This window comes from Dermacentor albipictus, unplaced genomic scaffold (assembly GCF_038994185.2).
Source record: "Dermacentor albipictus isolate Rhodes 1998 colony unplaced genomic scaffold, USDA_Dalb.pri_finalv2 scaffold_15, whole genome shotgun sequence".
NCBI lineage: Eukaryota > Metazoa > Arthropoda > Arachnida > Ixodida > Ixodidae > Dermacentor > Dermacentor albipictus.
In genome coordinates this window covers 9,382,061-9,454,149 of record NW_027225569.1, presented here as the reverse complement: position 1 = coordinate 9,454,149, position 72,089 = coordinate 9,382,061, and the positions used below count along the sequence as shown (strand labels likewise).

The following is a 72,089-nucleotide window of genomic DNA, read 5'->3' as shown; positions in this document are numbered from 1 at the left end:
CATACAGGCACTCTCCCAGTGAAACCGTGGCTGCAAAGCAAAGGCATTTTTGTACCTTGGTCTGTGAATTGCTTTATATGCAAAAAACCGGAGACGATTGAGCATATCTTTTTGGACTGTCATGACGCAGTGTTTTTGTGGGATATTCTAAAACGTAGCCTTAAAAAGGAGTTGCCCTTAAGTGCTTTCGGAATACGCTTCCTGCCATGCGCGGAACCAGAGGGAGTGCCTGTCGATCTGTTAATGCTTTTGTGCATGCACAGTGTGTGGCGAACGCGTATGGATATTAGACATGAGCGCATTGTTCAGGCCCCTGCACATGAATATTTCATTGAAAGTGTGTTATATATACGCGAATTTTTCTGTGCACAGAGTGACCCTCCTGATTGGCTAAGTGCTTTGGACAAAGTGACTAGCCTACACCGTTCTTATCACACCACACTGATCCGGCATTGACTAGTTGTTTTTATGGCCATGTAATACTCACATTGTACCTTCTTTTGCCAAGCCGGTAATAATAAAAAAAAAGTTTGGCGTGGTGCGGTGGTAAGATGCTTGTCTCGGAATCGTGAGGTCCGCAGTTCGAATCCTGCGCGAAAGCTTTTTTTTTTCTACTTTCTTTTTTTGTATTAATAATTTTTCTTATCCTTGAAGAGGTCTCTGTCAATTTTTAATCAAATATATTGATCAGAAGCTACAGAATTTTCGACTACAAGACGTCACACTACAGAGAACAGAACGACAGTCACAATGTCCCAAAATACGACAGACTGAAAATTTCCTGTTGTGTTATTCAAGTGGGTGAGACGTCTATACGGCGTATACGCACATTGCCGTCCTTTCTATTAAAAGCAACGTTGCTGAAACACGTCGTACAAGACGCTGTACGACTCGCATAACATCGAAATACAACGCCGTCACCATCCATGAGATCACCGAAAGCACGGTCGCTTTCGGTGGCGGCCTACAGATGGCAGCACAGGTAGCGCCGGTAAAGTTACAGCAGTTACAGGTGATATTATTTTGCCGTCTTCAGCCTTAGCTACATGTGAGTGCGCGCTGCATTGACGCCGTCCGATGCAGTTGTTTAATTGTGTGTACGCTGTGCCGAGAGTAATTGTGGTGCATTTTGTATTCATTGAGAATCACAAAACCCCTGGGACCGCGTAATGTAGCCCGCAGTATCCTTTGTGTGGTGCGCCGATGTCGAAGGTATGCGCCTTCGCCACTTTCTTTGTTCCGGGCTCACGAAAAGGATCTCCTCCTCTGGCACTCTCGCATCGTATCACACTGTACGGAAGAATTTGGTGAAAATTGTGCTCTTACGTCCTGTAGTTGATCCGCAATTCAACAGTGTGTGCGCCGGAAGGACCGTTGGTGCAGTCGATGCCGCGGCACCTGTGACGCTAAAAGGAGCGTTTTCCGAGTACGCCTAGAAAGGTAAGTCCGGCGCTTGCGCGCATTCTTCCTGTCTATGGTTCGTGAAGTGTGCGTTCTTGTACGTATCGCAAGATCCGTACAACAACCGAATCCGAATGAGTAAAGCAGCAAGAATTATAAATGTGCTTTTCAAATGGTTGTTCTTCATGTCGCAGTGCACATTTAGCAAAAAGTTCCATGGAAATTGCCCTAAAACGTATTCATGTTACCAACAGCTCTATCTGTAGTTTATTTACTTTCACCTATGAAGCACGCTAGCGCGGGTGGTTCTTTGATCTAAATGGGCACAAAAATTCAAGCAAAGAAAGTTACTGTTTGTGTACATAATTTTTCATTGAGAAATGGTATAGGCATTTCCAGAAGTAGTACGTCGATGTGTCGTCTTCACAGCTAACAGCTGCGCGAGATAGCACCCGATTTCTTCGTCGACGCATGGCCAGATTTTCAGCTTGTATGGAAATTCTTCTGTTTATAGAGTGTCGTCAGATGACGTGTATTAGTGTCCTGTGTGTTTTCGTGTACTTGTAAAGGGTTCCGATCTTGCAGAGAAGCCGAAATTACAAAAGCAATGTTTCTTTTTAATCGAAAAATCTTTCTCTTTTCTGTATTGTCTCTCCAGAAACAGAGGTGGTCTGTTGTAATTTTGAGCGCATCGTCCTTTGGGAGCAGTGCTTTGTTGCGCCGCATAAACAAATTAGGTTTTGGAACGCTTTTCATGTCCTAAGGAATTTTTCGATAGTACAATTCACATTTCACGTTATACAGCTGTACGTTTGTGTGAACCTTTTCATAGTAGATTCATGTTTGCTACAGTTCGATTTACGTGTTATTTAACCGCCTGTGATGTTACGGTCAGATATTTGCACAACCAGTTGCAGCTTCATGTAACTGGTTGTATAAGACTTTCTTCAAAATATGACGTGATCTTTTTATATCACAAGTTTGCAGTTTCAGCAGGGATTACAATAAATTAAGCATTTATTATTGTTTAGGGATGGCAAGATTTTGTGAACCAGAGGCACCTCCAGATATGCACCTGCGGCACTTCTGCAGCCTCAACAGCACGGCAAAGTACCTGATATGCATGCTGTGACAAGGTGCGTGCAAAGCAGTCGCTGTCACTTACACGAGCTACAGATTTTGTTCTTATCATCCATGTTTGGAAACTCTCCTGAATTTTTCGTGGGTTTACAAATGTGGGCTCATTTTACAATTTTTTCAATGTCACTTTAGAAAGACAATGAAGTTGTGTTGGTTAAGATGTTTTAAAGCTGTTGAGAGATTAAGGGCATGACATTGTTAAAATGATGTAAAAAATTAATTGTAATGGTACTTGTACTGGTTTATTATTAGCAATGCAATATCTCTAACAAGAGCATCAGAGGGGCACTTGCTTTAGGGAAGTTTGGTCAGATAAATTCATGAAGCAGCGTAAAGCGGCAGCAGCAAGCACGCTGAGAAAGCTCTGTAATCTAAAAAAAAAACAAAGTTGTCAGTTACTGGTTTCAAGTTCGCTGCTGCTTTTTGTGCTGCACGACAAGTTAAATAATGGTTGATAATGTGTGCGTGATGTAATAGTTCTGCGCAAACACACGAGGTGGAGAGAAGTAATTATTCAAGGGAAAATCAGACATCCGCCCGCTCGTAGCATTTGCTACAAAGGAAACCCATATGTGTTCCTCAAAAGGAAAGCCGCACAGTTGAAGAAAAATTCGTCCTGGTCCGGGACTCGAACCCGGGACTACCACCTTTCCGAGGCAGCCACTCTACCATCTGAGATAACCAGGTGGCTAGCACATGGCAGGGCGAAGTCGAATTAGTTGACAACACGAAGCAAAGGCAAGGGTTTGACGTAATATTTTTTTCCCCTTTATTAATTACCTCTCTACACCTTGCGCGTTTCCGCAGAACTATTACGTCAGACCCTTGCCTTTGCTTCATGTTGTCGACAAATTCGCCCGGCCATCTGCTAGCCGCCTGGTTATCTTAGATTGCAAAGCGGCTGTCCCGGAAAGACGGTGGTGCCGGGTTTGAGTCCCGGACCTGGACGGTTTCTTTTTTTCAGCTGTGAGGCTTTCCTTTGGAGGAATCCGTACGGGTTTCTTTTGTAGCAATTGCTACGAGTGGGTGGATGTGCGATTTTCCCTTTATTAATAATGTGTGTGTGTATGCAACAATGGGGGTGCTGAGAGCAAGCTTTAAAATAATGTGTGCTATGTCCCCAACAAAGAATTTAGTGTGTGCAGCATTTTTACAAAATATTATGTTCACAGGTTGGCAGGTATGACATAATGTACAACGATATTGTACAACACTTTTGCTGTAGATGCCATATTCATAATGTTCATTTTCTGTCTACTTGAATCGTATATTTAGAATTTGGCCCACCTTCAGTTTGATCAAGTTACATAGGTAGCCCCCTCTGAGGTAAATATAATTAGGGGCTATTGTAGATAAGCATGATATACCTACTCACTGTATTGTGACATATTTTTAGGGACTGTGTTGTGAGGCATGCATATCCTTTTACCTGTATGTCTTGCTGCCGGTTGCCCGACAAAAGCATAAATGCTCTGCCCACCTTTATTATTATGCTTTCATGTAGACTTCTAACATCTGTGCCCACATAGACTCCATGTTCTTAATTACATTTTTCTAAGTATTCACTGTTGTGCATTACATTATTGTGTTACATTACTGTGCATTACATGCTTTTCTTTGTTTTATTTGGGAGGGGGTACTCATTTCTATAATATTACAGAGAATAGGACTTCAAAACAAAAAGCCACGAAAGGTGGCTTCAAAGTGTATGATGCTTGGAATTCTACATTCCATCCCCTAAAGCGCTACCAGTAGTAAAACATTCCTAATTGCCTTTTTTATAAGCTAGCTGCCAGATACATAGTCCCATTATGAGAGTATGTTATTTTTCTTTCTTTGGTCTGACTTGCTTTGTTGAACGTTCTCCTGGTTAGTTCAGAATTTGTTTTCTTGCCACCTCATGCAATACTCCAACTGGAGCCTATGAGCTATGTGTATAATAAATAACTAAATTCCTAAAGCATGCAACAAACCATGCAGCATAGCATTTAAATGTTGCCAGTTTATAATGCTTCTTGAGTGCAGCGCAGCATGGAGCTTGAGGCTGATCTCTTCAGATGTAAAAAAAAAATTGCAGGTTATGAAAATGTGGTCCTACAAACTGCTGGTTACGCATGTCAGTCAGCCTGTTGCAGTGGTCACAAGTGAGAATGTAACCAAAAGCTGGGCGTGCTCGGCCATTTTGCATATGGCACAGGATAAAGCTTCACCTCTGCTATTGCTTCTCTTATAATAATGGCCTTCGAGTATACATGCCGAGTTATGCTTCTGGGGACACTTATTAGTTAACCTTATCAGGTAATACCATTAGCCTTATGGGTGCTGTAATGTTGCAGTGCCTGCAGGATGGCCAGCATTACAATACACATTAAAATTATTGTACAAGTCATGCAATGGTATCGGGATTGGCCCACCAAGTGACACCCTTTAATTACACTATACCTGGGATCAGCCCAGCTCACTCAGTCAGGGAGACATCCATGCATAAGGGGAGGGGTATAGCAAATAGAGGGCGTTCAATTAATCTTTCTCACATAGATAGCTCATACATATAATCTTTCTTAAATTGCATGCTTTGTTGCTCAAAGTGAAGTTACTTATGTGCATAATGTCAGCATTTCGATCCTATTTATGCCTAACGAAAGTTGCTTTGTTCAGTGTCACTTTTTGTATTGTTTCGCTTGTGATTCTAAGCTCAGTTGTTTTATAACTGCTATAGGTATGGCTGGACCTGGAGAAGAAGTGTAAGCAGACCATGCTATGTTGCTGATCTGCGCTGATCTCCACATCCAAGTTGGTCCCGCGACAGTTGGGCGCCATTGTGCCTTGCTTCATTGACAAGGTGATATAATATGGTGAGCTTGTACTTCAATATCAGTATTGAAAATTATGTTAAGGAAAAAAGGCAAGGATTGGTCTTTATGATAGATACACTCATGTTCTTTCTTTAAGGTGTTCTTTTGACACTGTTCTGCATGGACATATTTTTAGAGAATTATAACAGTCCTTTATTGCAAAGTGCCATGGCGCTAGTTTATGCGTTAAAGTAGCACTCTTTCACCAAAAAAAGCCGTATTTAGCACACAGTTCACAAGGAAAGAAAGGAGGCAACAGGACAGAGCGCTACTAACAGTTCAGTATTATAGCTCGCACAGTAATATTGTGCAAAAGGTCAAAGGGGGAGAATAGATCTGAATACATATTGTTCGCACAGAAACGAAAAGGACGCATCACGTGGTGAGTGTGACACTTGTTTTACAATGATAAGAAGCAGTCTCACTGTCTAGTAATTCTCTGTATGGGGAGCTAGTGCTAGGTTCCTCGTTATACATATAAGAAAAGCCTCAGATATCTCTCCAGTGCTTTTGTCTTTATATTTTGTCACGATCAAGCAGCTTTCAAACATAGGTGCATGTGCACCGAGAGTAGTGCACTACCACTGCTAACTGACCCTCGCATCAAGTTTGCTTGGACACGCTGTCAGTCATTTATACATTGGCCGGTTTATCCGATGTAGCCTCTACTGCATGAAATGGTATGTGATAGACACTGCACCTGTGTACTGGTACGTGCTTTCTTACATGATTTTTTTCAGAGATAGTGATGCAGGCCTTTTCATTATTTACATGCCTACACAACAAACCACGCATTATCTGTGCTTAGAAAGAATTGTAGGAAAATCTAGCATGAGGCAACTGTTCTCAGCACGAAACAAACTTGATTCGTTGGTTTTCGTTCATTATTGCGATCACACTAAGGCAGACAAGCTTGTAGGCTGTGCTTCTGCAATTTGTACAGCACACTGACAGCACTGGTGTGGGCCTAATCTGTGGGCTGACTGATGGCACCTTCTACGGCGCAGACCACTTGTGTTGGGCGAGGCACCAATGTTGACGTTTGTTCCCTTGTGCAAAACAGCAGTCCTAGGTTTAGAGTAGTTGTAGGAAGACAAGGTAAACATGACTTCCATGGCTTGAGTGGGCTCATTTCTCTTGGGGCATCTAGCTTTTTTTCTTGCAACTGTGCAGAGGTGCTTCCCTAGAGTCAGCGTGAAAATGGCATAGAGTTGTGCATTCGGGAACTCCTGAACAATGATCTGCCGTAGTTAGGGCCTTGCGAAAATGCACTGTCTACCAAGTGGTAGGAGGTGCATTATTCAGCCACTGATTTCCTGTTGGCATGATTGCACTCGTGCTGTCAGTAATTTCTTGGCTTGCCGAATTATCTTGAGGCCCCACGCTGATGATGCTACCGATGTCTTCATGTGCAGATTTTCAGGATGAGGTTTTTTGCTTTGCAAATGTTGTTGAAAGGTAGGTGGTGCTTACAGGTAGCTATTCTAAATATTAGTGAAATGAATTGGCCCATCTTGCTTCGTCAAACATCGTTACGCCGACATCAGTTGCACAAACAAAAAACCTGGCCTACTTGCAGCGTCGTGCACGAAGAAACAAACAAATCAGTTGCTGGATTGTCTTGACATCGCATACTAAGCTGAGACCAGAACTGCTGTAGCTACAAACCAGGCAGAAACGATGATGATGAGCAGGGATTCGCAGTAGCGCCACTTCGTGGGGCACCAAGGAGGCTCCGTTCAAAACAAAAATGGCGTTCAGCAAGTAGAACCATGCAACGGTCAGAGTCGGTGCATGGTGCTCTCGATCAAGTTGGCTCAAGGAGTGTCTGAAAAATCAGACGAGAGGTTCCAAGGCGTCCGAATATTCGGAAGTTGTTATACATTATGGTCCATGGGGAGAATGGCAGTGCCGTGAAGCAGACCAAGTAATCATGTCCGGAAAATCAGTCGGCGACTGTACCTATACCTATGTGTCTATGTATACCTAGGTGCAACAGTGTTTGCTATGATCTGTGCCAGAATTGCTGTTGCCCGTAGATGCCCAACATGTAGGGTGTCAAATTGTAAAATACCTTGCAAAAGTGATCTACGGAAAAATACCGCTTCTGCTATATTTGGCTTTTGCAACAAATTTAGCGGCTGCTGGCACCTACCTTAAAAGGCTTTATACGGTCTTCGCATGGCCAGGGCCTTGTACTTTTGTAAGTTTGCTTATCTCGAAATTTACCCCAGTTTTTATAACTTCAAGTTGGCAGGATACCTAGTCTCCTTTAACGTGTACCCAATAGACCTTACATAGGGGTTTTGGCATTTCCCTGCCATCTAAATGCCGCCATTGTGGCCGGGATTCAATCCCGTGCCCTCTGCCTGAGCAGCGCAATGTCAAAGCCAGTACACTACGGTATTTTGCGGGCAGAAGGGTTTAGTTTCTGAATAATTTATTATCTCAACCTGTCGGTGTTGTTTTTAAAGGTATTTCATGTTTGTATTCTGTTGCTTCAATACTAGTAATTATTGTTAATCAAACGATGTGTCCATCTTTTTCCTATAAGACTTGCTTCAATCGCCTGCTAATTATGACAGCTTATTCTCCCACAGTAATCCATGTTCCCTTGAAACATAGGCAGTGCATGAAACCACATATTTTTCAATAAGATTTATTCATTATCTTCTATGACCGGAATGCTGAACCTTTCTTATCTGTGAAAACATAGGCGAATTTGCCTATGTGCTAACCTGTTGCATGAGTCAAGATAAATTATTGGCTTTACTTTTTCAGGTGGCCTGCTCGCTCTCACCCAAGCAACCCACTCCAGCGGTCTTCTCTCGGCAGACTGGATGCATCGAAATACCGTTAGAAGGTCCAATAAACAGTGCTTGGGACATTTATGACATGCTTTTATTTAAGCCGGAGGACTTCAGGCTTAATGAAAGCTCAAGTGGGTGTACAGAAATACCTACGTAAAGTATACTTGTCTTTTTCACTTACAAGTACATGCCAATACTTTGCCTGACATTTTTCACCCCAAAATTACGCTATACTGTGGATTTGTGAACAAACCATTACAGCAAAAAGCACTGCATTAAGACGAGTACAAGTAATCAAACATATACTAAACTTGCAAGAATTACATTTGCATACTTGTAGTAAATATGAAAATGAGGTACAGTCTTCTTCAGGGTGCATTTTCTTGTAGGTCATACATAGAGAACGTACTCGTGGGTCATACAAAACTTGTTCATGATTTATCACATCGGTGTTGGTAGTGCTAATCAATTTATGCCGAAAATTGTGTTCATCTTCGTATCAAGCAATGTACCAGGCAAACCTACATATGAAAGTGGCGTTCTTGTTGCGAACCTAATGCAGATCTACTTTTCTTCAATGCTGATCGCAAATACACAAGTGTACAAAATAGGTGTAAAGAGTAAATTATATTAAGCAACATCAATCCATTCTGAAAGGACCTGGTATGAATGTAGCAAAAAATAGGTCTGAACAGGGGCAAACAGGTCTGGGTTAGATAGGACGAGATTAAACGGGTCAGGATTAAACGGGATTAAACGGGTCAGGATTAAACAGGATTTAAACGGGTCAGGATTAAACAGGATTTAAACGGGTCAAGTTTAAACAGGATTTAAACGGGTCAGGTTTAAACAGGAACAAACGGGATTTAAACGGGTCAGGACTGAACAGGATCAAACGGGGTCCCGTTCCATAACCCTATTTGATGAAACCCGTTTGAAAACAAATAGGATTTTCTAGTAGGGATGGGTGAAGTAATACAGCGCAGCCAAAGAGTTTGACACTTTATTGCAACAGACGAAACGTAATTTCTTTTCCGAAACTCTACCTTGCATGCTTCGAAGTGACCCTAAGCGCTTCTGGCAAACTATAAATCCAAATCAGTCTAACTTGATATCTCTTTGCAATAACTCTGGCTTTCCGGTTCCCGACTCTGAAGTTCCTAATATCATGAACGACACCTTCACTAAAATTTTAATGAATTAACCCCTAAATAATCATGATGCGCCGGCCTTTGTGCACCCACCAATGAATAACATCATTTTCGAACAACATGGAATAGTAAAGGTAATTGATTCACTAGAAAATTCATCATCTACGTGAATTGACGGCATTAACGCCAAAATATTGAAAAACACTAAACATATTTGCAGCCTTTTCTTGTCACTAATTTTTCAGGAATCTTTAAGCACCGGCTGTGTAGCACGCAATTGGCGGGCAGGTAAGGTCATTCCAGTCCATAATAGTTAAAGCCAGCCATGCCCGAATAATTATCGCCCAATTTCTATCACTAGCGTTTGCTGTAAGGTAATGGAGTACATTTTATACTCGCACATTGCTACATTTCTAACATCTCTGAATTTCTTTCACCCAACCCAGCACGGCTTTCAGAAAAGTCATTCGTGCGATATGCAACTCGCTCTTTTTCTTCATGACATCTACTCTAGTCTAGGTAGCAACATCCCTACTGATGCAATTTCTATTGATTTTGAGAAAGCCTTTGATAAAGTGCCCCATGTTCGCCTACTACTAAAATTATCATCACGTAACCTTCACCCCTGTGTTCTTAACTGGATTCAAGGTTTTCTAACAGGCTGACAGCAGTTTGCCTATGCCAATTCACACCATCATCTTTAGCACCTGTACTCTCAGGCGGTGTACCGCAAGGTACGGTCCTGGGACCCCTTCTTGTTGTATATTAATTATTTGCCTTTTAATATTTCCTCTGGAATTCGTTCCTTCGCTGACGATTGTGTAATTTATCGTTCAATCACCAACAGCGCTGAAACCACTGCTCTTCAAGACAGTCTTAATCGCATCCAACAGTGGTGTAACACTTGGCTCGTTTCGCTTAAACGTCCCTAAAACAAAGCTAATATCTTTTCAGCGTCACCGTAATTACGTCTTATCCAATTATTCCACTAACAACCAGTTGATCGACACTACTGATTCATTAAAACACCTTAGTGTTTATATTTCGTCTCATTTAACTTGGTCCACTCACCTTAATAGCATTGCAAATTCCACTAACCGTGTGCTTGGATATCTCCGCCGTAATCTTGCCCTGATGTCTCCTTCAGTTAAATTACTTGCCTACATAACCTTTATCCAACGTAAGCTTGTATACTCTAGTGCTGTTTTTTGATCCTCACGAAATTAACCTGATGAATGTTCTGGAATATGTTGAAATTCGCGCAACAAGATTCATACTTTCCGAGTACTTTCGTGGTTCAAGCATCTCCGCCCTGAAAACCCAGCCTAACCTTTCCACTCGTTTCCCACCACAGAATCGCTAGACTTTGCCTGTGTCGCAAGTTTTTCCATTCTTTGCCCATTGAAAATAAGTACATCAGAAGAGCCCACCGCATTTCTCGCACCACCCATCCCAATGCAGTGTATCCTGAATATGCCCACATCACTACTTCCCAGCAATAGTTTTTTTTTGTGCGCTGCTTGAGACTGGAATGACCTGCCAGCTCGAACTGCTATTATCATCGATTCTCAGTGTTTTAAATGAACCATTGAAGCACGCCCATGTTGTTTCTCGATAACGCCATGTGCCATATGTATGCCCACCCCTCATGTAATGCCTCTCGGGGCCCTTGAGGAACCAATAAATAAATAACAAAGAGGAAATTCTGTGATTGTGCTCATACAGTTGCAGATGAGAGATAAAGGCACCTTTGATAATGTTACCAGAGTTCCAAACCCAGTGCCGCCATTAGCAGCACAGAAGGCAAACAGCTGGTGAAACTCCCAACAGACATACTTGTTCTGCAATAATCCAAACAGTTTACAGTTACCATGCGTATTATGCATCCTGCACAAAGAGCAGAAATGAACATTTCACCTGCTAATGTTTCAAGCAATTTCCCACATATTCTTGCTTCTCTCAGTGCTCTATATGGCTTTCATGCTTGCTTGCTGGTTTTAGTACAGTTTTATGAGCCGAAATGCATTATGCCATTTTGCAGTACTATTTCTTTACTCGAACAGATTTATACTCGGGTAAAAACTAGAAGCTGTTGCACAAAGGCCTTTTTGTTTTGCAGTGCACAAGCCCTCCACAGGGCGCACACGCAGATGTGCACGATGCCACCTCGGCAGCCACTCCAAGCACCAGTGGTCTTGAAGTCATGTAAGATTGCATACATCATAATAGCATTATGCCTATGCCATCTATTGCAACTTCAAAGAACATTTAATACCACGGTTGCAATGTATGTGTGCTTTCTTTCAGAGCTGGTACGTCCAGCTTCACAGTTGTCGAAGCAGCACCCGTGCCCATTGAAGACCGGCACGACTACTTAAATTTCGTCTTGCCGACATTTGGGCCGTATGAGGAGGTGCTGTCAAGGGGCGCACCCTTCAGTGGGCCAGTGCGCCGTGCTGCGGTAGACCGCCTGTTCCAGGCGTGCTTCAGGCTGGCTTGGTATGTTGTGCTTTCATATACAGGCTAGTCATTGTGTTCCCATTGTTGTTATAGTGATATTGACCTGATTTACATAAAATTGTAGTGGGAGGTAAAATTATTTTTGAACTTCTGAGTTATTCTCCCAAGTACTATTGCCACACTGCACTGGCACAACATAATGGTAACCACAATTTGCTTATAGGTATCCATCACACGAGCTCTATAGAACAGCGGCGGAAGCCCTTGTTTTGAAATATCCACACCTGCTGGATAATGTCAATGGAAAGACAAGCGGCATAGTAAGCATCACTATTCTTTTGTTCATGACTGTAACTGTGCCTGTTAGCTTGTCATATTTGTCACTGAATACCTACCTTGTATAATGAACTGAATGGTACTGTGCTAAGCAATTGTTTCGGAGCTAGACTGCCGCAAATTTAGACAAAAAATATTTAGTTCCAATATGGTATAAATTGTGCCATGCAGTGTGTCGTTGCTGGCCGTAACATTTCACATAATTTGTTTTAGATATAGTCATATTTTTAATTGTTCCAGAATGGCTTTTGGCCACTGAGTCTACAAGTGAAGTGTCTGAGCATGAGAACTTATCCTTACTACGTGTATACAGGTAGCTGTGGAGGTAGCAGGTTGACTATGTGATCCATGGTTTTCCTACATGCAACTATGACTTTTGTTACCATGGCAATTCTGATAAGCACAAGGTTGCAGGTTCTGAAGGCCTCCTCTAAAGCGGTCTCTGTCCTGGCTTAAGATATTAAACACCATTGATGAATGGTACAAAAATAGTTCTTCAGACTGAAAACAAGAATTTCCATATGTAAGCCATGCATATACACCTCTTAGAATGAACACGTGCATTTTACATATTACTTCAATTTGTGCTAAGTAGTTTGTGATGGGTACTTGGCTTAATGGACAGTTAGGAAGAAAGGTTATTAGGGGTTACGGACTAGATTCCAAGACAGGGACAACATGGCCACAATTAGCACAAGACCGGTGTAGTTCGAGAAGTATGGGAGAGGCCTTTGCCCTGCAGTGGGCATAGCAAGGCTGGTGATGATGATGAGGAGAAGGAGGAAAGGCATGACCAGCTGCCATCACCGTGACAATGCCAACCAGAACTCTTTCTGTGAGTGATGTGACTTGGTGGGCCATGTTCATTACATAATCACTGTGATGTATAATTCCACATATGCATCGCACGCTAAATTATTTGGCGTAAACTTCCTGTAGCATGTTCAGCCTGCAAACTGCTCAAATCAAATGTGGAGAGGTGCTTGTCATGGTGAAAAATTTTCATAATTGTGCTGCCCCTGCCATCCCAGCATGGTAGACTGATGCTCTCTAGTTGGGTCATTGCCTCTTGTGGCACTTTCTATCCCTAAGTTTCTTGACAAAAACAGAAGGGTTGAAGGAACCTGGTACAACCTTTGTCCGTAAAGTTTGGAGGTTGAGTCTATAAAAAAGGCATTCAACATTTTAACATTGTAGCTTGCATTCTTATTCAGCTTGCAACGCTTCTTGAGGTCTCAGAAGTAGAATAAGTTTTTACTGGCAGGGCTGTCAGCTTCGTTGCTTTTCTTCAAGCTCTTTTACATCCTTACGGGCCTCAGCGCATTCTATCCAGCATTTTTTAGGGCTCTCTTTAAATGGAGAAATAAAAAGAATTGTACGGGGAAAAATCTAAAGTATAGCAGATACGGGAGTACAGCTATGCTGAGTGTCGGAATGAATTTTCAGGACCAGGGCAGTGTGCAGCCTCGCATTATGCTGAACGCTTATTGTCCAGAAGATCATACATGAGGGCGACAGCGTCCCATGTGTCATGCATGCATATGGGCACACCGATATAAAACTCGACCTACTGTCAGCCCTTGTGAGAGACTCATGGTGTGCGACACTTCTGGCATCAAAAAAAGACTATGAAGCTTGTCTTTGCTTTGGACTGCTGCTGCTGCTGCAGCTGTATTGATGTCGGTTAGCTCATAAACCATCATTTAATGCTCTGCTTGTTCGTTTGAGGGTTGTAATGAAGCACCATGTTTTGTTGTCGGTCATGATGCTGTTAATGAATGCAGCATCCCTGTGTGCGCCTACGAGCAAGTCAGCACAAACTGACATTTCTGTTGTAATCCTGAGTGAGGGAGTGCGGTACTTGTGCGGCATTAAAATTTCATTTTACCAACTTGCACAAAATTTGGTGACATGTTGTTTTACTCATGTCAAGGGCATCGATAGCATGTGTGCTGTAACAGTGAGCTCTTGCTCTACGATGTCCCTGATCCAAACCATGTCATCATTCTGTGAGGTTAAAAGTTGCCCCAGCCCTGTGTAATCACCTGCTGACACTTCTCCCTAGGCAAACTGGCTTAGCCACTTGCACATGTTTGTCCACAATAATATTGTTGCCATAAGTGACACAAAGAAGCTCTTACAGGTCCCTCTCTTCTGTCTTGCCAAGCTTCACTGAGAACTTTGTTTACACGTTCTACAGGGATGTCGTTTTCACAGTCACTCGCAGTGGTATGTGCCAACTAATTAGAAAGGATATTCCACCGCATAATGCTATCGTGGCTGCCACAGCAAGTAAACCGAAAAACACAGTTTCAGTCCAAAAGATGGTGTTCTACTTACTTGCAAACAAATGCTTCAGGGAATCACTTTTACAGAAGAAAATAAATGTCTTGGAACTTTACATCAAAAGTTGTGTATATACAAGGTAGTATGAAAAGATGTCGAGACTGGCTCTATCTTGAACAGAGTGATTTATGTGCATTCAAACACTGTCACCTTTGAAAAACACCGTCACCCTTGCCCAACAATCAAGTGCTCCTGCCACTTTGCGAACGTATCCTTTCCAAATGAGCCAAGCACCCTCTCCTGCAATTTACACTTGATTAAAGCACTCTTATAAAATTGGCAACATTTGAGCCATATTTCTCATTTTGAGAAAAGTGAAATAAGAGTGAGCCAAATCTGAATTAGTAGGGTAAATATGGAAGAGAAACAATGCTTCCGGTAATAAACTCGCTTGTGCATAGTTCTCTGTGACAGTGTGCATGGTTGTTCTGCAGCATCCAGCTCCTTGTGCGCCCCAGACCTGGCCATTTTCATTGAACGACCCCCTCAGGTGTTCTGAAACTTAGCAGTGAAATGTGCTGTTTATATCTGGCCATTCAGGAGGAATTCCTGATGAAAAATACTTTAAATGCAAGCAAAAACCTAATGGGCACGCAGTCTGTCAAGTTGCACACTTTTTTTAGCCTTTTTTCGATTGTGGAGATATTGGCCTTTTCTTCTAACGACTATTGCCTTGTCTGAGGGGTGCACCTGCACGCCTAAGTTTTCTCCCAACTGATGATCATTGATGTCAAAGGAAGGTCATTCATCAGGATTTGCTCTTTCTTATTTCATTCTCCTCAAAAAAATTAAGAACTCATTGCACAAGTTGCAATAAATCTTGTTATTGAGTGTTAAAATTTGCAAATAATTTTGGTAGGATGAGGGTGCTCGACTCTTTCTGGGAAACGCTTCCAGCACTTACTTGCGAAGTGGCGGGTACAATGGGAGCACCCTATTGCCCCGCTAGGGAACTTTTTTGAAGGTTACAGTGTTTGAATGCACATGGAGAAATTACTTCCTTCAAAATAGAGCCAGTCTTGAAACGTTTTTATTTCACCTTGTAAGTGTATTCTTGGTCACATAGCTCACTCATGTTTTCATTATGCAGTGTTTACTTTCTATGTGTTGCTAATTCAAGTAATTTGCAGGAGTCATGGGTTCTCGGCCTCCGCAACAAATTTAAAAATATGAGAAAGAAGGTTGAAAACTGCCCGCCAGAAATGGTACAGAAGCGGGAGCAGAGCCTTCACAAAAGGCCACGGCAGCCTCCCTCACAGACTACAAATAAGAAGTTGTGCCGCCTGTTTGTGAGTCTTTTTGTTTTTGTTTGACACTGCATGCCCAAAGATGTCCTTTTCAGAGAACCATTAGTACAGTATTACAACTAATACTCGTTGTTAATGGCAGTTCATTGTGCTTATACTTACACTACAATAAGGCAAGGCTGCTTATCATAATACTTGTTTTGATATATTTTCTTTTCCTTGCACGCCTGGCCTGTCACTAGGTTAACCTCTCCAGGCCCCACTTAGCTTTCTCTGTTACTATAAAAACAGTTATTCTTGTGTTGACCTATTGTTCTGGTATACCACAGCGCATTGCTTGTTCATCTCAGTCTAAGCAGTGCTTATCGAAACGATTCTGTATCGTTTATGGTAACTCAAACTGGTTGAGATGGTTTCACGCTCTCCATTAGCCTTAAACACCCAATGCCTGTTGGTCTGAAACAGAACAGCACAAACCACTGCATGAATAGTTAGCAAGCTCGCTGAAGCCCATGGATCACTACTGGATTGGCTTGTCCTGGCCATGGAGTCGGCTATGAAAATTTATTTCATTCCTAGTGTTTAGTTTTGTGCCATTTAACAAAAAGTCACAAATCAGTAATCTTTCAATTAACCAAAGGATTTTACTGCACTAAACATAGGCAACCAACCTACCTATGTACTTCTGTTTCTCAGTAATTTTCATTTAACTGAGTTTCGTTTAATGGGTGTCCACTGTATTTGATTTGTGATTATAAATTTTCTTATATTCCTGCACCCCAGTACATTGCACTGCTTCCTGGCATTTGCAGACGTGGAGTTTATTCAGTGTATAAATACATGGACGCTTCATTAGGAGGGCAGAAGGCAAATTGCCTGGTGGGACCCATCTTTCTACAAACAGTAGTCTAATCTCGATATAACGAATCACACGGGACCACCGAAAATTGTTTGTTATTTTGAAATATTGTAACAAAAAACTTGCGGTTATAAGCCTGTGGACAAACCTAGGAATAAAAATGTTGTACCTTGGCAGTAGATGCTTGTGCAGACAAGCATGCTCTTAAAAAAAAATGTTTCACTCACTTCCAAGCTGCTTTACTTGAAGAAATCGGTGATTTTCTTCTGGAGCGTGCAGCGGGCACGACGAATAAGGAATGCGTCTACATCTTCCACTTTTTGCAGAACCTAATTGGGTATGTCATTGCACCAAGTGATGAAAGTGCGGACTTTGTTTCCGTGCACTAAAACATCAATGTTCGACAGGATTTTCTGTGTTCGGAGACCCACAGTCTTCCTTCGGGTCTTCATCGTCACTGGAGACACCGCAAACGAAGTGAACAATCTCTTTGGTTGTCAGGTCCACCGCCGTTAGTGCTGCGCTGTCGCTCTCCTTATAGTCGAAGGAAGAGTCGGTGGGCAGCAGTTCCGCAACCTTGGCCTACAGGTCTCCTGTGTTGATGTTGGTCATCTCCAAGTCATGTTCAAGCTGCACAGGCGCTGCTTTTTGCCAGCAGTTGCCAATGGTGAATGCCTTCAAGTTCCACCAAGCTCCTGTGAGCATATCCGCTGCCTGAAGAATGATTGCAGTCGGCTGCTTTAATCGGAGGTTGTTAATCAACTGCTCCACAAGGCGGTTACGAAATTCTGCTTTCACACCCTTTATAATGTCCTGGACAGCAAGGACGTGTTGTTTGGCTGCAGAAACTCGAAGCGATCGTGCATCAAGTGAACATTCACAGTGTGAGCTCAACAGTTGTCGACTACCAAAGGAATACTTCGGTCATCCGTCCTCATCTGGTCGTCAACTTTGAAGAGCCACTCGGAAAAGAGTTCTCTGGTCATCCAGGCTTGTTTGCTGCCGAAGTAGTCGTACGGTGCCGAAGTAGTCGTACGGTAACGACATGTCTCATGCAGCGAGGCTTCGCGTACTTGCCGATAATCAGTTCAATTTTCTTCGTGCCTGTTGCATTACTGCAGAGCAGGACTGTAATGTGAAGATGTTACTTCTTGCCTCCTTTGCACTGCTGCCCTTTGAAGTGCATTGTCTGGTCTGGCAGTAGTTGGTAAAAACATGCGGTCTCATTCGCGTTGAAAATATCTTCGAATTGCGATTCAACAACCTCTAGAAAACGGTCATTGTTCCAGGAATCTGCACCTTCTCTATCAGCAGCCTTTTCATCGCCCGAGACTACCTGCAAAGTTATTTCGTTCCTTTTGGGGAAACGAAAAAGCCAACCCGCACTGGCGTCGAACCCAGTTATTTCAGGTGCATTAGCAAATTCGCTGGCTTTTTCTTGGAGCATTGGGCCAGACATGGGAACGTTTTGCAGTTTGGTGTCTTTGAACCACATGAGAACAGCTTGGTCCACATTTTGAAAGTTTCCCAGTCGCGGTCGTTTCCTTGTAGGAGTGAGCTGCGATTCCCGGTGAAGCTTGACAGTCTTGTCTCGGTCTTTCAAAATGGTCGCGATGGACTATGGGGCAATGCCACGCTGTCTGCACACATCGATTTGCTTTTTCCCTGCATTGATTTCCTGCAATACGTCCAATTTGTCCTGCAGCGAAAACTGCCATCGCTAGCTGCATTCATCATTGTACCTTGTGTGAACATTGCCAAACCTTTGTCGTGAAGTTCTTGGTGAAGGTTGTGGTTAAGCATTTGACACTCGGCATCGTGCTGATGATAGCTACTGCATTTGCAGTTTATGTTTCACACGAGGGTTGCGGCGCTGTTACTTTTAGCCGAATTCGTAATACTGATGTTCCTCGGTTATAACGGGGAAAAGAAACCATGTGCGTTATTCTGAAATATGCGCTGTATTGAAATTTGTAGTTCCAAGATCTTTTTACTCTGAAAATATAGGCAATCTGGCGGGGATCTTTAAGCTATTCGTAAATTTGAGAAATTAATTAATGTGGGGTTCACTATAACGAGATTTGGCTCTATAGTATTTGACAGGCAGCACCAGTGCGAATTCAGAGCAAAGTGAGCATAATCTGATGAGAGCTTCATGTGAACACTAAGTTGATAAATTGCTGCACAAAGCACTGCATGCTAAACATTATATTGAGAGCCACAGAAATGATATGTCTGTCATTAGGCTGGGATTGTTCCGTGTTTAAAGCTTCAGTTCTGCAATCCTTTCTTGTATACATTGCAGGACTGCAGCCATCTGGTTGTTTATGGCGAGACAGCTGAATCGCTGCAGCGGCATAATGAATGGCTGCAACAAAATGCAGCGATTGCTGTTAATGATGACGTGAGGCCACGCCTTCTGGCCACTGCCCAGGAGCGACATGAACGCCTTCGGAGCCTCACAATATCAGAGGCGTTGATGCTTTATCCATTTTTGGCATCGGAGGCTTCGGTATGTTTCCATTGTGTGGTTTTCTGGCAACTTATGGTAATCCTCTTGCTTTTTACTTTCAGTTACTTTTGGAATTCAGCATCGTCTTCAAGAAGAATGCTGGAGAGTGCTTTGCCAAAGGTTGTGAGGAGCTATGCGACATAGTTCTGAAGCATGCTGATGACAGCGAAGTTGCTGCATTCTCGCATGTTGCAGCAGGTAAACACCCAAGTTTAATTTATTATGCATGTGTACCCTGGTAAAAGCATTAAGGCATTAGGCACTATTGCACGCTAACGTGGTGTTAAAATGCTATAGACAAAATGTCGATACCATTTAGTCAAGTGAGAACGGGGGAACTGAGGGGCTCAATTTTTGTTGGTCACAATTGTATAAGACAGGCACAAAGCGTGAAAAAGTGTAGGGGAAGTTAATTGTTTCATTGAAATGTAACAATTTGTGAAGAGAAATAAATGTGAACAAAAAGACGTGTCACAGGTGAGAATCAAATTCACATCTCTGCACTGCGCATACAGTGCGCTACTGATTAAGCTACAGTGGTGTTATCCCTCTGGCCAGTTTCTTGGTGATTTGTGCACAAGATTAGCCCTGAAATTAGCCAGCATCGGTCATGTCAGTATGTGAGCCTAAGAGCAGGCAGCTGGTGCTAGTGGCGTAGCAGAGGGTAGCACACCAGACACACACCTCTCTTGAAACTTTTTTTTAGTATTGGCTTGCCCAACTCTGCTGCCGTTTCCCCAGTCAAATGTGTGGCCCACCAAAAAAAAAATGCTGACTACGCCACTGGCTAGCGCTGGCCATAACCCCTCATATACCACTTCATGACATGACTTAAAGCCATGAGGTGCTTTTATGAGGTTTCATTTTCCTTCACTTTATATGTACATATAAATTAAGATAACTATTCATTTTTCTTATGCTCTCCCTGCCTTCATTGTCTGTTGCTTCAGGTATTTATGAAAAATTGAAACAAATGCACCAATAAATTGTAATACTTGCAGCTGATGCATTCAATGTTTTTGCATGTTTACGCCAGATGTCTTACATGTGAACATTGCATGTTGAACAACAGGCATGAAAAACAATGCATGTTGCATTGTCATTCTGCCTTTCCCCTTTTGTGTTTCTGATCCATGAAACAGCATGGCTTATGAACCATGCAGATTTTTTATTTTGTTTCTTGACATTAGACGCGATTATGTGCAGTTAAGAGCTGCTTGTAAAAAAAAAGCTTTTGTTAAAAAATAGTTTAGTCGGTCCTGGGGTGATATTCTGTTAGAGTTCACTTAGTGGACTCCACTTCGGCCGCTGCTGATTGGCTAGGGCCGCTCGTCTCCTCCTCGCTCACACAGCTGCATCCAATCAACAGCGGCAGAAATGGACAGTCCATTAGGTGAACTCTTACAAAATACTCCCCTTAGAACACTTTTTGAACATAGTAAAAAAAATTGTGACGATCTGTTAATGAGGCTGCTGTGAACATGTGAGCCAAATATTGCACAGCATGCAGTAGGAAATTTACAATCTTGTGTCAAAAAAGTTGCTCTCGCATGCACCAATGTTGTCATTGAAAGCAGTTGGCCCACCTATGTGAGAACATTTTCAGTAATACATAATTGTTTGAGTTAAATAAATGAAATCTATGTTCAAAATTTCGAAAAGACAAAAATAATTTGTTCTTTGCAATGCTCGTAGCTGCGTCTGCTGTGCATGGCCTCTGAGATGGTGGTGTGCTGTGTAGGCTGTGTGTTGTAAGGCTATTCTACGATTTATTAGAAAAGTGTTTCAGGGCCCCCTTCACAATATAGAAGTTCAAGAACTGAAGTGCACTTTTTTACTCTTTGCAGAAAACCCCATACTCGCGACATTGGAGTTCCTGGCATCTCGCTGCAAAGAATCTTTATCTGTAATTTTGTCAGCGGTGAGTCCTTTAGAATTAAGTGCATGCAAACATGTCAGCATCACTTGCATTAATGAGTTACCCTGCATATACAGTAGAACCTTGTCTATAAGGTCTGAAAAGAAATGAAGGACAAAATGTACTAACTGGTGAAATTTATGGCCCCTAGTCACTAAAAAATTTGTCAGACTCATCTGTAGTGTACATCAACAATAAGCTAATGGGGCCTGAGCAGCCCAAGATGCATTGTCTTCTTTGCAGATTTGGCAAGCTTACATTTGCACTCCTCAGATTTGACCTGGATCAGCAGCTTCACTTCAGGCAGGATATTTGGCTTAAAGTTTCGACATGGCCAATCAGCAACAATTATTGTGGCATGAAACGTGTACACACGTCAAGCTAGTAGGGTCCAAGTGGACTGAGATGCGCTTTTTGTTTTATTGTCTAGTGTTTTAGGATGGTGACGGAAAACCTAAACGAAATTGAGCTGGTGTGCGATGCTTTAGCATGAGTCTGCCAGAGTGAGACAGGATGTTCAGTTGGCACAGAGAACAGTGCTACATTGGATTTACAGGGTATTAAGGGCGTGCAGTACGTTTCCAATGACATCATGCCTCATGCGCTGTCCGATAAGTAAATGTGCTAATTGCGGGGGAATACAACATGAAATGACCATGAAGGAAGAAAATGGCAACGGCTCCTGAGGAAATTTGTCGGTACCAGAAAAGAAAACTGAGTGTGCCTGTGTTTTCATATGACAAGGGCAAGCGTGTATTGCGGGGAAGCTGCTGCAGTAGGTGGCTACTGCTCGGTTGTATGTGCCTCGAGCCTTTTCTCACACACATGGGATCTAGCGTCTGGGAAATGTTTAATGTGATTGAAGTTTGGCAGCGTACTGAATATTGGTGCCCAAGGAATGTGTTTTGGGGACGTATTAGCAGGTAAAAAAACACATAACTGAATTTGTCCATTTCTGATGTTATCGTTCTGAAGATTGGCACCGAAAAATGGTACACATCTGAATTGGATCAACAAGGTTCTACTGTACACTAAACTTTTCAGTGTTGAAGGCTGTGACCAAGCAATTGTATATTTTTCATTACTGTACTCAGTCATGGCCTGAACATTAGTTGAAGATCACAAGATTTTACAGTTTCAACGGTGTGGCCCTGTTCTGGCATTCAGCAGGGCAATGTCCTAGCTCAGAAATCTTCTGTTCATTGATTGGGCATTTTAGAAAATGAGATTTATTATACCTCTAGCAAAATGTAATCTTAGTTAGTATGTTTACTCTTTCTTTTACAGACGGAGGTGCCAGTGACTCCATGTCTGCTCAAAGAAGCTGATGGGCAGCTGTCCCTCTACATAGACAGGGAGCGAATCTTGCAGGCCACGTCACTTCTCGGCGGCTTGGCATGCCTTTTTGCCTCTTTTTGGGTATTCAACGTAGAATACCCAAAGAAGGCACACCGCCTACTTACCTTGTGTGAGCATGCTTTTTTGGATTTGTGCCACACGAAGCCACGTGTCAAATCATTAGAGCTCATTAACTTTTTCCGGGCACACAAGGCTCCTGTGGCACAGAATTTGTAGAGGTTTAATTTATTCGCCTTTATTTTTTTATACCTGGCTCACGCCTCATCCACGTCAGCAGTGCGCGCTTCACAGCCTTTCTCCCCTTTTTATTATGCAAAAAGGTGAGGCGTGCGAACAGGACACAAGAGAAGAGAACTGGACAACACAAATGCCAACTATCAACTGAAGGGAGCACTGATAGTCCACGTTCGTGTTGTCCACTTCTCTTCTCTTGTGTCCTGTCTGCACGACTCACCTTTTTGCATAATGAATCCTTACCAACTAGCTCAGCTTTCTGTTGTTCTGAACTCCCCTTCGTGATTTTTTTCCCTTATGCTTCATATGGTGCTCGCCTCGCACATTCATTCTCCGTTTCATTGACCGGCGTTGTCTTCACATTATCGCACATGCTTTGCTGGTGACTCATGACAGTGTGTAAAAGGGAAAGCATGGCAGTGGATACATAGAGTTCCTAGTCAGCACTGTGTTTGTGCTTTTTGTTTTACTTCATCTGTTGGTATTATTGCTTGCCAAGGTGGTTTGCATTGAACATGTGAAAATAGCGCAGCGCAAACCGAAAAAGGGATAGATACACTGGCTTGAATGAAGGCATACTCTTGATTTTACTTACACAAAGGGCCAGGAGTGGACACTTTGAGGCACCCTAGTTTATCGCATTGTAGGTCTTGGAGGCCATGAAATTGGCTAATACTTCTCTGCATGCTTCACTTGATTCTCGTAAACCACAAGTGTAGCAATAGTGTTCTCAGTTTTATGTCCACACCAATGCCAGATGCCATTTTAATGTGATGTTTAACATGCCTCCTTTCTCTGCTACTAGTCAACCCTTGTTTAATAGCTTGTATGTACCTGTTATTTATTTATTTATTTATTTATTTATTTATTTGTTTATTTATTTATTTATGTGCAATATCTGCAGTTCCATGAAGCTTAGTTGTCTTACAGCAACATTATTTGGGGGAGTTTCACAATGGTTGCAGTTTATATTAAGTCTCTCTTTTATTTATTTATGTGCAATATCTGTGGTGCCATTGAGGCTTTCATTGTCTTACAGCGATCATGTTAAGGGGAGTTACACAATTACATTGTTTGAATAGATAGCTTATTCACAGTTTTTTTAGGAAGTCATTCATGAATTTTGTTTCTGACATTTCATTAAGCAGGCTTTGTATTAAAAGTCAACAAGGAGCTTGTATGGCTGCTACGGTAAAAGCGTACGCCAATATGTTAGTAGCCTACATGCGAGCTACCACAAGCAACTTCAGTGCAGCAGGAGTTGCTGTGTGCAGCAAGGCTGTGAACCAGCAGCCAGATCCCTAGTTCTACTAAAGGATATGAGAAATCCCTTACGACAGCATTACTGTCAGATTGCCATACTTCCCTGAGAAATCTTTTAACTTGTTCTTCTCGAGATGTTATGGAACGAAGGTTGCTTGTCATCTCAACTAAAGCCCCTACATCCACGCGCCACCGCCGACCAGGCTAAGTACCGCCAACCTACCCTCCTCCTCCACGCTCCTCTACCACTCACCCCCTCAGCTTCCGGCGTCAAGCGGAACTTACGTAGCTTCAGCTTCCTGTTCCGAGTGGAAGTGACGCTATGCTTTTAGCGTTGTTTACTTTCGCGTCTACGGAGAGGCTTTAATTGCACCAGCTGCGGTTGAAACTGTTGATGCGATTCCATCCAAGAACCACCGCCGATTGTAATCGGCGATCTGGTCGTGTTCGCTGCTTCGCGTCAACCTGCGACGGGTTGTGGCACGAGAAACAACGTGCAGTGGAATGTAGTGCCTGGGTGCGTGGAGACCGCGCCCGTTTTTCGTGCATTTGGAAAACAGCGACCGCAAACTACTACTTCAGCGGAATACAACAGCTTGTCCCCTTTGAATTCTCCTTGTTTTGAAGCATACATCCCCTCCAGCCAGCACGTATGGAGGGACTTTAGTGAAGGAGTTCGCGACGCCAATTTGTACGGCAGACGCATACAGTTTATGCTGTTGATTCTGAGGTTGAACTTGTCTCGTACTGCAGATCGAAGGTGACGAACGTCCCAAGTGCGTGCACTGCGTGAAGAACTGCAATGACGTGAAGCTATGAAATATAACAAGTTCAAATTTGCGTGTAGGGCATTCAGTGACATGGTGAAAACAAGTGTGCTTTTCTTGTGCGATATGAGCGGAGGTGTGCAGTGAATTGGTCCGTGTGCGCGTGTTGTGACGCGTGCAAGGGTGTACGGCGAATTATATTCGTGTGTTGTGCCCCAGCCCATGGCTCTCCGCACATTGTCAGAGAAAGGGGACGACAGGCAAAGCGTACGGGCGCAGCATACGCAAACAAGCACGCAGATGCACACGAATGACGCTTGGTGGAATGGCTAGAGCGAGCTACTCAAATTAGCACCGGTTGCTAAGCACGGGCGTCTCACCATCGTCTGCAATCACAGTGGATATTCGCGCAGCGCAACTCCGGGAAGCGTAAACGCCGGAACCGGAAATCTTAAAACCGGATATGCAGGAACCGGAAACGCCGGAAGCGGAAATGCCGGAACCGGATTTGGTGTGAGGGGAAAAGGCGGTTGGTGGTACCTAAGAGAGCGGCGGGGGCGCGTGGATGGAGGGGCTTTAATCTCAACTAGTCCGCATTGTCTTTCATAATGCAGTTTTCAATGCTTGTTTTTTGTCTTATTTAATCGTCAGAAGTTGGCCAGATGGTGGTTTTAAGGCTCTGTAACCCATTTTGCACTAGCAGCCTTCTACAGGTGGAATATTAGCAAGGCAGCTTGGGTGATGGCTGTCACAACTTACATGTGATTATTTTGGCACTTTTGTTGCTTTTCTGCCGACATTACTTTTCCTTTCATTGTTCTTAGGAAATTCAAGTGTGATGTATGCTTGGAGCTAAGGGTTTGATCCACAGGCTGTAAAGTGTACACTACAGCCTAGAGTTGGTCTGTGCAAAGAATTGATAGGAGGCCACACTCAAAAAACTTTTAATTCAGCAGCCAGGATTATAACAATGTTTTGTCCAAATTTTTTCAGGGAGGTAGTTATAGTAACGAAAAGTGCTAAAATTGGGAGTCTCGCGAGCAATAAGTAATAACTGAAATGAAGAATTGAGGGAAGCTTTGGCATTTGTGTAGCTAAATGTATGTCCTATTGAATGAATTAACCAGGATAAACGTGATAAACTAAAAAAGAAATCCACCAAAAACTAAACAAAGTTAAAAAAATGATCTAAAGTCATAACTGTTGCATCAGTGTTTTTCATCATGGTTCATTTCACATCTTTGATGAATGAGCATGCAAAGTTCAATTTAAAAATATTCATTTAAGAAAAAGTTATCACCGTTTGCGTAACATGAGGTGAAGTAAAATCTTATTTTGAGAAAAACAGATTTCAAACCATGTGAAACATGTGAGAAACAACACATAAAGGCCTAAAATGCTCCAGGCTTATAGCTGGGGACCTCGTGAGATGCAGTAGTCTTTTGTTCCTAGCCTGTTTTGTCTCAGTTCATTTGCATAGAGCTTTCTGCATGCGCTGGTGGTCTCTGCCATTGCAAGCTCCTGTGTAGTACCCTGGTTCAATGCCAGCCTGCCTCAGTATGTCCAGGGTGCTTATGCTGCCATTATTAAAGTGTGCAACAGCGTCACGCAAGGCAAACAGTATTGTAGGCAAGCTGACGTACACCTCCTTGGGAACCCGCTACCATATAAGTTCGTTGAAGCATTCACTTGCATTTTGTGTCTTGCCATGCAGACATTTTGATAAAAATTCAACTGAGCCCAGATCAGTGTACATAGCTATTACTCTGCTTGGCACATCATTCAGAAGTCCTCCTTTGTGGACGTACTTCCCTTGGATGAGTGATTTTACCTTTTTGTACCCGCACCAGCTGTTCGTTCCTACTGGACATAGGCCATGTCTTGGTTGCGCATCTGTGGAGCTGCAGTGGAAGAGGCTGGCCACGGTGGCTTGTTTCATGTCTTAAAGGTTTCCCACGTTAGCTCTTATAGCGATCCCATAGTAGTTTTGCAGGCAGGTCAATAGGGGCATCAGTCAACTTTCCTTTACCACCAAGTCCCCGCACTGTTTTTTTTAGTTTCCTCAGGCAGCAGCCGGCACGCTTCTGGACATGCCCAATGCATTCAAGTTTCTGCTCGCTGTGTTCTCCATACATGTCCTTTACAGTGGCATAGCTCTTTGAATCACCTCACCATGCTTCATGTTGCTTGTGATCTCGCAAATAGTCTGTGCAAACCAACCGTCTCCATACTATTTGCACTTTCTTTATGGTTTGCTTGGCAGGAAGTGTAACTTGCCTCCAGCCCTTGCATGAAGCACTTGTTGGGTTCAACTTTCGTTTGGTTTTGCAAGCCATGCATATACTAAAAAGTGCCTCAACATCAGTAACTGTTCCTGTGTCAACAGAAATCACTGACATACAGCCACGCTTCTGCCACGTTTCGCCACCTGAAACACTGCACTCATCACTCCTTATGACATGAGAAACTTCTGCAGCAGCATCAGTCATCGACTTTGATGCTACTTTTTCAGCTGCTGCAGTCAGTTGAGATGATGTTTTGTCATAGGCGGAATGGCGCGTAGAGGGAGGCATGTCATCACTTAGAGAACATTGTCGCACCTGCATACCTTTTTCCTGTCGCATTGCATACACCAGTCGAACATTGTTCTCATTAGCACGCACCATTCTTTTCTATGTATTGAACGAATGCTTGAAGCCACACACACAACCACACAGGTAGAGCAAATCCCTTGATGAGAGCATCCTTCCAGCTTCAGTGATGAATTCTTGCATTCAGGGCATGCTAGCACTGAAGAAAGGATATTAAAGTCAACTATCCTGTTTCCTTGGAGAGGAGAATGTAGCCATAGAGCTTCGTAGCTTTTCTTGATGTTCCCAAGCTTCTTGGCACTTGCTGAAACGCCCGCGTCCACTAGGTCAGGAGACGGATGCTTCGTCGTGTGTTGGTTCCCGGGAAACTTACATTTGCGTCTTCTCTGCAATCTGACCTTTGCCATGCTACTCAAAAAGTGGTTTAAGTGGTCTACTTTTTATGCCTTCGCACCTGCGAGCATTGCAAAAACGCAATTTGCAATTTAAACAGCTAAGCGACGCCTGACCAAGGTAAACAACAAATGTTCTTCGAGTGTCAGGACCCCCTTGTGGCCGTTTTTATAGATTTTAAAAGAATAGTAAACGCATAACTAAGCATAAGAATACAATTTAATAATACATACAGCTGATATTAAAATATACTGAGAATTTACAATGCAATTTGGTTTCAGTTTTGCAATACGAGGTTAAGGGTTTGAAAACTCGCTGTAACACCCAAACTAATCATGATAGGAACATACTGTTTTTTGCAATGTCTAGCTAAATGTTTTGGGTATTTAAAAAAAACTAAACATCAAATGTTTTAAAAAAAATTGACTTTTTAGTGTGGCCTCCCACCTTAAGGGCACGCATTTTCACCCACTCTTAAATGAAATTGTGGTACAGTCCTTGATGACTTTCTTAGCCACCATGTTTGCCTTTCAGTGGTATGGGGAAAAAAGGGAAGCTGAGCTCTGCTTTGTTTAGTCCACTCTGCCAGCTTACCGTAAAAATGGAACCGTTAACTTTTGTTTTCCTAGTCATTTAGTTTTGAAGTGCAATAAGTGGCCTGGAATCCTCCACAGTTTTTGATGCTTTAACTCTTGTTCATGTGAATTTCAACGAGCAATGATGTCCTCTTTACTCTCTCCTTTACGTTCTGCAGTACCACCAAAACTAGGTGGGCGAACTCAGGTGTCACAGAATGCTCTGCTATAACTATGTTATTTTTTCAATGACTATTGCACGTTGTTTAGGTACTTGTGGCAGGTTTAGATATATTTTTTATTTATTTCATATGTTCCTGGCTAAACCTGCAACTGGATGAGTTGCTTTCTATTTATTATATTTCTGTGTTATTCTGTGTATTTCTATGTCATTATATTTCTGTGTGGTTTGTGCAAAAAAACATGACAGGAATAAAAAACTAGTTGAGAGCTTGTGCCCATGTCGTGCAATTTTCCTTGCCTGTGTGCTCATGCAATAAATTTATTTTCTACAAAGCACTACGTTGCTTACTTTTGTGTGCATCTTCCATCTTGGACACCAATATATTGTGTATTTCCCAGTGTGGAAATATCAATACTGAAAATTCTGACATCAGCATACTAGCTGATGCATATGAACAAATACTCAAATATCTTCCTGCAGTACATCCCCGATAAGTGTAAATATGGTACCCTACAAAACTGCCCTCGTGAATGTGAAAAAGTACTTCCATAGTTCCCTGCAGAAGCTCCTTGATGAAGGTAAACATATACTCCCATAGCTTCCTGCAAGAACTCTTCGATGGACGTAAACGTATGCTCCCATAGTTCCCTGCAGAAGCTCCGCGATGGAGGTAAAGGTATGCTCCCATAATTCCCTGCAAAAGCTCCGCGATGGAGGTAAACATATACTCCCATAGTGCCCCGCAAGAGCTCCGTGAGGGAGGTAAATATATGCTCCCATAGTTCCCCGCAAAAGCTCCGCGATGGAGGTAAACATATGCTCCCATAGTTCCCCGCAAAAGCTCCGCGATGGAGGTAAACATATACTCCCATAGCTTCCTGCGAAAGCTCCGCGATGGAGGTAAACATATACTCCCATAGCTTCCTGCAAGAGCTCCGCGATGGAGGTAAAAATATGCTCCCATAGTTCCCTGCAAAAGCTCCGCTATGAAGGTAAACATATGCTCCCATAGTTCCCCGCAAACGCTCCGCGATGGAGGTAAACATATGCTCCCATAGTTCCCTGCAAAAGCTCCGCTATGGAGGTAAACATATGCTCCCATAGTTCCCCGCAAAAGCTCCGCGATGGAGGTAAACATATGCTCCCATAGTTCCCTGCAAAAGCTCCGCTATGAAGGTAAACATATGCTCCCATAATTCCCTGCAAAAGCTCCGCGATGGAGGTAAACATATACTCCCATAGTGCCCCGCAAGAGCTCCGCGATGGAGGCAAACATATGCTCCCATAGTTCCCTGTAAAAGCTCCGCGATGGAAGTAAACATATACTCCCATAAGTACCTTCACAACCTCCGTTCAGCAGCGGAGTAAATCTTTTACTCCGCCTACCCGGTGTAAATTTACCTCCCATCAGGGAATGCGCTAGAGGACAAGTCATTTACTCCCATCTCGGATCATTTTTGCTAACAGTGTATGCCCGAAGAGAAGAAAGTCCGCCTTCTCATGCGTGCTGTGAAGGAAGAACTTTTAGGCGCAATGGTACGAAGCCCACCGAAGACCGTAGAAGAGTTCCTGCGCGAGGCAACCAGCATTGAGAAGACACTCGAAATGCGGAACCGGCAATTCAACCGCCGTACGAGCTCTACCCACTACGCAGGAATTCAATCACTGGCCACAGATGATCTGCGCGAGACCATCAGGGCCATTGTGCGCGAAGAACTGCGCAAGGTCTTGCCTTCGTCGCAGCCTCAAGTGGCCTCGATCGCCGACATCGTGAAAGAAGAGGTGCACCGATCCCTTGGAGTTCCTGAGGTGGAACCAGAATCACCGCAGCCGGAGGCAATGACCTACGCCGCCGCCGTCGCCCGCCGTCAAGGCCCCCCTGCGCGACCGCGCCAGGGTCCTGCAACGCCGCAATTCCGTCGTCCGCCGCCGCCGCCGCAGCCAGCACGCCAATACGTCGCCCAGCGCACCTACGCGAGGAAGACGGACATTTGGCGAGCCCCCGACCACCGCCCGCTCTGCTATCACTGCGGAGAAGCCGGCCATGTGTACCGCCGATGCCCATACCGCGACCTGGGACTGAGAGGGTTCGCCGTCAACGCGCCGCGTCCACAGCTTGGCGAGCGCCCACGTGAAATCGCCGATTACCTAGCCGCCACTCAGCGGAACTCTCGACGACCATCCCGTTCACCATCACCAGGCCGCTACCTGTCACCGCAGCGCCGACCGTACACTGGTCCAGCTCGGGGCCGCTCTGCGAGCCCATATCCGGAAAACTAAAAGCAGCAACCGATGGAGGTGCGGTTGCTGTTCGTCGAACTGACTAAGATCCTCCGCCGCCGACGAAGTCGATGAAGAAACCATCTCGACGACCTAATGACGACACGCCGCCGTCCCGACGAAGTCAGCAAGCCAAGACTACACCGACGAAAGACGACTTGACGACGCGACGTTCCAGTTTCAGTTCAACACGACGCAGCCGTGATCCGACGCCAAGACCTAACTGCAACGCCAGACAAAGAACCACCGACCTCGACGTGCTTCTCGACGGCCACGCAGTTACCGCCTTAGTGGACACCGGTGCTGATTACTCCGTCATGAGTGGACACATCGCCGCCCAGTTGAAGAAGGTTAAGACTGCATGGGAAGGCCCTCAAATTCGCACCGCTGGAGGACATCTGATTACGCCGACTGGAATCTGCACGGCAAGGATAACCATTCATGACCGGACTTACCCTGCCACCTTCGTTATCCTCCAACAGTGTTCTCGAGACGTCATTCTCGGTATGGACTTTCTGAACCAACACGGCGCAGTCATCGACCTGAAGTCGAAGTCAATAACGCTGTCGGAAGATAAAGCGATACCGCCGGAGAGCCCTCGTAGTCACCACGCCTTGAGTGTGCTCGAAGACCAAGTGAGCATCCCGCCCCGCTCCAGCATTGTTATTTCGGTCGGCACCGAAATACCCGCTGACGTAGAAGGTGTCATCGAAGGCGACCAACGCCTCTTGCTAGACCGTGAAATTTGCGTCGCAAGAGGGATCGCTCGACTACATGGAGGGAAAACTGAAGTGTTGCTGACAAACTTCAGCCCGGAGTTCAAGCACATCAACAAGGGCACGACGATCGCGTACATCGAGGAAATTGTGGAAACCAGTAATGCGTTTGTCCTCTCGGATTCCGCCACATCTACCCCCACGACCACGGTTCCCGAACCAGACTACGACATTAATCCAAGTCTCCCAGTGATTAAGCAACAGTAGCTCAGAAGTCTGCTCCGACGATACAAAGACTGCTTTTCGACGACATCGAGGATTCGACAAACACCAGTCGCCAAGCATCGCATAATCACCGAGGAGTACGCTCGACCACTCCGCCAAAGCCCTTACCGAGTTTCGCCGCGAGAACGCGAAGCTATAAGAGAACAAGTCGACGAAATGCTGCGCGACGACATCATCCAGCCGTCGAAAAGACCGTGGGCATCCCCTGTTGTCCTGGTGAAGAAAAAGGACGGAACCCTACGTTTCTGCGTCGATTATCGTCGTCTGAACAGGATAACGAAGAAGGACGTATACCCCCTTCCACGGATAGACGACGCATTGGATCGGCTTTGCAACGCTAAGTACTTCTCCTCGATGGACCTCAAGTCTGGCTATTGGCAATAGAAGTCGACGAAAGAGATCGCGAAAAGACCGCCTTCATCACCCCAGACGGCCTCTACGAGTTCAAGGTTATGCCATTTGGACAGTGCTCGGCGCCTGCAACGTTCCAGCGCGTGATGGACACGGTTTTAGCGGGATTGAAATGGCAGACCTGTCTCGTTTACTTGGATGACGTCGTTGTATTCGCCGGAAATTTCGACGATCACCTTAGGCGGCTTGCCACAATACTAGAGGCCATCAAGTCAGCAGGGCTCACTCTGAAGCCAGAAAAATGCCGCTTCGCTTACGACGAGCTTCTGTTCCTAGGCCACGTCATCAGTAAATCCGGAGTACGCCCCGACCCGCAGAAAACAGCTGCCATCGCAAAGTTCCCGCAGCCCACCGACAAGAAGGCAGTGCGTAGATTCCTTGGCATGTGTGCCTACTACCGGCGCTTTGTCAAGGACTTTTCACGCATCGCCGAGCCGTTCACACGTCTAACTAAATGTGATGTTGAGTTCAAGTGGGAAATGCCGCAGGCCAACGCATTTGAAGAACTCAAACGACGCATGCAGTCGCCGCCGGTACTTGCGCACTTCGACGAGTACGCCGATACAGAAATCCATACTGACGCCAGTAGCCTAGGCCTCGGTGCCGTTCTAGTCCAGAGGAAAAACGGAGTCGAACAGGTGATATCTTACGCTAGCCGGTCGCTGTCAAAAGCGGAAGGCAACTATTCTACGACCGAAAAGGAATGCCTCGCCATCGTTTGGGATACAGCTAAATTTCGCCCTTATCTTTATGGCAGGCCATTCAAAGTCGTCAGTGACCATCACGCTTTGTGTTGGCTAGCGAGTATAAAGGATCCTTCAGGACGACTGGCGCGGTGGAGCCTCAGACTACAAGAATACGACATCACTGTAACCTACAAGTCCGGACGAAACCACTCCGATGCCGATTGCCTATCACGTGCCCCCATTGACCCGCCGCCGCAAGATGACGAAGATGACGACGCCTTCCTTGTCATGATAAGCGCAGAAGACTTCGCAGAGCAGCAACGGGCAGACCCGGAGCTAAAAGGCGTGGTGAAATATTTGGAAGGGCACACCGACGTTGTCCCCAGGGCATTTAAGCGCGGACTATCTTCCTTCACGCTTCAAAACAATCTCCTCGTGAAGAAGAACTTTTCACCAGTCCGCGCCAACTACCTTCTTGTTGTCCCGTCAGGACTTCGTCCAGAAGTATTGCACGCCCTACATGACGATCCGACCGCTGGACACCTCGGTTTTTCCCGGGCACTCTCGAGGATACAACAAAAGTATTATTGGCCGCGCCTGACCGCCGACGTCGCCCATTATGTCAGAACATGCCGAGACTGTCAGCGACGTAAGACACCGCCGACAAGGCCAGCCGGATTACTACAGCCAATCGAGCCTCCTTGCCGACCATTCCAGCAGATCGGGATGGACTTGCTGGGACCCTTTCCAACGTCAACAACCGGAAATAAGTGGATCGTCGTGGCGACAGACTACCTCACCCGCTTCGCTGAAACTAAAGCACTGCCGAAAGGTAGCGCAGCCGAAGTGGCGAAATTTTTTGTCGAAAACATCCTGCTTCGACATGGCGCCCCAGAAGTCCTCATCACCGACAGAGGAACGGCCTTTACAGCGGAGCTCACCCAAGCCATTCTGAAATACAGTCAGACAAGGCACAGGAGGACCACGGCCTACCACGCGCAGACGAATGGCCTTACGGAGCGGCTGAATAAGACCCTCGCCGACATGCTAGCGATGTACGTCGACGTCGAACACAAGACCTGGGATGCCGTCCTGCCGTACGTAACATTTGCTTACAACACGGCGGTGCCAGAAACAACACAGATCACGCCGTTTAAGCTGCTTTACGGCAGGAACCCGACGACGACGCTCGACACCATGCTGCCCCACGTCACTGACGAAGGGAATGTTGACGTCGCTAGCTATCTCCAGCGCGCCGAAGAAGCCCGACAGCTCGCCCGCCTACGGATCAAGAACCAACAGAGGACCGACAGCCGACACTACAACCTCCGACGACGCTTTGTTGAGTACCAGCCCGGCGACCGTGTTTGGGTTCGGACACCGATACGCCGACGAGGACTCAGTGAGAAACTACTCCGACGCTATTTCGGACCCTACAAGGTCATCCGACGTATTGGCGCTCTGGACTATGAGGTCGTGCCAGACGGCATTTCGCATTCACAGCGGCGCCGCGCACGATCTGAAGTGGTCCACGTGGTGCGCCTTAAACCCTTTTACGGACGCTGACGAAATTCCTTATTTTTTGTTGTTGTTTTCTTTGCTACGGGTGTTTTTATTTCGCTTGTATGTAGCATCGGGTCGATGCTTTTTAAGAGGGGGGTATTGACACGTGTACTTATCTTTATCGGGCGACCACGTTTCGCCGCTTAACAACTGTAATCGCACAGCGAGGGACGCGCCTGAATGTATCCGATGTTTCTGGAAAGTTATCGATGCTTCTACCTGGCTGTCTGTTGTCGCCGAACCTTGTGTTATCTGATTTCATCGCGTAACGCGAATGGTGTAGAACTTTGTGGAAGGCACACGGGTCCGAACGATTAATCTGGAACATTCGACGACTGCTCTATAAAAGCCGACGCACTTGACCCGCTGATCAGATTTTCGACGATCGCCGACTGTGTTCGCCGCTATCGTTGTGCTTTAAGTGTATCCTGTTTTGTGGGCACAGGTTCGCCCAATAAAAGCTAGTTTTGTCTTTCACAGTACTGCTACTGTGTTCTTTCTTCACCGTCACTACCACGTGACAATATGGATTTCAAAAAAATAGATCAACCGAAGAAGCATTGTGCTATATTAAAGATAGCTTACTTACTAACATTGACAGTAAAAAGTTAACACTTGGTTTATTTCTCGACTTAAAGAAAGCATTTGATTCAATAAAATACGATATCCTACTGCACAAACTATCTAGATATGGTGTGCGGGGAGTTGTATTAGAGCTCGTTAAAAACTACATAAGTGACCGCTATCAGATCGTGCAAATAAAAGACGCCTCATCATCACACCTAAAGTTAACACAAGGCGTTCCACAGGGGTCAATATTAGGACCGTTTTTATTTCCTGTTTACATTAATGACATTGTAACTATACCCAACTCTCCTGAACTTATTATGTATGCCGATGATACTAATATCTTTTTTAATTCCACAGATTTAACAGATTTAGAAAGAAGGGCCAACACTTACCTTGCATCCCTCGCGGCTTGGCTCCGGCAAAATAGGCTGCAGCTTAACACAACAAAAACAAAGTACATAATATTTCGTGCACTTAACAAACCACTAAGTAGAGAAATAGTTTTAACTTTTGAAGGGCAACAGATAACCAGGGTTAAAGAGCAAAAGTTTCTTGGTGTTTGGTTCCAAGAGCACCTTTCATGGAATGTTCACATTGCTAATTTAGCTACCGAACTCTCCCAATCTGTTGGTTGCCTGTATAAAATTGCACACTTAATACCTATTTGGCTGAAACAAAATCTATATACTTCACTGTTCTACTCCAGATTATCGTACGGCATATTGGTATGGGGTACCACAACAAAAGCTAACTACAACAGGCTCATTATTCTACAAAAGAAAATATTGCGCATTTACGAAAACTATCAGGGACCATGTCATGAACTAAGCACATTACCATTATTCTTTAAATACCGAATGCTTAAAGCTAACGACGTTTACGATTTTAAACTACTGCATATATATATAAAAATGCACTCTATATACACGAAAACAATAATGAAGCTCCTTACGATATGAGACTAAAAAGAAAACACGGACCCTAAACACAAGGACCAAGTATGGTAAACAAACAACCAGGTACCAAGTACTAACAATCCTAAATAAGCTAGAAGATACCATTGATTTCAGTATGACAAGAAACGCCTTCAAAAGCCATGTGTAAACACTGTTAGTACACAGTGTTTGAGAGAGTGATTATTGCTACATAAATATATTATAACCCGCTTTTTTTGCTGTTCTTTCCTGTTTTTCTGTTTTACGTGGATACGTACATGTTCATGGTTATATGCTGCACTTTAGTGTACTATGGTAATTTACCTGTAAACCCTTTACGTTATTGACTGTGAACTATATATTATTATCTATATTATCTATATTAGTAAACAAACTGTAACCCAAAAATTTATGTTATTACTGTTCTCAGTTTGTGTGCATAATGTGTTACAATATGTAACGTTGTGTGTGTCCGCTCACTGCCAGTGAATTACCACTAAATAATGCATAATAAAAACTTATATTGGGGGTACAGGGGCCCCTGTCAGGCGCTGTGCGCCTTTTGCTCCTGCACCTTTCTTGAAAGTGTATTCAAGATGAAATAAACATTCATTCATTGATTCATAGATCTCCAATTACCCCTGTCCTGTCGCCAACCAATTCCAACTATAGCACCCGCGAATTTCCTAATTTCATCGCACCATATATAGTTTTCTGCCGTCTTCTACTGTGCTTCCCTTCTCTTAGTACCCATTATGTAACCCTAATGGTCCAACGGTTATCTAACCGGCGCATTACATGACCTGCCCAGCTACATTTTTTCCTCTTGATGTCAATTAGAATATCGTCTATACCCGTTCGCTCTCTGATCCAAACCGCCCTCTTTCTCTCTCTTAACGTTATGCCTAGCAATCTTCGTTCGATCGCTCTTTGCGCGGTCCTTAACTTGCTCTGAAGTCTCTGCCCCATATGTCAGCACTGGCAAAATGCACTGAGTGCAATCCTTACTTTTCAATAATAATGGTAAGCTTCCAGTTGGGAGGTGGCAATGTCTGCCGTAAGCGATCCAACCTATCTTTATTTTTCTGTGAATTTCATTCTCATGATCAGGGTTCCCTGTGATTAATTGTCCTAGGTAAACGAACTCCTTGTCTAGTGGCCGACTGGAGATCCTGATGTCTTGTTCCTTTGCCCGACTATTTATCATTATCTTTGCATTCTGCATATTGATATTCAACCCCACTCTTACACTTTCTCAGTTAAGGTCTCCAATCATTTGTTTTAACTCGTCTGCATTGTTGTTGAATAGAACAATGTCATCGGCAAACCGAAGGTTGCTGAGATATTTGCCGTAGATCTTTACTCCTAAGCCTTCCCAGTTTATAGCTTGAATACTTCTTCCAAGCACGCAGTGAATAGCATTTGAGAAATTGTGTCTCCCTGTCTGACCCCTTTCTCTATAGGTATCTCCCTGCTTTTCTTCAGCAGAATTAAGGTAGCTGTAGAACCTCTGTAGATATTCTTACGCGAAGGATGAGTCAGTAAGAAGAGAAATTATTTACAGATTATATTTACAACAACTGTTGCAGCGCTGACCGGTTTGATTAACAGCGCGAGCCCAGCTCGTTCTTCCTCTTTTCTGGAGTGATGGCGTCCACGCGCCTCGTTCAAACAAACAAATACCACACACGTGTAGCAATATTTTCCAAGCTATTTACGTACTCTGTACTCCTTCATTACGTAGTGCCTCTATGACTGCTGGTATCTCTACTGAATCAAATGCCTTTTCGTAATCTATATAAGCCACGTAGAGAGGCTTATTGTACTCTGCGCATTTCGCGATAACCTGAGTTATGACATGGATGTGATCCATTGTAAGGTGTCTCTTCCTGAAGCCAGCCTGTTCCCTTGGTTGACAAAATCCAGTGTTGCCCTTATTCTATTAGTGATTATTTTGGTAAATATTTTATATAATACTGGGAGCAAGCTAATGGTCCTATAATTTTTCAATTCTTTAACGTCTCCTTTTTTGTGGATTAGTATAATGTCTGCATTCTTCCAGTTTTCTGGGACCCTTGCACTCGATAGACACTTCGCATAAAGAACCGCCAGTTTTCCAAGCATTATGTCTCCTCCATCTTTGATTAAGTCGACTGTTATTCCACCTTCTCCTCCCGGTCTTCATCGTTTCATTCCTTGCAGGGCCCTTCTGACCTCATCGCTAGGTATAGGAGAGTTTCTGTATCCTGTTCATTACTGTTTCTAAGTGAGGTATCGTGTCTCCTCTGAGTACTGTATACTAAAGCCCCTCAATCTCCCAAAGTAGCGCCATTCACTTCCCTCCTCCTCCGCTCGGCGCGGCCTCGACGGTGGCGCCGCCGGCGGTGGGCCTGCCGTAGCAGACGACGGCTAACACGCTACGGGTGGAAATCCGCGGAAAAGTTCGTTCGAGTCCTGCGGAGCAGTTTTTTCAATCTAGATCATGCTTTGTCCGTCGGTAACTGGCCTTAAGAATGTCGTGTCGGATTTGCGGAAGAAATAGAGAAAAGCACCATTATTCAAGGCGTACTTAAGGTGTAAAGCGCGCGCACGTTGAAAGTTCGTGTTGCTGAAGCACGACACAAGCACGCGGTGTGCTCAGACACGCTAGTAATTACCAGAGTTTCAGGTTTTGACAGCGCGAAAGTATGTGCACGTGGTTTCGTAGGTTAATTTACGTACCCGCAGGATGCTTTTGTTCGGCCGGCGCGTGAGAGATTCCGACTGTCTGCGGTCAGCAATGCCTGGCAGCAGGGTCGTTTCTGTTCCGCGCCTTTTACAAATGTACTTAGCTCATGCACAGGTTGTGGTGGCCATGAGCAACGTTTTCACACATAGGCGGTATAGATAATTTGAACAACGTACCAGCATATGAAATCGTTATTTATTTATTACAGTGCAAATGGTTAGAATTTGATAGAAAAAAGAAGGAACTTGATGGGACAACTGGAAAGAGGTTCAAAAAATAATTATCCCCCTCCCCTCATTGGCACCAGCAACACTTTTGTTGAAGTGCTAATTTTATCTCTGTATACTACGTGCGTCTGTATTCTTTTGCGTTGTAAGTTTTCACAAGGAAGCAGTGTTGCGTTAACTGGAACAGTCAAGGCACACAAGACAGAAAAAAAGTTGATTCTTGGGTTTTACATCCCAACACCACGATCTCATAAGGCACGCCATAATGGGGGCTCCGGATTAATTTTTTTCCAGCTGGGGTTCTTTAACGCGCCCCCAGTGCACTGGACACGGGCCCGTTTTGACGCGGGCATCAAAAGAAGAGGTTGAAGGAGCCGTGGCACTTACTTCACAAAGCCGCGCGTTCTTTGCCACTTGCTCGAAGTCAGCCCGCCCGATCTTGTGAATCCACACTTTTCTTCGTTTTGCGTTGCGCCCGGCGGATGGTAAAGCAAAAAGCTTTTTGCCGTCACTGGGTCTGTTGTGGCAACCGTAGACGCAGCAGCACGGCATCGCAATTAAGCACTCGGCCCTAACACATTGTATAAAACTACCGCGCTCCTTCAAACCGCCTGCCGTACTTTCGTCGCGTAGGCCCAAGAATGGGGGTCGCAGCGCGCTGGAAAGAAAAGATATACAAAAGCGCGGCACCTGCTCTGCGCCGGAAGAAAAAAATATACAAAAGCGCGGGGCATCCTTTCACGTGACACAGATTGGCCAATGGGGGAGCGGAGGAGGCTGAGGCGATAGGAGGGGTGGAGGAGGAAGCGCCTGGGTGAGCGGGGTGGCGGAAAGATCTAAGAATGGCGCTACTTTTGGAAAATTGAGGGGTTTTACTGTATACAGGTCAGCTTAGAATTTTTCCGCTGCTTTTACTATATCTTCGAGATTGCTGATGATATTATCTTTTAGTGTATACATCGTGTATTACCAGGTTTCTTTTTTACTGATTTCAGGCTGCGTTCATTTTTTACAGCTTCTTCAGTATTTCTCATGTTATAGTTTCGAACATCAGTTATTTTCGCCTTGTTGATCAGTTTTGACAGTTCCGCGAATTGCGTAACGCTGTGCGGCCGCCAGTCCCACACAACCGCATAGAGCGCAGGACTCTGCGATTCTAGATGTACTGCACTCACCGCGAAAGGTTAGATAAACAAACACCCACATAAGCACAGCAGAGAATTGGCTATGTGAGGCGGTTCGACCGATAACTGTAGAAGCGTCATTCAAAGCAAGTAAATGTTCTCCACTTCCGGCAGCGTTTTCTCTACTTCGTTTTTAAGTAAAAAAAAGTTGATCCATAAATATTCTCATAAACGGTTAACTTTTTTTTTATTATTCGACTTTCCTTGCACTTTGGTTGTTGCCTTGGCTCTCTCCCTTAGTAGATCACTTAATTTCTCAACTCCTTGCGATTTTTGTTTCGAGTTGCCAATTTTGCACGAAAAGTGCTATACGATTAGGGAAAAACAGACGAGGTAACGGGCGACAGTCATCTTGCTTATGGGTTTAAGGGTTATTGCAGGATTTCATGATGGACGCACTTTCACATTATTTTATTTCCCACCTTATCTAACCCATATCACGTGTATATGGTTGCGGGCATCTGCCAGCCTAGCGGCGAGCCGTAATTCAAGGAAATAATGAAACAAAGGGAAAAGTTAAGCGCAGTTGGCGTTTTCTCCGGCCGGAACTCGTTCCACGAGAGTACAGACCAGCTCAGTAACAGCTGCATCCCTTTCCTGGTCCCAGGATCAGCCTAAACAAAGAAGGTTGAACTAACATAAGCAACAGATATGCGCGTGATGGTTGAATAGATGGTGACAACTGAACGCATCTCGAGTTAATCGCACGGGTGCGGAATCTATGAGAAAACTGTCCTTCACATTACAAGAGATGCTGATAACTACCGCCATCTAAAAGGAGTGAAAAAGGCAGCATAATGCTGACCGATTAATAGCTGCCAAGTCTCAACATTGATCTGGCGGCGCTTAGGAATGTGTGAAGAGTGGTGGCGTGGGTGGGGAGGGGGGGGGGTATGCCACTTGTTTGCGGGGGAGGGGGGCGGGCCCCCCCCTGGGTACGTGCCTGCAGACGGTATACCCCCCCCTCCCCTGGGTACGTGCCTTTGTAGACGGTATAGCGCGCTCTTCATGCTCGCGATTCGCGTGTCCCTGATTGTTACGTGGCACATCGCGGCGAGCAGCGACAGGTTGTCCGCGTATATATGCGCCGGAGGCACCCAGGCGTGTGTTTCTAGGTAATTCAGTGCCTCCGTCAACGCAACCACCTCGGCGCAGTACGCGCTGGAGGCGACCGTGAGGCGATATTTCCGCACGGCGACAATCGATCCCCGCGGCTTCAAGACCACCACCGCCGCGCCCGCGGACCTTGACGTGTGGGAGCCGTCCGTGTACACATGCGTGCCTGGTTCGGACGACCACGCCCTAGCCGCTGACACGTCGAGCCGCTCGAAGGGGAACCCTCGTGCCTCCGATGGGTGGGCGCCCCAGGAATCATGCGGATACAACGTATCGTCCGACGCGAAGGTGTGCGCGCCGAACGTGACCGTTCGTCGCATGCGGAACAGTTCGAACTCCGCATTGAGCCTATCGAGCTCCAGCCCGATGGGCGGCTGGTTTGCGAGCACCTGCAGTGCGGCAGTCCGTGTCGTACGATACGCGCCGGTGATCGCCAGCAGCATGGTGCGTTGTACCGTGATCATGCGGGCCTTGAGCCTACAGTCAGGTGACGGCGACAATCGATCCCCGCGGCTTCGAGACCACCACCGCCGCGCCCGCGGACCTTGACGTGAACTGGGGGACGCGTATGCCACCGCCGGCAGGAATACCTGACGGTACAGGCGGCGCCGCATGGTGAAGTCTACGGTCGTTTGCATTCTCATGAACGTCAGAGACTTGATGGCAAGCCTCTCTTCCTTCCGCTGCAGGTGCTCCGCGTGCTCGCAGAAAGACAGGCGCCTGTCAACCTCCACGCCCAGGAGTGTGACAGACGAACGAAACGGGAGCCCCCTCGCACTGCTCTTCAGCCGGATGGTCGGGTGGCTCTTCTCCATGCCCCCTTTCCGAAAGAAAAGAGGACGCAGAAGGTCTTGTCGTTGTTAAGGGCCCCCGCAGGGGCGTCTGCGTCAGCAGGCGTTTAGTGTGTTGCGACACCACGTACCCGAGCACACGAGGGTCGGACCCTCCCGCGTGTAGCCATGCGCGGCTTAGCCGTGTCTGGGGAAAAGGGGATCCTGGGGGTTGAGCCAATGCTGGGTGTTTGGACGTTTAAGGCCCCCCGGCGGAGGCAACACACCTCTTCGGCCTCGGCTTCACATAGACGGCACCTCCAGACTGACCCACCTGGAGGAAATCGGCAGTCGCCTTTTCCTGTCCTCCTCTCCATTCTTCGTCTTTCTCTCCCACTTTTCTATCTTTCCTGTCTTCTCTTCACTTCTTATTACTTCCGTATTTCCTGGCGGCAAGGGTTAACCTTGTGCATTATGCCCAGCCTCGGATATAGGTATTTGGTTATAGTGGGGATGTACCGCTGGTGTGCGTAGAACTGGATACTTCCCGTCCTGTGTCGTCCCCTGGTTGGGCTCCGTGGTGGGTGGCGGCCATCCCTACCGAATATTATTATTACTTATCGAATCGAATTTCCCCCCACTCCCTGACGCTCCTTGAAGAGGGGGCGCACCGAAGATTCCTTCACAAAGAAACATTCCCAAAATACCATGTCATTCACCGTCAACATGAAAGCAAGACAGTCCGAACAATATCTCCTTTTGTTGTGGCAAAATCATTGGCAAACTCCATCGGCCCAGGTTCCAAAGTAACTAAAATGGGAAGCGGCGATCTTCTTCTTGAACTTCGTGACAAGACACAGTACAGTAAATTGCCAAAACTAATTGCTTTTGGGGACATTCCAGTTTCAGTAGGCCCATAAAGATCTTTGAACACTGTCCGCGGTGTCGTCTCTGAAGATGACCTGCTCGATCTTAGTGAAAGTGAGCTACTTGAGGGATGGCAAGATCAAAATGTAGTAAAGGTCCAGAGAATAACGATTAGGCGGGACGGCAAGGAAATCCCCACAAAACACATAATCTTTTGGAACTAGCAACTTACCAGACTCAATAGAAACAGGATACTGCAAACTCCGTGTAAGGCCATACATTCCTAACCCACGCCGAAGCTTCAAGTGTCAGCGGTTCGGGCACGGTTCACAAAGCTGCCGAGGGCGCACAACTTGTGCAAAATGTGTATCAAACGAGCACTCATCAGACACTTGCACTTCCACCACCCATTGTGCTAACTGTGACGGGGATCACCCAGCGTACTCCCGTTCTTGCCTATCCTGGAAAAAAGAAAAACAAATCATGGAAATCAAAATCAAACTGAACCTTTCCTTCCAAGAGGCACGCAAGCGCTTTACGATGAAGCAATCTAGCCCATCCTAGACCGATGTGGCGCACCGGGGGGCCGCGCTACATCAGTCGGCGGCCGCCCAAGTCACACAGAGTGTGACAGCGGTCACGCCATCAGCCCCCCTGGCCGGAACAGCCAGCGTTGTTCCAGCCCCCGCAAAGGAGGAACAGCAGACCCTCGGGCCTGTTGAACCCAGGGCCACTGCTCGGGCAGATCGGCCCACCACTCCCGCGAAAATATCCGCTCCGCGGGTAGTATCCACCGCCTCAGACGAGGTGATGGACACAAGAAATACAACTCCGGCGTCTCAGACGCCCAAGCAACGGCGTAGCTCTCTTGAGCGTGCCGGGAAGAGAAAAAAATCCCGTATCACGGGGCCTGGAAAGGCCTCGTGAGCTAATCTCATCTACATCTCATAGACACACAGCACAAAAACATATATAACATGGATACACAGATATTACAGTGGAATGTGGGGGGTTTACTCCACAACCTAGACGACATTAAGGAACTTTTACATAGGTACACCCCAAAGGTGCTGTGTGTCCAAGAAACACATCTTAAACCTTCACAAACAAACTTTATCCGACAGTATGCCATTTTCCAGAAAGACCGCAACGAGGCCCTTGCCTTGTCAGGCGGTGTGGGAAATAATAGTAGATAAGTGTGTTGCTTGCCGGCAGTTACCCCTTACAACGCCCCTAGAGGCAGTTGCAGTCAGAGCAGTGCTTTTTAGTAAGCTGCTGACAATTGCATCATTATACATTCCTCCCAGTTGTCAACTCTCCAAAACTGAATTTGATAGCTTTATTGCGCAACTCCCGGAAACCTACATTGTCGTTGGAGACTTAAATGCTCATCATACCTTATGGGGTGACTCTCGGTGTGATGCCAGAGGACGTCTGATTGAAAACTTCCTCTTCAATACAGGGGCGTGTTTGCTAAATAAGAAGGAGCCAACTTTCTACAGCGTTGCGCACAAGACATTTTCATCTATAGATTTATCCATTGTTTCAAGTACAGTCGTGCCGTACTTGGAGTGGAAGGTACATAAGAATCCATACGGGAGTGATCATTTCCCGATTGTATTGAAATTAAGGAAACGGGACGAATGTTATCCACATGTACCCCAAACGAAAGCTGACTCAGCGAACTGGCAGCGATACGGATAGCTGACATATATATGACCTGGGATGATATTCGTGTGCTTAGTATCGACGATGCAGTGTCATATTTAACCGCATTTATTGTTAACGTAGCGTCGATATGTATCCTGCAAACAAATGCATCGCCTAATAAACGACGTGTTCCCTGGTGGAATGATGAATGTAAAGAAGCACGAACGAAACAGAATAAGGCTTGGAATCAGCTCCGTGACTCTTTGACTGTCGAAAACCTTATCAGCTTTAAGAAAATCAAATCAGAAGGCAGAAGAACGCGCCGCCGTGCCAAAAGGGATAGCTGGCAAAAATACATTTCCGGAATAAACTCTTATACAGACGAAAGAAAAGCCTGGAACAGGGTAAACAAATTAAAAGGCCGCCAAACTCATCCTCTACCATTAGTAAACACACAAGCAGACACTATTGAGGACCAAGCTGATTGTCTAGGATCACATTTCGAGCTTAGTTCTAGTACATCTCATTACACAGAAACATTCCTAAAATACCAGCGAATAGCAGAACAGCTGCATTTGGGTCGGAAAAGCACATCAAATGAACCATACAATCGTCCATTTAGTATGGCTGAGTTCCAGGCCTCACTGAACTGTTGCAACAAGTCCGCTCCAGGGACCAGGAAGTGACAGAATAGTGTATGAGATGATCAGACACTTACACCTTGAAACCCAAAATACACTACTGTCACTCTTCAATTCCATGTTCTCTGCCGGCTACATTCCTTCTGTTTGGAAAGAAGCAATCGTAATCCCCATTCTCAAAGAGGGCAAGGACCCTTACTCACCCAACAGTTATAGACCTATAGCTCTGACAAGCTGTCTATGCACATTATTTGAGAAAATGATTAACCGTCGCCTCATCCATTTTCTTGAAAGCAACAAGATACTCGATCCCTTTCAATGCGGTTTTAGGGAGGGTATATCCACAACAGATCGCCTTGTCCGCATCGAGACAAATATCCGAGATGCCTTTGTCCACAAACAATTTTTTCTATCAGTATTTTTAGATATGGAAAAGGCATACGACACAACCTGGCGCTATGAAATCCTCCGTGACCTGTCTGAAATGGGAGTTCGAGGCAACTTGCTGAACGTGATTCAGAGTTACCTATCCAATCGCACGTTCCGTGTTATAGTTGGTATCGTTCTGTCTCGTCCATTTACGCAAGAGGCTGGTGTTCCACAAGGTGGTGTGCTGAGCTGCACTCTTTTTATTGTCAAAATAAACGTGATCCAGACTGCCATACCACATACTATATTTTATTCCGTATATATGGATGACATCCAGATAGGTTTCAAATCATGTAACTTAAGTATCTGCGAGCGACAGGTACAGCTTTGCATAAATAAATTATCTAAGTGGGCGGACCAAAACGGTTTCAAACTAAACCCACAAAAAAGTACATGCGTCCTATTTTCTAACAAGAGAGGCACAATGGCGGACCCCGCAATAGATCTAAATGAAGAACGGCTATCTGTGAGCCATGGACACAAATTTCTGGGAATCCTTTTAGACAGTAAGCTGACTTTCGTACCACACTTGAAGTATCTGAAATCAAAGTGCCTCAAGTCTATGAACTTGCTGAAGCTCTTGTCACGTACATCTTGGGGAAGCGATAGGCGGTGCCTTTTAAAGCTCTACAAAAGTCTAATATTAAATCGCCTTGACTACGGAGAAATAGTTTACAATTCTGCCGGACCTAGTGCTCTGAAAATGCTTGATCCTATTCACCACTTAGGTATCCGCCTTGCTACAGGCGCCTTTAGGACTAGCCCTGTGCAAAGCCTCTACGTCGAGTTAAACGAATGGTCATTGCACTACCAAAGGACATATTTAACTTTCTCATACGCCCTTAAAGTTAGGTCAGATGTTAAACATCCTTGTCATTTCACTATATGCGACTTGTCCACTGCTAGGCTGTTTCGTAACCGCCCAGCCACTAGGCCTCCTCTGTCCCTCCGGTTGGAAGCACTATCAGAAAAAACAGGGGTCCCTCTTTTACACAATCTCCTAATGGCTCCTACACGGCTTCCACCGCCTTGGGAGTGGAAGACTATCCAATGCGACATCTCTTTCTTAGAAATATCGAAACGAACCCCGGAGGCACACATATATTCGCATATTATGTAACTCAAGGAGAAGTACTCATGTGATGAATTTTACACAGATGCTTCGAAGTCTCCAGCTGGTGTTGCTTACGCAGCTCTCGGACCCTCACTTTCAACATCTGGACCACTAAACCCATACACCAGTATCTTTACAGCGGAAGCATACGCCATCCTTAAGGCTATTCAACACATAGGGCTCAAAAATATCGCTAAGGCTTTTGTATTTACAGACTCATTAAGTGTAGTGAGAGCCCTAATTAGCTTACGAAAGCATAAGAACTCGGTTTTTAACGAGCTGTATAGCTTGTTATGCTCCGCATATATGTGCAATCAATCGATAATACTAAGCTGGGTACCTGGTCACAAAGGTATAAACACAAAAACAAACAGGTAAAACACAAACTAAGACAGGTAAAACACAAAAACGGCGTTGTAACTCACCGAGGCGCAAAATCAGCGAACTAACACTTTTCACAATAAATGCTAGAAGCGTCGTTAACAAACCTCAGGCACTTGGAAACTGAATAATTGATTACAAGCCTGATGTAGCAGCTACAACAGAAATGTCGATCACGTCTGACATTTCTTGATGAAGAGTTCGCGCAGCGAAATTATTCCGTTATCCGAAAGGACCATCCCACACGTGGTGGCGGAGTGGCGTTATTAATAAATTTTTTTTTGTTTTTTCTGTTCTGCCTGAGATAAGAGACGCTGAGGCCGCGATAGTGGAGAAAGTAGCCCTTAAGAGGAAGCTTTAGCTCTGGTGGTCCTATGTAAATAAATGTAAAAGGAGAATTCGTTTTTCTCGACAGCCACTGCATCTAATTTGACAAGGTTTGTTGCATTTAAAACAAGAACTTAAAATCTAGTGTCTGTTGGTTTCGAATTCTTGAATTAGGTCATCATTTGTTTATTCAAAATTGTCCAAAATTGCAAATTTTAAGAAAACGAAACCATCAAGTTTACAACTCTCTTTCGGCAAAGAAAACTGATATCAAAATTATGTACATTGCATCTAACAGCACATCTAAAGCAGACAAAATTGATATATTACGCAAGAATCTTAAAAAAATTTAGTAATATGGAAATACAGCTTTTCTACAACCCCTGTTCACAATGTAACGACTTCACGTAAGATATAAATCGGCATATTGGAACTGTCTAATGGATGCTGTTTACACAACCTCGATATCAGTTCCTGATGTGGAGTTAATAATTTGTAAACTTCGTGCTTGTGTACTTTTCGCACTTTCCAATTGTTGAATATCTTTTACCAAAATTCAGGCCCTGAATAGAAATTCCGCTTCCAATAGTCACTAGAATTTACCTTTCTCTCCCGAATCCAACAAATTTCATTAAAATCGGTCCAGGGGTTATCTAAGAAAAGCGTTTCGGCGTTTTACATCTATTTGAATAGGCCGAGTCGAAGTAGGGCCCATGTTAAAGCTTCCTCTTAACGACTTCGCTGTAAAAAAAGCATAAAAGAATAAAAGAAAACAAAAACGCTGCATCCATCGATATCGCCCGCTGAGATTTCGTCATGATGGCACCGTCCCCATCGGCACGGCTCCGTGAGCAGCTACCAAGCTGTTCACTTTCGTTATCTTCCTTCCTTCGGCGGCCGCGCATTGTCTTGATGCCAGCGGCGCGCTAAATCTGCACCATCATTCCGTCATGCATCGCTTCTGCGACCAAGCAAGCTTTCGGCGGCACGCGTACACTGCCGCGTTGACACCAAAACTGTAAACTGCTTGCTTTCGAGAAAACAGCATGAATTAAAAATGAAGGCGACTATAAGGCCACGGGGAATATGTTCGCGGGGCCATACTATTGATGACAGCATCCCGAAAGGCTAGATGTGGTCAGGTTGACTTTACAGGTTGGAAGGAATGACTGACGGTCTAGCTGCTTCATCATCACATAAACAGCGCTTGAAGTTGTTAGCGCAGTTTGTGTGTGGTTCCTCCTTTGTGTCCCATCGTGAACTGCGGTTCTTTCTGTGGCTTTAGAGATGTTCCTTTTCTGCGTCAGTTACGCCTTCCAAGAGTGTTTACTTGGAAAATTTTTGTTTGCATGGCTCTTACAGAAGCATGTTTAGTCGAAAGTTTTTCGATTGGCTGCATAATCTCGAGGACGGGCTCCAAACTTCTCATTTTCTTTAGCCACGTAAGAACCATTAATGAAAATTTAATTAACGTAGCTTTGTTAATTACGCAAACAACTTCTCAACTTACTCCGCATCTAGAGATTGCCAATCTGAACACTCGAATGATAAAATGATGTTAACATTGTTTGTATCATTTCAATAGTTTTGTTTCGTGCAGTTAAAAGCAGCCGGCATATTGATGGTGTTGTAGACTTCTTATAAAGTAAGTGTGAAAGCTTGGACAGGTTATCTTGGCACAAATCAACTTCATGAGCTTAAGCACATGTGCCCAACCTTGCACGACTGCCTTTACAACCGATTCTTACACATTATACAAGAAGCACCTCAGCGCTACGGTACATCCCACAAGGTGTACGAGAACATTGTGTGCGCTCCCGATTAAGTGCCTGAGCGTTGGTGGCATCAGGCTCGGTTTCCTGGCATCGTAAGGAATAAAAACTGCTGCCTGGAGGAAAGCATTGGGTACATTTTCAGTACTTTGTAACATATGGATCAGCACGGATGTGCACGTTAGAACGAAAAGTACTGAAATATTAAGATGAGGCTTTCGCTGGATGTATTTTAGCTGTCTAATGATAAGATCTAAAGAAAAAATAGTGTGATTTTATGACAAATAATGCTGACATGAAATATGAGCTCCGACACAGTAGCCGTGGTGTAACTGGCCCCTGGACTATTGGGATACATTGAACCACGAGACGCTGGTTTCATAGCTCGAGCTTGAATTTCCTGTAGGTCGGCGCCGCTGTGCAGTGTTGGAGGCCCTTTTTAAACGACAAGCACTATTTTTCAGCTAATATTGAAAGCAACTGTATTCCTTCTTTTTTTTTGGGGGGGGGAGCTTTTTTTTTTTAGCGTCTAACCACAGTTCCAAAGTTATCAGTTAGCTCAAGATGCGCCTGCATGTGTTTCTATTATCCAGTATGTTGTCACGGATTCAATAGCGAAAGAGCGTTATCTTATCAGATTGCGCGCGTGAAGCGAATACTGGCCTACATTCGCCGTCACATTTGAGGACCCGAGATTGCGCTGCAATGTATGAGCATTTCAGTCTGACGAACTGACGCCTTGATCCGTAGATCGGAATCAGAGGAAGCACTTTGCGCGCAGCCATCGTTGCGCTTTGAGCGTTTTCGTGTCCAGCGCAAGCTCACCTTATAATGAGATATATTCGTGACTCACTCTTTGGAAGTGTTTTGTTCTTGACATCCCTACAATGTGAGAGTATAGAGGTGCTCCATCTTCATTGAGTGAATACTTGGAAACGGACTAGGCCTTTTCTTGCGTCTGCGTTTACACACTTACCGCATCAATGTATTTTTTATAACCTAATTTAGGAGGCTGTAAAACACAGCAACCTTTTATTAACAGGACGTTTTAATAACACAGAAAATATAAATGCTTATTAGTCGGCTTTCACCTCATGGCAAGGAATTTCAATAAAGATATCTTTATAGTAATTAAAAGCCTATCCTCTTGACAACGTTTAATCTGAGTTGCTCTTTGCAAGCTGATACAGACTTGCAGGTGGTTCGTATCGGGGGCCCTCAACATATGTCTAACCGTCAAACAAAGAGTTATTCTGAATGTTTAATTTCACAAAGGCGTGTTACCCTCCTGTCTTTCATTCCCGTTCGCAAACACGCATAAGACGAAAGTGCTGCATGAAGGCGTCGTTAGTCAAAACCAACGAACTAGCGTAACTGACCTCGCTTATATCGCTGTCATTTAGGCTTATATAAGAAATATATATATCTTATATCGACGCATCACGAATCGAAAAAGAGCTGTCCGTGACCAGCCCAGCTAGGTTTCTTTCATTTCGTACTTCGTAATAGCGGCTAATAGTAGCTCACGAAGAAGAGCACTGAGTGTGGATATTGCAGAGAAGGTGTTCTATATACTGTCTCGTCACCCACCGAAAATTGCCCGCCGTGCTACTGGCCATTCGTAGAAAATTGTATATGTGACGCCCAGCCATTTGCAACCCCGCAACTTTGTTTTGCGATTGGAGAGTCCAGCTGAGAGAGAGGGTGGTTATGTAGATAAAGACACGTTATTTTCTGCAGTAACATAGGAATGCATGAATGAATGCCTTCATTTATTGAGAAAAAAGAAGAGCAAGCATCAGTGGAAGCACGTCTCAGCAGATTGGGAAAGAAGCGGGGTACAAAGAGGAAAAGTTGGGGGTTGGGTGGCAGGCAAAGTCGCAGTTTAAGGGCGATAGAATATAAGCAAGAGTTGGTGAAACCAGTTGAATTCTAGTGTAGATCTGTGATGTGGCGAGTAAATGATTGGAGTCACCGCCAAGCATCCGTCATTTACGGTAGTATAAGCACCCGCCGTTCTTGGTAACAAACGTTTACTGAAAACGAATCTTCGCAATTAATTATTCATCAGCCATACCTCGCCACGTATTTCTTAGTGGCAGGGTGAGTGGATTTCAACTACGCTGTCACGACAAGTTACGACTATAACGTGACGCTTGCGGTTACGGTTGCCATACTCGTGACTCTTACTATTGCGCGAATACTATAAACATGGGTTTACTGCACAAGTTAGTGAACAGACATTTTAGAACCGCGTTTCTCACCTTACATACGCTCAACGCAAGCACCATTGCAGTATGTTACGGTGCGCGTCCCTTCAAGACACAGACGAAAACAAAAGAACGCGTTAGAAGACAGGGTACCGACTTGGGCCTCGTGCCAAACATATCCAAGCCAACAATACTTATTTTATTTCAATAACCTAAAGGTCCAATGCGGGCGTTACCTAGGGGGGGATTCATCAAAGAAAACTTAACAATATACAACACAGAATATGAACGGCTGAAGACAGGAAAAAACAAGTTAATAAGCCAGGTACAAGTTGACAGGGGAAAGAATAGCTAGGAACAGGTACTGAAATAATGCACATGTAGCAAAACCCACAAAACAAAACAAAAATCGCACCTCCAGAAGTTACAAAACATGTCATCTAATATTCCACGGAACGTTACCGCCTACACGCACACAATGAAAAAAAAAACGAAAAAAAAAAACCGCATATCATTCTACAGTGGAATTTTCTAAGCATGACCAAAGAGTTGTTTGAAATGATGATGTTCCAGCGATAGCCGCAATGCTAGAAGGAAGCGAATTCCACTCTTCAATAGCCAGGACCAAAAGTGAGTATTTGTATCGTTCTGTCCGTGCGAAAATGGGTTAGTCTTCTTCATGTGATCTACACAAGCCGGTGTGTGCGGCACCGGGAGAAGATGTGAACTTGCGGATGGTGTGTTGCTGTGGTAGAAAGTATGGAAAAAAGATAAACGGCTGTCTTTTCTGCGCATGACCAGAGGCGGGAGACGGAGCGATATTTTCAGTATTGTTACACTTTGATATCGTGAGTAACGGAAACGGATGAATCGAGCAGCCTTGTTTTGTATAGATTTCAACATGTTAACAAGATAGGTATAATGACGGTTTCAGATCACGGATGCGTATTCTATCACAGGCCTGATTAGCATGTTGAATGCGTGTAGTTTTGTGTCCTGGTTGGCTTGATGTAGTCGGCGTCTAAGAAGACGAAGTTTTTTTAAGTTTTTGGTAGTAATCAGTTCAATATGAGTGCTCCAGGATAAATACGAGCTAAAATTTACACCGCGGTATTTTACCGACGCTGAAGTTTCAATGATAGTATTATTAAATGTGTGGGCATTAGGAATCGCCTTAGCAGCGGAAGTAAACTTGAGATGTATAGTTGTGTCTGCGTTAATTACCATCTGCACTACCGCACCAATGAGTTAGCTCATCAAGATCAGTCTGGAGAGCAATGATGTTAACAATCATGCCGTCGTTTCTATGCAAAGAGGTTATGTATTTAAACTTCTGAAGTGACAGTCCAATCCGCCACCTACGGGAGCGCTTGAAGCCACCGGCGGCCATATTGTTAGAGGAAAAGGAGCACGGTTACAGTACGTGGCTGCAAGCACGCGCGACGCAACTGTGCTTGCGGTTCTGCGATGAAAAATGAAATGAGACCCCTTTAGGAAGTATATCAGTCCGGCATTGTGTGTCGCTGTTGTAAAAAAAAAAAGAATGTCATGGTGGTGGGTGCCTTGTGTTCTGTGTACAATATGTTGCGAGAACTGAAAAACAGTCGTTTCCTGTTTTCTTCATTCAGTAACCTGCCGCGTGCATCGGCACTGTGATGCCCTTTCGTCGATACGTGGTGCCGGGCCGTATTGGCAAAACATGACCTTGAAATATAGTATCCTTATGCCATTTCTTTAAAAAATCACTATTTGTGTTAATGAGCGTTTTTGATTTAAACCTAGAAAACAAGAAAAATGTTCAACGGTAGGTCTCATTTTTGTCCGGCGTTTCAGTTCTAGCTGAAAAGAGGTGGTAAAAGCAAATTTACAATAAAGCTAAGGCGACCCACCATCTGCACGAAGCCGCAAGCCTACATGCGCTCCAATGAGGGTAACCTGTCAAAGTTAAAGTCATGCGTCACTGGCGGCTCAAGCAATCTTTACTTTTTTTTCGTTTCTGCATCCGTTCTTCCTGCGCCTGCGGCAAAAACGAGAAGTGGGAAGGCAGATAAACGGAAGTTGGTGGAGGCAGGTGGTAGCGTAATGGTTAGAGTGCCCATCTCCCAAATGCAAGATGCTGCATTTGGGACATGGGCTCGAATCCCGGTGGTTTGTTTGGGAAGACAGCTTTCTGTGCACTCTGGTGACTGCGACGCTCAGAATTAGGCGGCAGCCTGACGACAACGGTCGCCGTCAACGTAACAGAATAAGCAGGCGTGCAAGGTCCCACTTAAAGCCGAAAGTACATTCAGAGGAGATACGCTATACTCTTGTCGGCAAAAAAAAAAGTGATGAGTAACGAGTGGTGTTGTTGAGCGACGCTGTAGACCGATAATGTCACTATAGATAGGACCATGCTCCAATCCCGGTGCTCAGCGGAAATATACGTCGACAGCATTTCAACTAGCGTGTTATTGATACTTCATTAAGGTCGTTGCGTGTTTGTGTTGCGTCTTGCAGGAGCGAGTAGTATAGGAGATGCCATTGGAGAGAAGGCGGTGAACGAAGTCCGCGAAAAGTAATTGAGGATAGCCATATTGAACGTCGACGCCGTGTTGAATACAGCCTGCGACTTCAGTTGCTCAGCCGACAGAAAGGCTTGAGTGGCAGCATACCGCTGGGCGTATTTGGTAACCACAGCGATAGACACACACTTTGCGGAAGTAAACAGAGGAAAGGCACGTAGTGAGTGGGCGGCCCTTTTCAAGCTCTGGTATAGCTTGAAAAATGCATGTGGAGAAGTATGGCGCACCAAATAGTATATGGCAATCCAAATGAATCAGCGTGGTCATACTTGCGCGACATGCCATCGTGGCCTGCCACCAGGACATCATGAAGTTGCAGTGATGACAGTTTTCATTGGGTACTTGAGAATAAAAACGAGCACATCAGAGACGTCCGAGGGATGTTTCTACGGTATAAGAACACATCGCCTTCGCCCCCCCCCCCCCAAATAACTAAATCACGAATATAAGCTTACAAATAGGGGAATCGTAAGATCGAGCACTAGGGCGCTTGTTGATCTTGTTCAGGATGACGTCAGCGTTCCATTCAGCGTTTATTTCTGAGAAAATGAGTTGGAGTTACGTTTATTTGCATCACAATGGCGGGCGTAATCAGGCAAACATTGACAGCATTTCATTACAGGGTGCCTGACTACTGTGCGGAGATTACGTTTAACAATGACAACAAACACAGAAAGCTTTGCTTACATCGATTCGCACATACGTGGGATACGAAAAATTTTGTGACTATCAATTTAGATGCTTCAGAATGGCGCTCATTAGCCCAACATTTCCATCCACAGTGAGCAAAAGAGGCTGTCGTATCCACAGTAGAATTGATTTAAATGGCTTTAATCCCATGGACATATCGTCGCCAACTTCCGTGGGAATGGAGTCGTCAAAATTGAATACAGGTGACAGGGAAATCAGGAGGATGATGAACGGCAAGAAGGCGGAAGCTTGCACAAGACCTCAGGGATATAAAATGACTTTTTGATCAGCTTGGTCAGGGGGCCATGCAATGGTTTCCATGTCTAATAAAAATCCTCCAAAATATTAACAGAGGTGGACAAAAATGCGCGAATTTTGGGAAAGGTGAAACCGTTGGAAATTTCACGACAGCCTTAGCCTAAATATAAAAGATGACTTAAAAATTAGAAACCATAACGTTGACAGGGTGGCCAAATTCTGGCACAAATAAATCGGCTGTTGAAGCAGTTAAGCTGAAACGCAATGGTGCGAAATAAGGCGAGAATGTCGGCAAGTGTTGAAGAAAGGTCAAGTAGGTCCTGTGGCCGACGCCAGCGCTCGGCAGCTGTCAAACGACTGCACGTATTAGCAAGATGCCTGGTCGTCAGTAATTACAGTATGATTCGGGTCTGAAATATTGGACGCGGACTCCATCACATTGATTACAGTGCATTATTGGACAGATGGTACCCATTCTCTCGCAATGAGGATGGGAACAAATTGTCTCACGTGCCGGCTGTCACCTTCCTCCTACTGCCAACATTCCTTTCCCTCCGTAGTTGCTTAGCTTTTATTGGGTTCGGCTACTAATCACGAGGTCTCAGGATCGAATCCCAACCAGGGCAGCCGTATTTCAATGGGTGTGAAATGCGAAAACCCGCATACTTAGGGTTAGGCGCACGTTAAAAATCCCAAGTGGTCTAAATTATTCCCGAATCCTCCACTACGGCGTGCCTCATAATGAAATCGTGGTTTTGGCTATCCTCATAATGCGTTATGTAACATTCGTTAAGGATGTCCTGGGCAGTCGCACAACTCTTGAATACAATTAAGTGTCAGGAGTTGCGCGCGAGGTCTTTGGATATATCATCATCATCATCATCATCATCATCAGCCTGGTCACGCCCACTGCAGGGAAAAGACCTCTCCCATACTTCTCCAACAACCCCGGTCATCTACTAATTGTGGCCCTGTCGTCCCTGCAAACTTCTTAATCTCATCCGCCCACCTAACTTTCTGCCGCCCCCTGCTACGCTTCCCTTCCCTTGGAATCCAGTCCGTGTATAATAGCTGTGTCTTACCAGTACTCACCTACGGGGCAGAAACTTGGAGGCTTACGAAAAGGATTCTACTTAAATTATGGACGAGGCAACGAGCTATTGAAAGAAGAATGATGGGTGTAACGTTAAGGGATAACAAAAGAGCAGATTGGGTAAGGTAACAAACGCGAGTTATTGACATCTTAGTTAAAATCAAGAAAAAGAAATTGGCATGGGCAGGACATGTAATGAGGAGGGAAGTTAACCAATGGTCATTAAGGGTTGAATATGTGGATAGCCTTTATGGCGTTCGATAGCTGCTAGTCTACATTGCGGCTATATAATAAAGGCGGAACGGCAACATGATAGGGAATGTGGAGAACATACAAATCCCGCATATATTACTGCACAATAATTTTAAATAGCGTTCTTGCTTCACGCACGTGGATAACCGCCATAGGAGACTACTTTGGAAGCTAACTGCAAGTAATGTATATGTCGTACCCAAGGGTGTACCTGGCTTGGTGGCCAGTAAATGTGACGTAACATTGCGAGCAGCTTCGGCCATAGCATGCTAACGGATGACGACATGAAGTGATTAGCGCAAGAGCGGACAGGGGACACTAAAGACGCTACAAGGACAAGCGCCTAGTTGGAAGTTAGCGCTTATCCTTGTCGCCTCTTTAGTGTCCCGTGTCCACTCTTGCGCTAGTCACTTTAGCATGAAATACCAACTAGCCCCCTCTCCCACCCTGCGACGACACAGGGACAGTTTGCTCAACTCTTGTTTCATGACTTTTGTGTCAAGGTGAAAAACCAACATATCCATGGATATGCCTTAATACTTAAGCACATCTAGATTTGCAGCTTCGGTGATAGCCCATGAGTGCGCATTGCAAAGTCGCTAGTGAAATAATTGTGTGCACCTTAACGAATTCGATAAGGGAAAATCAAAATCCATCCACGACGGCGTCTCTAGTAGGCGCTGTGCAATGTTCCGACGTTAACAATGTATGCCGATTGAAGAAAGGCTGCCCCGAAGTGCTTCTGACGGTTAGGCTAGCTTCTTTACTCCGTAGAATGAAAAAAAAGAAAAAGAAAAGGAGAAGAGAAGAAAGAAAAGAACCGAATCAAAAGCCCAGAATCAACAATTGCTCGTCGCGAGTAAACGCTAGATGACGAGTAATTTCCAGGCGACGAGCGAATACGCTTGATCAAGAACACTGATAACGCCGGCGGGACAAGCATTGTGGCGAAGTTCAATGCGCAGGGATGGCTTTTACTTTTTTATTTTTGTTTGGTTGACGTCATCACGCGTCACAGCGGGAAGTTTGAAAAGTTTAAGGTAAGTACGTCACGTGGTGGCATTCACGCGAACTAAACCCTTGTGTCCAGAAAAACTGGATACGGGTGAAATTGTGAACAAAACGCTAGCAAAAACCAATAAATCGGGGGGATATCGGCCAGCATTATCCAAGGGGATATGGGCCAGCAAAACACGATCAACTTTACTCTTCAAGAATTTAAGAACTTCCACATGCCATTCTTGCAACTCGCGTGCAAAATGTTTTCCACTTACTTCCTCTAGCAATGTCGAAACCAATGTCCGTAGATGACAGGCCTTTTCAGAATGCTCAGTGCTGATATCCTTATGTGCCTGTTCGATCATGTGTAACACACTTTTCAAATCTCTCAAGTCATACAGCTTTTCAGGAACTAACACATCACCACACTTCCTCACACGCGTTTCACCAAAAAATTGGAGGACGCTTAAGCTTCGCCTTCAAGAGTGGAACGCGATAGCGTTCCCGTCGACCCGCCAATGGGTGTAAGACAATGGGCTACAGGGCAGCCATCACTTACGAGGCGCCCCGCATCAGACGCGGTGAGCGTCGAGCCATATGGTCGAGCAACGCGGCGTTCGGCGCAGCAACGAAACGTGCGCCTGAGCAAGCGGAGCGAACCAAAGAACTCGGTATCCCGGAGGGGGAAATGATGCACGCCAGCCAAACGCCGTGATCGGCACGGGCAGAGAGATAGAGAGATAGTGATCTAAAGAAAGGAAGGACGCTTGATTCTACAGAAGGTGCCAGGCGAAGCGTTGTCAGGGGAGAGAGTCCGAGCAGCGCCTCCTCGCGCTGGTCCGAGCCGCGACAGCTCCAATGCGCGCGTGGCGCGCCATCTGTCGGGGCAGCGCCGTACATGGAGAGGAGGGGGTCTTCTGTGTTTGCCGCAAGATGGCTCTCCGTGTGCGGAAAGCGCAGAAGAAATGCAGCGAAACGCACTTCGCTACTCGTGTAATTGCGACTTCTGTAAGTTACATGTTCATAATTACCGATATACACCACAGTATAACTTTCCACGGCTCGTTTCGAAGGCAACACCGCATTCACTAGAGGCTGTACACAATGCGGATACTGACGCTAGACCGGTTCGCGAATATTTTTGCGAATCTGTGTCCCATTTTGTCGAAGTGCAGAAGGTGCAGTCGTATGTACCAGAATGGGTTCCAAGATTAGAAATGTTGTTGCAGATGCCGAAATACTGATGGCTTGTAGTCAGCAAACAGCTGACGGTTCTCGGTACTATTATCTTGTTAATCTGTTCTTCTGATCTCGTAAACTCTGTGAAAAGCGAGGCAATAAAGAAAAAAAAAATCGTGGCTGAGTGGTAGCGTCTCCGCCTCACACTCCGGAGACCCTGGTTCGATTCCCACCCAGCCCATCTTTGAAGTTGCTTTTTATTTATGGAGTGCCTGCCGTGATTTATCGCTCGCGGTCAATGCCGCAAAACGCTGACGCCGACACCGACGCCGACGACACCGGCTTTTCTGCGACACGAGCTCCTTAACGCTATCGCGTTAAAAATACTTCGACGCGCAGGTCTGTGGGCACCATCACCGAAGTACGGACTGCAGGAGCAAATTGAAGTGACAAGTCTGAAAAGAAAACCTTGGAGCCCGTGTTCAAAACTGTCCAGAAGTCCGAACTATGAAAGCTTGGCAAGGCCTTGAGCAAGTCCGCAAAGCTACCAACCACATTCTTGGCGTCCTCTTCTGCTTGGGTTTGCTGAGAATGCATTATTGCTTTTTGCAAATATGTGGCTTCCACGCGCGCTCTTTTCGCACCAGGCGTTTCTCGAACACGCGCTTGCGGACGCGATAAATAAGCAGGACAACTGGGAAACAAGCTCGGAACTGAAGTTTTCTTCAGGCGAATGTTTTTCATGGCAACTTCGACCACTTTTCCTGTCTTGACGTCCGCGTAAGATGTCGTCAGGTAATCCGTTGACAAGAAATGCTTTTCACAGAGCTTAAATAAAAAGAACAAGCCATTACAGGTATGAAGCTCGACGAAAACATTGAATTTACAAGCGCGTTGACAGGTGCAGAGACCCATCTATTGTGCACGCGTGCGCGAATACATTGCGCACTATGCTGACGAAAGCCATTCGTCTGGAAACCCAGAATAACCACAGAGAGAAGAAATACTTACCACTGCATACTTCGTTGGAGAGAAGTCCTTCCGAGGAACAGCTCTCGTCAGTGCTTCCCGAATACTTGCTCGGTCAGATGGGAACTTGTGCACTCGGACACTTTGTCCTCCGTCATAATTGGACTTGCAGTTTTGTGCGCAACAACAGCCAGGCATCGTTGCGCTTCCGTGTACGACGAACCACGCACAATCGAAGAAAAGCAATCGCGTTTACGGTGCAGCATGCCCCACCAAAGCCACCAAGCAAATGCTCCACGCGTTGCCGCTCTAGCGTTGCAGCCACGGAGAAAATTTGTTTTCAGAACGCGTGCCGCGTTCTAGAAACGCAGCGCTCCCCCATCCACCGCTACCATCCGACTCTCGTGACGTATTGACTTGGAGAGGAGGTGATGCGGTGGCCTTACATTTTTTTCTAGGTGGCTTTGGTTCGGCGCGTCGGCGTGTGAGCGTCTCTTTAAGGTGGTCTGTCACTCATCATCGTCGTGCGACGTCTGGCAAGCTGGTGCTGATGAGTTCAACCATCGTTGTTAACAGTGCCCGCGCTCGCGCACTTCGTAACAGCGAGGGGTACATGTGCGGCGTGAGTTGATTCGTCGCACGTTCTTTTAACTCGACCGCCACTTCGCGAGTTAATTCGCAATCATTCAGGTAATGGGCGGCGCTTGCGCAAGTCATCCCGCAAGGACATTTCGGCTCGCGCTGCAGTCCGAACCGTGCAAAGTAGCACGGAAATCGTCCGTGCGCCGTCAACATGGCCAACTGGCGCGACGGCGGAAAGAACCGCGGGATCCTGTACATCGTCGGGACCTACCGGTAAAGTTCGGTGTCTGTGTGGTCCGTCGACCATCGAGCGTTCCATCGCGCCGTCGTCTCCGCGTGGAACGAGGCGCGGACGGCGCGGAACGAGATCTTCGTGCGCCTGGCGACACATTTAGCGTGTCCGGTATAGACCAGAACACGCTAGTCTCGCACCCAGACTAACCGAACGCATACTCTCGCACCCGGGTTGCCCGGTCGACCGGCGCTATTTTGTACTGGGCTGCCAAAGTGTGTTCGCCGGCGACCAGTAGACATGGCAAGCGCCAGCTCTAGGGCTCCAAAGTGCGGAAATGTGCCCGTTCACACGGATCCAAAGTAGAAGAAGTCATCTGGGCATCATTGCGTCGTGTTTGGATGCCAAAACAACCAGCGGAAAAGGAGCAGGTTGCTTAGCGCTGTTTGCGAAGAGCACAACACACGTAGGGAATCGTGCCGGTGCGGTGTTTTCAGCCTGCGCCGATTTCCATCCGCAACGAAGAATGCCAAGCTGCGCCACCGGTGGATAGCTGCAGTGTATAGGAAGAACTACCAACCCAGTGAAAATGCACGAGTGAGTATTCGATCTGTGTATATTTTGGTGCCACGTTCAACTTTGCGCCCTACAAACGTAATACGCAGGTTTGCTCCGAGCACTTTCTGGGCAACAAGCCTACAGAGCAGAATCCCGCGCCGGTGCTTCGCCTTGGCTATAATAAAAAGGCAAGCCTTTTCGTGTTTTCATTCAGGCAGAGCTCCCGACGGTTAAGCGGAACAGTTGAGTTTGCGGTTAGCGATACTTGCAGCTGGTGCACGGAATGGCCATTAAGCGTGAACGACAAGTTGTAGGCCTTGCTGGTGAGCGTTATTGCTAATGAAAGTAAACCGAAGTCTGCTCGTCACGTAGCATGCGTCCACAAAAACGTAAACGACGACTACTCGTCGCCGAAGGTGTTCTTGCAGCGCACCTACCTTTACGAGCTGGTGTTGCAGGTGTCATTCGTAACGAATTCATTTGAGCCTCCTGAGCTCTAAACTGCGTGCGGGCTGTTATGCGGGGCAAAACGCAAAATATTTCCGTTCATATGGCGAGGAAAATAAGGTGCTTAATTATTCTTGTATTTTGTAACAAAATTTTGATCGTTCTCACTAGTTTTTTTTTACTGTTTTGTTTTCTAAGGGAGCGCCAACAATCCGATGGCCTCGCACAAGCGAAACAGGTCTGGTACCAGGTAGCTGCAGTTGGTGGGGCTAATTTCTTGGAATGCAGGTGCGGTTGTTGTCTTGTACCAAAGGGGTCCTGATGATGCAGCTTTAAGTAGGGATGGTAATTTTACGTGCCCTGTCATGGTTTGTGCAACTGTACAACACCTGCATCTGTCATGCTCGCCCTGTTATAGGGGCTTTGACTGCACATGTACTTGAACATTATAACTACTGTAGTACCTCATTTTCCAATGAGTGCAGGTTTAGCATCATATGCTGCTTGTTCGAGTGCTGTAGGCTTTTGTTCTGAATGTTGTACTCTTAAGTGGTTGCACGATACAATTGGCCTGGTGTATTTTCTATTTCATTTTGAGTGGACTTTATATCTTCGCAAAAGTGATGGCATGGGAAAGAACTACAGCCCTTCTTACATAACATCTATTTTGTTTTCAGTGTGCAGATGGTGAAGGGCAGGCGTCTGCTAACCAGGCAGTCAAACGACCTCGCCAGTTGGTTACCAAGCGCGGCCAACCCAGTAGAGACCATTACAAACAAGACCAAACTGAAAGTGCAGATGACAGTGTTCTGCGTGCTTTAATAATATATGGCACCAACACAGTGCTGTAAATTCCTTCACAGGTTACGTGCCAAAAAGCTCACAGGTGTTCTAGCATATAGCGCGCGGTTTCTACAAACGTAATAGCGTACCTACCCGATGTATTCGCTTCTGCAGTCTGTACAGCACTCAGTGTGTCCATTGTGGACTTGCACGAGGTCTTGAAGTTTGATTGAATCCAGACAGCGAAAATGACAGGTTAGAAAAAACGCGAAACACGCCTTCCGCCCAGCTAAAAAGCCCAAGTTTCGCTTTCGCGCCGGGTCGCATCTCCCGGCGTGGCAGCCCAGGCCTGCTACTTCGCGGCGCTTGGGATAGATGGCGCGACCAGCGCTCATCAATATGGCGGCGCCCTTTGAATTCACGGTGTTCTGGTGTATAGACGAGGCAACCTAAAGTTTGCCCGCGCGGCACCAGCGCCGAATGCTCCCCTAGCGGACCGATGAAAGTTTCGAGGGTCGTCGCTGCGCTGGCGCGCGCCCGTGTTCTGTACGGCGGGAGCGCTCGTGCGCGTGGTTTTTGCGATGCCGAGTGCGACCTCATCAGCCAGAAAAGGTGGCACGCAATACTGATGTGTTGTCGATTGCCACAGCAGCCTCGAAAACACGAAAGGTCCTACGCCGCCTGTGAAGTTCTACAGATTTCCTGGGAAGTGGTACGAGACGGACAGACGACAAGCATGGATAACTGCAGCGCGCGGCCGAGTCAAGTAAGTCTCATACTTTCGCATTCGCGTGGAATATCTTGAAAGCGGAGTAGTCATATGCCTGTTTTTAGTGCACGGCCGTTTGTTTAGTCGTGTCGCGTTGTTGAATTGTGGTGACATCCGCCGTTTGTTAACGGTAAATGCATGCGTGTTGCGTTGCTAAGCTCTACGGCGCGTGCTCGATTCCCAGCCACGGCGGCCGCATTTCGAAAGGGGCAAAATGCAAGAACACCCTTGTTACCGTGTGCTTTGATTTTTGTGAACGTTAAAGAACCCCCAGAGGTTAAAATTATTCCTGAGACTCCCCATTACAGCGGGCCTCATAATGATTTCGTGGTTTTGGCATGGTTTTGGCACTCAGAACCCCCGAATTTATTTTATTGCACTGTGCCTTCCCTCGCGATCGGCATGGACGAGCTCAAGAGAATTATTTCCCTTTTCCAAACGCTGCAACTTAAATTACTAGTTGTGCAGGTAACGAAAGGGGCCGCGCGCTACTTTTGTGTGGTGGCAGACCGCATTTAATGCAAGCCGCGGTCGTCGCGTGCGTCGGGAAGCGGCAGATCGGAAAGCAGCCGCTCGAGGCGTGCGCGTTATGTTTGTTGTTTGTCCATGCTTTCTAAGTATCTAAGTGTGCAAGTATAACTTGTAGTGGTACCACTCTTGTAGAATAATATATGCACACAATCACATGAACGTTACCTTTGCAAACATATTATTGGGAGTAATTTAATCCCCACAACAAATAGGCACACATACTGTTTCATTTATATGCGATGCAGATGGAAGCGGCGCCAAACAGACCAATGGCAATCACAACAGTCTTCTCTGCAGTCAGCACCACCGGGACATGTGCTTTCGTACTGCAGCGACGCAGCTCTTGAGCAGCAGCAAGACACGTGTGAAACAGACTCCAGAACATGCCTTTGTGAAGTGACGCAACCGTCAAGAAGCAGCCCAATGGATCTGCAGTGATCGAGTAGTATGACAACAAAAGTTCCTGCTGCCAGTGTGACTTATGTTGTAATTGAAATAAAAGTGGCTAAATTCCTGAACATGGTGCGTACCTCTAACTCGACGTCGTCTACGATCTTGTCGGACACCTGTGACACGCAATTGGCTTTCACTCTCACATCACCGTCCGCAATTTGTTCAACGCCGTACACGTTCGGAAGCAGACGCTCCTCTATCGTGAGGTTGCCGCCACGAAAAAAAGCTGTCGGCGTCGGCAACCTTCTTGAAACCCCTCGGCAATCTTTGCATCGCTGTTGCGCAAGCAGGCGATTTGCCGCTGTCGAAAACGGAGCGCCGTGAGAACGAGCAGCGAAGAAAAGCGCGGACTGCACAACGTAAACGAAGCGGAGACTACGCCACGACGCGACCGCGCTGCTTGGCGTTTCCACATTGGGGCGCTGCCAGGAGAGGCGCAGTAGCGCCGCCTGGCCATGGTTTTCTCGTCTATTCGGGCAAGCGCGGGCGGTTTTCCGGTTTAGCGGGGGCGTTAAGGTGAGCGGCCAGATTGGTGGCGCCAGCTGGTGGCGCAAAGCTCAACCACACAAACACAGAGCTAATTACTATTGGCCTCTAGCTCCACCACTGGAAAAGCAGGTTCCCCCGTCGGCGTGACGTGCTAGGAGGGATCACGTGGACATAGCGGCCGCGTCGGCTGCTTCGGGCGCACCGAAGCGAGCTGAAAACGAGTTTAAATTCCCTCGTACGCTGCGGTCCTCATTTAGTGGCGAAATTTTCGCCCTTCGAGTGTCTCCTTTACAACGCTTGAAAGCACTACAATACGTAGTGGCTGCCTTTGAAGGCGCGCAACATGGTAGGCTACTGCTCGGTGCCGCTGGGCCGGACGCACGTAACGGAGGCCGGTGTCAGCCTTATTCACACGTAGCCGCAGGACAAGAAGCTGCGTGAAGCTTGGCTCGTGAAACATAAAACCGGCAAACAGTCGTCGGCTACAACTCGGGTATGCAGCAAGCACAGACGCGAGGAAGATTTGTGCTACGGCGCCCGGTCTGCGATGTTCTGAAAACGCGCACTGAGACGCTCGCCCAAGTCCGCTACCCGAGGAATGTCATGACGGTTTGGTCTATGAACCTGTCGATGCTATTAGCCCCGAGAAAGAGGAATGGCGCCTTCTCGCGAGTGACGTCACGGCCAGGACGCCGCTCGCTCCGGCTCGCTCGGCTGCCGCGCGCGCTCGTTCCCTTCGTGTATGCTTGGGGTATGGGTGGCTCGAGCCGTGCGTATTGAAGAACACGTCGGCTTCTTTCAGCTGCCATACCTTAACCACAGTTTCTTCTTCAAAAGCGTGTGAGTCGAGAAACCTTGCGGCTTGGATATCGCAAGCTAAGTAGCGTTAAAGGGGTCTACTAGTTTTTGCAATGCATATATGCGCCGTGTCTCTCGGTAAATTTTGACTAAAAAAAGAATATCTGCAAATTCAACGCGCGAAGTTGTGTATGATGCTTCGCTAAACACTTAACATTCCTTTAGTGTTTAGCTGTGAGAGGTATTGCATTTTACGTGGAAGAAAAATTTGGTAATTGGCGTCAACATGTTATCCGATGTTAGAAAGACACTGCCCAGCGAAGCTATCATCATGATTCCTATTACTCTGGTGTGTTGTTCTATTCAAATATGGCCATTCATTAATGCGTAAAAAACAGTTAGGCGCGCATTTCTTATGAAAATGTTTGCTGCTACTTTCATCCCCCTCTGAAACAAGCCTCCAAAAAACGAATTGCTCATGGCTGCTAACACGACGGCGCGTCATGTAGAGTATTTACATAGTTAATTCACGAACACCATAGTAGCAATCACCTGAGAGAAAGGTTTCGTTGTTTAGATCGAGAGCCACTCAATTGAAGGTGATGAAATGTATCATAGTGGCCGTCAGTAGCCTTTATCGACAATATGGCACATCCCTGATCACGTAACGGTAGCAATCGACTGTCCGTATGGCGAGGCACGCTATGTTCGCGAAACCCATCAGTTCACTTCAACTTCGAATTAAAACCATAAAGCATTTTTTACAGCGCCAACTGGAATGGCTAAAGTATTCTCGAGCAACTACTACGCAGCTTAGATTGCCTACAAAAGGAAAATTCAAGCACCTTTTGTCTCACCATGTCTCGATCCAGCGTTATTTATTTATACAAACGGATAACTATTCGCTTCGTCGGTACATAAAAGAGAACCTTGCAGGCTAATTTAAGTTTGCTCCAATCCAATCGCAAACATTCATAAAGAAAGCACCACAAGCCTTGCATATACTTTCACTTGATTTCTGACCCTCCACAGCGGCAATTTCGATATCTTCAATATGTCCCATACTACTAGTCATTGACGCTTCGACTGCTTTCTGGCTGCAGCTATGCGGTCCAGCAGGCATACTTCACTAAAAAAATTGCGCCGAGCAGCCTGTGTCAGTTTGCCAAACAGATTCGTCATGTATATTCCTCAAGCAACAAGCACCAGTAAATTTCTCAAGCGAGTTTGATTTCATTTGATTTATTAATTTCCATTTACACACATACATGTACAGAGGAGTGGTAAATGGAGGTGGATGAGGGAAAAAAGCCGCACAAACGCGGCTTGAGGTAGCCTCACCCTCTTAGGTACAATATGGCTGCATGGGGTAACACATCAAGCGCCATATAAATTACATTTAAATGGTGGCCATAAAACATTGCAGTTATACAATATATGAAAGCACAGTGAAATATTTCCACGATAACAATGCAAAACACACTGCGGAATAGAAATAAATAAATGATATACACTTGGTAACATAGACAAAAAAAGAGGAACATAACATGCATTATTAATCATTAACAAACGCGCTCTAAAGAGGTGAGTTGAACGTGTAGCACGGAAAAGGGAATATATATTGGTACATTGCTATTTGTACTCTGTAAATATCTGTAAGTCTTCATTAACTTTACTTCAAATTTCCGCCGCTTAAAAAAATAAACACGTGAAGAACCACCTAATGTTGACAAGCAGTTAAAGAAGCAAGTGAGGCGTGTAGAATCTAAGCTCCAGTATTAGTTAGGTTACCGTGCTACTGCCGAGCGTTTCTGTAAGAAAATGCAAAAATTCGATATTATACCATGAACTACTCGTCGTGAGCAAACCTGTTTTAGCGGAATAAAATCAACGTAACTGCTGTAGAAGTCATATATAGCCAGCTTTGTGACATACTTGTGGCACCGCGGCAGGTATGATATCATAACTGGATTCCTATAGGCTATGCTTTTGAGATTGTCTATCCGCGTATGAAAAACTCGCAATGGGCTGGTCTGCGTCGCTTCTGCTGGCACTGTAGCGTTGCCTTCGAGAGCTGCATTGTTGTCTAAGAAATTAGCTCTTTGAATAAAATGTTCGCAAAGGAAGACGTCGTAAAAATATATTTGAGACGACCACCATAAGTATACAAGCAGAGAGAACGAGGGCGAACAAACGAAAACACCGCAGAAAGCGCCCGGACAACGCCCGAACTGTAGCAGACGACAGGCGCGAGTCCGTGCCTTGACGTCACGCGAGCGGCGCTCGCAGCGCCGCTCGCGTTCGTTCTCGGGGCTAATAGATACTGGCAAGTTCAGTGGAGTGGAAAGGCAGCGGTAAGAAGCATATTAAAAAAAGCATGGCATATGGTCATGTTTGTGTTATGAATTAATGCACTGGATTACAAGAAAGGAGCAGCGGGAAATTGCACGCTGAAAACACCGATAAACATACAGTGCGATGCAACTTAAGAAATAGTTTTGAAAAGTCAAGGAATTTAGAAGAAAAAAAAAAGATTGAATCGTCGCGACGGTACATCACAGTCCCCGTAGGCGTCGAAGTCTCTACAATGAAATTATTTTTGAACAGCTCTGATAGCGCCCACGCAACAATGGTTGCTTGTATACTGTCAAATGCTCATGTTCTGCGGCCTGAAGCTCATGGCACGGTGCGAAAACGCGCGCGCGGAGAAAGCGAAACAGTGCGCGGACAAGCAAGCAGACGCGCAGTCGGTCGCTGCGAATCTTCGCGATTGCTGCATTGAGGCTTCGTTCTATTACGCTCCATTTAGTTATACAAAGGCTATAATAACATATTTCACATATTTTGCTCTCAGCGTTTACCTACCTTTCACGCAAGAAGCCGGTTTGTGAGACTCCATCGCGGCGAGCGGGCGCAGTGGCGTTCACTGTACGTATTCGGTAAAGAGATAGCGTCTGTAAACGATTGTATGCTTTCAGTTTGTCCAAGATTATTATTTAGACAGTAAGAAACTTCTCTCGTTTTGAAAGTACTTACAGAAATGTCTGGGAGAGCTCGCGCGTGGTGTTTTCAGTGAGCGCTGACAGCAAAACCTATGAGGAGCGCGCCACGTGATCCCTCATACTACGCCAGCGAGGCGCTTCCGATAGATGGCGACTCCGTAACTGCTCGCCGCCAATATTCTGCTTAGGTGCTGGCGTAAATTTTCGACAGTGGCGTAATCGTGTTCACAATTACGCCGCTGCCAAAAATTTGCACGAGTGGCGAAGCAGGATATGGTGAGTTAGTGCAGTTTTAGCTATGCGTTTGTCTGGTTGAGCTCTACAACACCAGGCACGTTTACGCCCCGACCATCCGGTAATCCGCCCAAACCGCTCCCGTTTACCGGAATAGCGTACAAGCTAAAAGTCTCTTTTAAAGGCGAGCACCTCGGCACAATACGCACTAGACGCTGCGCTGAGGCGGTACCGCAGCACAGCGACTACTTTATCACGCGGCGTCAAAACCACGACCGCGGCTTCAGCCGATCGAGAGGTGAATGACCCGTCCGTAAATATGTGCGTGCCCGGGCGTTTGGAACCACTGGTCGCCTCCGACGGGTGATATCTCCAACACTCTCTCGGGTACAGCACGTCTTCTGGCGTGTAACTATGTCTGCCATAAGTGACCGCTCGTCGCCTTCGAAAAAGGTCGAATTCCGCGTTCACGCGGTCTAGTTCTAATTCAAGTGGCGGCTGGTCAAGGAGCACTTGTAGCGCCTCCCTGCGCGTAGTGCGGTATGCGTCGGTAAGCGTCAGTAATAGCGTTCGCTGTACCGTGTTCACCCGCGCTCGGAGCCTGCAGTCAGGTTTCTCGCTCCACCACACGGGCGAAGCGTATGCTACGGCCGGCAGCAACACCTGGCGGTACAGCTGCTTTCTGACCTTGGAATCGAGGGTCGCGTGTAGTCGGATAAACGTGATTGATTTCATTGCGAGCGTCTCGGCCTTGCGCTGCAAATGCTCGGCGTGGTCGAAGAACGATAGTCGTCTGTCAATCACGACGCCCAGTATTGTGATGGAGTTCTTAAACGACAGGCCCTTCTTGCTGTTGTCAATCTTAATTGTTGGTTTACTTTTTTCCATACCCCCTTTTCCGAATGAGAATAAAACGCACTCAGTCTTATCGTGGTTAAGGCGGACTTTGGTGAAAATCGTCCATGCCTTTATAGTGGTCAGAGCGGCCATGGCTCTCGCCATGGTGTCAAGGTGGTTTCTCCCGGGGATTAAAACCACGGTGTCGTCTGCGTACGCCTGGATGCGGACGCCCTCCGGCATTTCCAGTCGCAGCAGACCGTCTACAAACACGTTCCACAGCAGGGGGGACAGGGGCGACCCCTGTGGGCTGCCCAAGGTGGCCTCCGTCGCCACGACGACCGAATGACACTCGAATCGTACCGAGCGGTCGCACAGAAACGTCCGCAGGAGCCCGAGGAGGTTGCTGGGGCAGCGGCACTCCCTGAAGTAACCCAAGACGAGGGGGTGCCACACGCTGTCGAAGGCTCCCTGAAAGTCGAGGGAGACCATCGTGACCGGCGTTCCCCTCGCCCTGTGTTCGCCGATGAATTGGCACAGGGATTGAAGCGCCATTACCGCACTTCTCCCGTGCGTGAAGCCGAACTGATGTGGGTGGATGTGATTTCCCGCGAGCAGAAAGTGATGCAATCGCTCGTACATCAGTCGTTCCAGCGCTTTCCCGAGGATGGACGTCATACATATGGGGCGGTATGCCAGTGGCGTGGCGCGTGGCTTGCCGGGTTTGGCTATGAATATTCCTTTGCCCTTCCTCCACGTCTTGGGGAAGTAGCCGAGGGCGAGCGCCGCGTCGAGAATGGTCAGTACGAACCGTCGGTGAGACGTGCAGAGCGCGACCCCCGCGTCCGCTGTCAGGCCGTTCGGGCCCGGCGCCGTTCCGATGACTAGTTTTTCCAGAGTCGCCTCGACCTCCCCTGCGGTGAAGCTGCTGTCCTGTACTTGCGACGCGTAGGGCCGCGCGTTCTGGTCGCGGATTTCCCTGTGCACGGGCAGGTCTGTGTCGGCGTCGTCTTTGGCTATCAGCGTTGTCAACAGTAGTTCTGCGGATTGCAGAACACTTTCCGTTCGGCCGCCGTCCGGTCTTTTCAGCGGCGGCAGGATCGTTCGCCCTTTAGCTCTGCCGAACGCCGCCCGGAATGGTTCGGAAGAGAGCGATTTGCGAGTATACAGTCGGCGCATCGCTCGCGCGCGTCTTTCTCTTTCGCGCTTTCGACACGACGGCGGAATTTCGCGAGCGCCTCGCTGTATCGTTGGCGGTGGATCGGCCGGAGCGCGTCGTCCCGGCATCTTTGGAATCTGCGCCGCAGGGCCCGCGTTCTACTCTTCTCGAGCTGCAGTTCCAGCGTCCACCAACTCTTTCCCGGCTTGTGCGGGAGGACCGGCCGAATATGTTTGGTGCGCGTTTTGTCGATGATGTCGTACTTTTTATTTAGCAGCGCGTCGAGCGCCCGCGTCGACCGTATGTCTGCGCCGCCCGCACGCTCGAACCACTGGATCTCTCTCAACTCCGCGACGAAGTTCAGTCTGCCGCACTTCGTTAGACGTCTTCCGCGCACGTTGTCGCTGTGCAGCACCAGGTCGATGGCCCTGTGCTCGGAGAATGTTTCGTCCGGGTACACACGCCACTTGTATCCTCGTCGGACGAGCGCAGGGGTCGCCAGCGTCACGTCTATCCAACTTTCCGTGTATACGTTGGAATAGGTAAGGGGGGGGGGGGGGGCGACGTCGCGTCGTTCAGCACCGCCAAACCGTGCGCGACCGCAAACTCGATCAGGCGAGAGCCGCGGTTGTCGTTGGCCCTCGGCCCCCACATGGCGTGCTTTGCGTTCAAATCGCTCATGACCAAGACCTCAGGCGTCCTTCCTCCGTCCAGGCACGCCGAGATCCCGTCCAAAGTGGGTTCGATCGAGACGTGCGGCGGCGCGTACGCAGCGACCAGCCTCCACTCGCGGTCCCGTTTGGTGCACCTAACCGCAACCACTCGCCTGGACACGTAAACGGGAAACACGTGGAAGTCCGGTCGACGGACAAAGACGGCGCTCAGGGGCTCCTCTTCTTCTCCGAAGTACGAGAAGTCCGGCGGTAGTTGCGGTCTCGCCCTCTTCGTGCACGGCGGATCGTTGATGGCCGCGATGGATATGCCGATCTCCTCCATCCGACGCGTCGCGGCCGCCAGCGCGCTTGGCGTGGTCTAAGTTGAGGTGCATTATGTTGGTTTCCACCGGTCGCCGCGTTTCACCGATCGAGCGGGCGCTTCCACGACGCTCACCAGTTTTCGGTCGCGTCTCCATCCCCTCACCCCCCCCGCTCCACGGTGCTCCCTCTGCTGCGGTTCGCCGTAGTGGGTGCGCGCCCTGAGACGCGCCACCTTTTAACGCGATAGCGTTAAGGAGCTCGTGTCGCAGAAAAGCCGGTGTCGTCGGCGTCGGCGTTTTGCGGCGTTGACCGTGAGCGATAAATCACGGCAGGCACTCCATAAATAAAAAGCAAGTTCCAAGATGGGCTGGGTGGGAATCGAACCAGGGTCTCCGGAGTGTGAGACGGAGACGCTACCACTCAGCCACGATTTCGATGCTTCCAAAAGGTACAAACGCGCCTCTAGTGAATGCGGTGTTGCCTTCGAAACGAGCCGTGGAAAGTTATACTGTGGTGTATATCGGTAATTATGAACATGTAACTTACAGAAGGCGCAAATACACGAGTAGCGAAGTGCGTTTCGCTGCATTTCTTCTGCGCTTTCCGCACACGGAGAGCCATCTTGCGGCAAACACAGAAGACCCCCTCCTCTCCATGAACGGCGCTGCCCCGACAGATGGCGCGCCACGCGCGCATTGGAGCTGTCGCGGCTCGGACTCTCTCCCCTGACAACGCTTCGCCTTGCTCCCTCTGTAGAATCAAGCGTCCTTCCTTTCTTTAGATCACTATCTCTCTATCTCTCTGCCCGTGCCGATCACGGCGTTTGGCTGGCGTGCATCATTTCCCCCTCCGGGATACCGAGTTCTTTGGTTCGCTCCGCTTGCTCAGGCGGACGTTTCGTTGCTGCGCCGAACGCCGCGTTGCTCGACCATATGGCTCGACGCTCACCGCGTCTGATGCGGGGCGCCTCG

General features: G+C 46.2%; 1 protein-coding gene, 1 long non-coding RNA gene and 1 pseudogene across 2 annotated transcripts; 1 reads left to right on the top strand and 2 right to left on the bottom strand.

Moving 5' to 3' along the window:
- The first annotated feature begins 1,018 nt into the window (after window positions 1-1,018).
- Window positions 1,019-8,287, top strand: LOC135914148 (uncharacterized). The gene is made up of 4 exons (XR_010568219.2): window positions 1,019-1,440; window positions 2,433-2,537; window positions 5,261-5,396; window positions 8,178-8,287. It is a non-coding gene; the product is annotated as an uncharacterized lncRNA (long non-coding RNA).
- Window positions 8,288-26,009: 17,722 nt separating this feature from the next.
- Window positions 26,010-27,656, bottom strand: LOC139051835 (uncharacterized; annotated as a pseudogene).
- Window positions 27,657-27,682: 26 nt separating this feature from the next.
- Window positions 27,683-41,917, bottom strand: LOC139051834 (uncharacterized). The gene is made up of 2 exons (XM_070528851.1): window positions 41,027-41,917; window positions 27,683-27,703 (listed from the first exon to the last, which is right to left on the bottom strand). The coding sequence occupies exons 1-2, from the start codon at window positions 41,915-41,917 to the stop codon at window positions 27,683-27,685; spliced, it is 912 nt and encodes a 303-aa protein (XP_070384952.1).
- Between the last annotated feature and the right edge of the window lie 30,172 nt (window positions 41,918-72,089).

Bases quoted from the DNA above. Each gene is read 5' to 3' on its own strand.
- LOC139051834 (XM_070528851.1), bottom strand. From the start codon at position 41,917: ATGGAGAAGAGCCACCCGACCATCCGGCTGAAGAGCAGTGCGAGGGGG. The intron at 27,704-41,026 runs GTAACAATCAGG...CAATGCTCGCAG, and splicing joins TGCTCGCCGCGATGTGCCAC to GTGCGAAGGCATAAAAAGTA.